At 59.6% G+C, this 51921-nt stretch overlaps 1 protein-coding gene across 1 annotated transcript; it reads left to right on the top strand.

Moving 5' to 3' along the window:
• Positions 1-2326: 2326 nt before the first annotated feature.
• Positions 2327-33986, top strand: MUC5AC (mucin 5AC, oligomeric mucus/gel-forming; the record flags this gene model as incomplete). The annotated part of the gene is made up of 61 exons (XM_079709451.1): positions 2327-2399; positions 3631-3715; positions 3811-3962; positions 4033-4107; positions 5117-5176; positions 5314-5617; positions 5815-5929; positions 6284-6374; positions 7138-7247; positions 7370-7583; positions 7681-7806; positions 8030-8147; positions 8444-8582; positions 8815-8925; positions 9330-9399; positions 9479-9616; positions 9697-9861; positions 10251-10345; positions 10989-11115; positions 11291-11546; positions 11616-11668; positions 11910-12010; positions 12200-12351; positions 12498-12636; positions 12725-12838; positions 12987-13166; positions 13936-14175; positions 14395-14551; positions 14945-15073; positions 15322-15484; positions 15972-16015; positions 16109-16297; positions 16951-17571; positions 17659-18486; positions 18582-18717; positions 19108-19293; positions 19636-19826; positions 22636-24138; positions 24424-24632; positions 24987-25323; positions 25441-25608; positions 25698-25948; positions 26056-26239; positions 26669-26876; positions 27343-27521; positions 27881-27968; positions 28077-28186; positions 28370-28401; positions 28794-28965; positions 29318-29419; positions 29563-29759; positions 30052-30108; positions 30189-30313; positions 30374-30503; positions 30604-30723; positions 30855-30918; positions 31024-31138; positions 31194-31350; positions 31496-31779; positions 31937-32071; positions 33851-33986. 61 exons carry the CDS (start codon positions 2327-2329, stop codon positions 33984-33986), a joined length of 11310 nt encoding a protein of 3769 aa, XP_079565577.1.
• Positions 33987-51921: the final 17935 nt, after the last annotated feature.

The following is a 51921-nucleotide window of genomic DNA, read 5'->3' on the forward strand; positions in this document are numbered from 1 at the left end:
CAGTCCCTCATACAAACAGGAGCTATCTGATGCCCGCTTCCGGTCCCAAATCAGAGCTGCCAGAGTGAGTCAGCGGCCTGGCCTGCATCCCATCCCCACGTCCCTCCACCGTCCTCCTGTTGCCATGGCAATGCTTGGGCGATCCTGTCAGCACTGGACCCCAGCCCTCTGTCCAAACAAGCACTGCCTTGCTCTCCAGTAAACCCGCTAGTTTATCAGGTCCGGGTCGGGGGCTGGCAGCAGCCCAGGCGCAGGCTGTGTGGTCCCCCGGGAACCCGGGAGAACAAAGGCTTCTGGGGTTACCGCCCTGGGCAAGCCACATCCCCATGTGTGGCTCCCGCTTCTCACACACAGCACCCTACTGTGAACCCCTGGACATGAACCCTCTTCCTGCAGGGGTTTTCATGGACCCCCTTTTCAGATGAGGAAACTGAGGGTGGCCGAGGCTCACCCCAGCCGTGCCCCTTCCCCTGTGCTGCCCTCACTAGGCGTGAAGGGCCCTGAGAGCCAGAGGGTGGAATCACTGCCCCACTGCTTTAAGGGACCCCTTCCAGCCCCCCACCCCTCCACAGCCCCCACTGGGCGCAGGGAGGTCACAGGGAAGAAGGCGCCTGGTTTTCAAGGCTGGGTCACTGGTCCCACACCTGCCCCGACTCCAGACCCCCTCTCCATGTGTCCCTCTTATGGGGCTCCCCCACCCCGGGAAGGGATGCTAACCCCGGCGCAGGGCGTGCCTGGTGACTCAGATGGGTCGGGGGCGAGGTGTGGACTCAGGTCTGTGCCCTACGCCGGGAGCGTGGACACTGGTTGACCTGTTGCCTCCCTGCCTTCCTGGGGTCGTGAGGAGGGGAGGCCCGTGTCACTCATGCTTCCCTCAGCTTGGGTCTGGCCCCCAGCTGCAGGCCCTTGAGCCTCCCCACCAAGGCACGGGTTCCCAATGTCCAATATCCTAACCACAAAACCCACACAGCCCTTTGGAGCCAGACTGGTCCCCTCGGTCTGCCCCTAGGGGTCTGCCCTGCTCAGCACCAGGTGACGTGCTGTCAAGCTCTAGAGCCAGGCAGCAGTGCCGGGGAGGGTGAGGATGTGATACACCAGTCTGCAGCGGGGGGGGGCGGGTGGGGGGCAGGGGGGCACGGAGGTGGCGCCAGCTCCCTTCAACCCGCATCCACGGCCCCTGCTATGGGATCACCCACCCACTCATTCACTCATTCACTAACTCATTCATTCACTCACTCATTCATTCACTCACTCACCCACCCACCATGTCCCTCCCCAACTCTCCTGTTATGTGTGAGGCTTTCTTTCTACCAGGTACCAGGGCCAATTTGGGGCATGAGGAAGGGGTGGCTCAGGGGCCAAAAACAAGGTGACCAGAAGGAGCTTGGGACAGGCCCCAAGTGAGCCAAAAGCAAATGCTCAGAGCAGCTCCAGGGTGCCCCCTGACCCCAGCCCCCACCCCAGCATGCTGGGGACCCAGCCCAGCTGCCCCTGCTCACCTTGCTGCCACTCTGCCCCAGGTAGAGCTCCTGGCTGGGCCCACCTGTGGCAGTGGAGCCGCCAGCCTTGGTGGGGGTGTGCGGACCCCTGAGACAGAAGTCCAGCCGCAGCGCCTGGCTCCCTGATAGGCCCAGGGTTTGCACACCCACTGTCTGAGGCCGGGTGTCCATCACACCAGCGTGCTTTCTCAACCAGAGCCCATCAGGGCCAAGACCACTGGGCCAGTTTCTGGGCTCGTTCAGTCGGCATCTCTCTAGCTCAGTGGACTCAGCCACCCCTGCCCCTCAAGGCCACAGGCCCACTTGTGACTGGAGCTGGCCTGGGGTCACCTGCCCAGCTGGAGCACAGCCAGGCTCCCAGGCAGTGCTGGTCGGGGGGCTGCACTGTGGGGCGGGGTCCTGTCACCGGGAGTGCCGCGCCCTGAGCCCTTCTCCAGTGAGGGTGGGGCTGGCCCCAGCAGCCCCGGCAGCAGGGAAGATGCCAGTGGCCACTCCAGGTGCCAGGAACTCAGGGGTCCGGCTGCACGGGAGAGTGCCAGGGAAGGTCCAGGGGCAGGGGCGTGGGGGAGGATGCCTGAGGCCAGGACTGGGGGACCCTCAGGGACCATGTCCCACCTGGCAGACACACCCATCCCTGCCTGTCTTCAGCTGCCGGCCAGCCCGTAGCCAGTGCCCACTGTTTACCTGGGTGAGGGGAACCACAGGCCCTGCCCCACCCTCCCACGTGAGGCCAGTGGGGCTGGAGCCAGCTCTGGGACTACAAAAGGCTCCTGCACACTCAGAGCCCTCCTCAGAGGCTGCCCTGGGGACTTCTCCCCCCACACACCATGGGTGTCAGCCTGAGGAAGCTGGCCCTGCTCTGGGCCCTGGGCCTCACTCTGGCCTGTGCCCAGCACACAGGTAAGGCTCGTGCTGGCTTTCCCAGGCTGGCCCTGACCATGGCCTGGGACCCCTGTGGCCCCCCCCAAATCCTAGGGTGGCCCTGGCCCCCGGCGGGCAGCAGGCGGCTCTGAGGCCTTGTCCTGGGCTCTGGTCAAGCTGAGTGCATCCGTGAGCAGCTCTTCCAGATTGTGGGGTTGGGGAGGGGTTCTTGGGGGCTGCGGGATCCGTGTGGGGGCTAGGGCTGGGAGCAGCCCAGCATCTATGAGCCCCTGGCGGCAGGATCTCATCCACACGTGCATCTCTGCTGCTCTCTGCCCTCTGCCCCCTGCCAGACCTGGTCTGAGCAGATTCTCGAACTCCTGGGCCAGCCTGGCAGAGCTGCCCACCTGCCTGGGACACCCCACCCCCACCCCATGCATCCCCGGTTCAGCAGCTCGTTTTCCCTGTCTGGTTCTCTATGGTGGGCTCAGTCCTGGGTGGAGGGTGTGATGAGGGCGGCTCACAGGCCCCACGGTCCTCGGAGGCCCCTTCCCAACTGGGCCTCACCTCCCTCTTCTGCTTCCCAGGGGATAGCAGGGCCCTGGATGGGTGAGGGGTGGCTCCCAGGCTCCCGGAACGGCAGCTTGGGGAACATGCTGTCTTAGCCAAGGTCCCCACTGCCCCAGGCGGCTCACACATCCCGCTCCCCAGTCTCCCGCTGCCGCCAGACAGTCCCAGAACTGGGAAACTCTCCCTCGAGCGCTCCGGGCAAGGCTGCCCCACCGGATGTTCCCTGGACACATGGCGAGGATGAGTCCAGGTTGTCCCGGGTGATCTGAGAAATGGGGCCAGAACACCAGTGAGTGAAGCTGTGCTCCCTGGGTCAGCCCCCCATCCAGAGGAGGGCTGGGCCTCCCCTTCTGGCTGGGGGGCTGGGCACCCTCCTGCAATGCCAGCTCTGTGCAGGATCATGGCAAGCCTGTGTCTGGTGACGTTCTGCACCTTTGGAACGGCCTCTGAGGACCCCAGAAATGAGGTTCTTGGGGTGGCCTCTGGGCCGACACTGCCTGTCCCTGGGCCCTGCCTGCCTGGCCTCCACGGCATGGGGCCCCTACCTGTGCAGTGGCCCTGAACACCCCACGTTGGGAGCAGCTCTGTCCCCACTCTTGGTGCCAGATCCCCAACAGGCTCTGAATTTTCCTCCAGAGCTCTGGTTGCCTTTGGACCAGCTGCAGTAGACTCGCGACTTTACTGTCTGCTCCCTCGGTAGATGGGATGCTCCCGGACGGGGGCTGCCTGCCTGTCCCCCTATGTCCTGAGCAGGGGACCCGCGGCTGGGCCCTGGTGGACACTCGGTGGGCATGAATGAACAGTGAATGAAGGAATGGCCCCTGGAGAGACCAGCCGGGGGCACCCCCACATGCTCATGGGGCCGGGGACACCCCCACAGGCTCATGGGGCCACCTGAGGGGGAGGTCAAGGGAGTGGTGGCCCAGCCGTGGGCCCGGGTGACCTCCGAGGCTCAGCAGCCTGGAAGAGGTCCTCCCAGCGCCCCCGTCCGCACAGAGGACTCCACCATCCGGACCTTCCGCCCCTCCCTCCGTGCATCCTCTGAGGGGACGTGCCTGTCCTTCGGCCGGCTCAGGCCCAGCGCCCTCTCCTCTTCCCAAAGGCCAGGCCCGGGACAGCGCTGCAGAGCTCGGCTATGCGTACCCGGACCTCCCTCCTGCCCCCCAGGGGCCTGGCGGTGAGTGGACCCCCCCACCTGTCAGAGCCCCACCACCACCCCAGCAGTCAAAGAGCCCTTGAGGGGCCATTGGCCGCTCACCTTGGGCCCTGCAGGCTGCTTGCCATCCCCATCCGGCGTGGCTGAGACAGGGTGACAGGCTGGCTGGGGGCTCACAGAATGTCCCTTTCTCCCTGAAGTTAACACCTGATACTCCAGTGGTGGCAGGGTGGGTGAGGGTCAGCCTCCAGCGCGGCCAGACGCCCCAGAGCAAGGGGAGGCTCGGGGACAGGCCCAGCCACCTCAGTTTGCATGTCCCCGAAAGGGGCTCCCAGGGAGGCGCACCTGGGCCTGACGTCAGCACCCAAGGGATTGTCCGTAGCTGCTGATGTGTTTGTTTGGTTTTTTAATCGGGGTAGAGTTTTACAATGTTGTGTTAGTTTCCACTGTACAGCAAAGTGAAGTGGAGTTCCCTGTGCTATCCAGCAGGTTCTCAGTCGTTACCTATTTCATACATATTAGTGTATCTATGTCAATCCCAAGCCCCCAATCCACCCCACCCCCCTTTCCCTGCTTGGTGTCCATACATTTCTTCTCTACGTCTGTGCCTCTATTTCTGCCTTGCAAACCGGTGCATCTGTACCAGTTTTCTAGATTCCATGAATATGCGTTAATATACGATATTTGGTTTTCTCTTTCTGACTTACTTCACTCTGCATGACAGTCTCCAGGTATTGATTCAGGCATTTTTGAGATTCCGGGAGCAAGGAAGCCCCAGTGCAAACAGCATTCTGGGCCACGGGGTGTGAGAGCTGGGGCCCCTGGGATGCTCTGCTCTCAGCCCACAGTGGTCCCCGCTGGCCTTGGTGTTCACACCAGCCGGGAGGCCATATACACGGCAGAACCCAGAGCCGGATCTGGAGTCCGCCAGATGCGAGCAGTCGCGGAGCCGCCAAAGCCTCTCGTGGGGGCTGAGCTGTGCCTGGGTGGTGGGGATGAGGGCTGTGCATCACCCGCTCTGTTTCCACAGGCAATTCCCTCCGCGGGGTGACCATCCACCCGCCTCTGAGGAGCACCCCCCTGGTGCGAGGTGAGACCCCGAGAGGCCAGGCGGGGGGGCCGTGTTGGCCGAGCTCTGCCTCGTCAGACCTGGGGAGGGGCGGGCAGGGGGACCGCAGCTTCCCAGGTGGCTGAGGGCCCAGGTTTCGGGCCGTCCGGGTGTCCCAGACTCGGCGCCCTCGGAAAGGCCCTGCTCTGTTCGGCCCACAGCCCTGAACGCGGCACACCGCGGGCGGGTGTGCAGCACGTGGGGCGACTTCCACTACAAGACCTTCGACGGCGACGTCTTCCGCTTCCCCGGGCAGTGCAACTACGTCTTCTCCGCGCACTGCGGTGCCGCCTACGAGGACTTCAACCTCCAGCTCCGCCGCGGCCCAGGCCCCAACGCCACCGCGCCCAGCAGGGTCACCATGAAGCTTGACGGCATGGTCGTCGAGCTGACCAAGGGCTCCGTCCTGGTCAACGGCCGCCCGTGAGTCTGGGCCCTGGATGGCGAGGATGCTTCTGGGCCGTCGGGGGAGGGAAGTGCAGTTGTCCCAAGAGTGGGGCCCGGTGCGGTGCCCCCCAGGCCTCCATGCTCGGCCCCCTGCCCCGCCCAGGGGCTCAGGCTCTCCCTCTGCCCTGGAAGCGGCCCCTTCCTCGTTCCCAGCTGGGCCCCTCCCTCCGCAGGATTCAGCTTCCCTTCAGCCGCTCCGGAGTCCTCATCGAGCAGCGCAGCAGCGACGTGAAGGTGGCGGCCAGGCTGGGCCTGGTCTTCATGTGGAACCAGGATGACAGCCTCCTGGTGAGGCGGGGGGCCGGGCTCGGGGGACCAGGCACACGCCTCCAGGCTGACAGCCTCCCCAGGGAGGGAGGGAGGAAGTTGCTCTGGGCGAAGGAGGGTGGGAAAGCCAGACGCCCCCGGCCCCGGGGCAGTGAGAATGGGGGCCCCAGGGTCCACACCCCTGATGGAGACCCTGCGTGCAGGGGCAGCTTCCTCCGGGACAGACCCCCTGCTCCGGGTCCCAGCCGCGTGGAGCAAATGGGGAGGGCCCTCTGTGAGGAGGCCCAGCTGCTCCCACCTGGGGAGCCTCGTCTGTCCTTCTGGTCCGGGGCTGTCCCTGGCACGGCTGGAGTCTGATGTGTCCTCTCATTACAGCTGGAGCTGGACGCCAAGTACGCCAACCAGACCTGCGGGCTCTGCGGAGACTTCAATGGTGTCCCCGTCTTCAACGAGTTCTTCTCCCACAGTAAGCCCTGGGGCGCAAGGCTCCCTCCCTGCCGCCTGCTCCAGCTCTGTGCTCCCTGGAAGCCTGCCTTCCAGGGTCCCAAATCAGAGGTTTCAGTCTTAACACACGTGCACGCAGACCCACACACTCAAGGTCCAGCATGCACGCGCACCTACACCACACACATGTGCACAGACTCCGGCACGCCCCAGCACACACAGACGCACGGCGTGCCCTCACGTGCACTCATCCCCACCCCATCCCACCCAGCACACGCTCTCGGAGGGGCAGCCCCCGCTGAGCCCTCCTGTTCTCAGAGCCCATCGCACACCCTCCTCTGAAATCGAAGACCTGCCTCCATCCAGACCCTGTCTCTGCTCCTTGGTCCTTGAGACTTTGCCAAGCAGTGGCCTTTTATGTGACCCACACCCGCTGCAGCCCCGATCCCAGGGTCCCCACTGTCAGGCCCATGAAGCCCCACCAAGAGCCCATACGTAAGGGACTCCCTCAGGGGAAGCCTGCCCGAGTGCCCAGCAGTGGCCGGCAGGGGCCCAGGGTCACTCTCCAGCCCTGGGCCAGCGGAGCGTCAGTTAACGGACCTCAACCCGCTGCCCTGCAGCCCCGAATGCCCGGGAGTTCCTCATTTCATCTCCAGACTCCCCGAAAGTCCTGTGTAGCCGCCGCTTAAACTGGTGGTGTGGTAGGGGAAGGCAGGCGGAGCCCGGTCCCCCCGAGTGAGGGGCCCTGGGAGCCTGCAAAGAGCCCGGTGTTGTGCTTCTGGCAGACATCAAGCTGACTGCCACCGAGTTTGGGAATCTGCAGAAGATGGACGGCCCCACGGAGCAGTGTCAGGACCCTGCCCCTGAGCCCCCCATGAACTGCTTGACCGGTTTGGTAAGTCCCAGAGTGAACGGGGGTGGCGTCCTGCTCCCACGGCCCTGGGGACAAGCCGAGGAGGGGGCCATGAGCCAGGGGATGTTCCAGAGCCTGGACTGAGTGCCCCGGCTTTGCCCCAGGGCATCTGCGAGGAGATGCTGAGCAGCGAGCCGTTCTCGGACTGTGCCGCCCTGGTAGACGCCAGCAGCTACCTGGAGGCCTGCCGGCAAGATCTCTGCCACTGTGACCAGGCCAACCTCACCAGCTGCCTCTGTCACACCCTTTCCGAGTACTCCCGCCAGTGTACCCACGCCGGGGGGCTGCCCCTGGACTGGCGGGGCCCCCAGCTCTGCCGTGAGTGCCCTGAGTGGCCCCGGCCCTACCATGCTGTCCCTTCTCGGGCCGGAGGCAGGGGCAGGGCGTGACATGGGCCTCGTCCTCCTCCCTGCAGCCCAGACGTGCTCCCTCAACATGCAGTACCGCGAGTGTGGGTCGCCCTGCACGGACACCTGCTCCAACCTGGAGCACTCCCAGCTCTGTGAGGACCACTGCATCGCGGGCTGCTTCTGCCCCGAGGGTGAGCTGGAGCCCCACCCCCTCTGGCCCCCCAGAATCACACAGATGCATTGTGGGCGCTCAGGAAGGAAGACCCCTCTGACGTGGCCCGAGGCGTCCCTGGACCCCTGGGTCTGAGGAACCCTCCAGGGCAGGGCCACTGTGGGCAGAGGGCCTGTCCCCTCCACACACCCACATGGCAGACATGGTCCGGCACCTGCCAAGTGGCCTGCCTGCCTCTGCAGGGACGGTGCTGGATGACATCGGCCACACTGGCTGCATCCCAGTGCCCCAGTGCTCCTGTGTGTACAACGGGGCCACCTACACTCCAGGGACCGGCTACTCCACAGACTGCACCAACTGGTAGGACCCTGGGTCCCTGTCTTCCCTCCCCCTGGAGATGCCCAGGGATGGCCCCTGCCCTCTGGTACCCCTAGATGCGCCCGGGCCAGCCCCTCTGGGGGCTGTGGCCCCGGTGCTGCTCATCCCCTCCCACATGGGTCCCCGGGCAGAGGCCAGTGGCTCTCTGGGCAGGCGCTGATGGGCTCCAGTCTATGTGGTGATGCAGGCAGGCCTGGGCAAGTCTACCTGCCATCTTGGTGGGGGGGGGCGGGCTGCTCCTGGGGGCCAGCACCCACGTGGTCGCTCCCTGCTCTCAGCACCTGCTCTGGAGGCCGGTGGAGATGCCAGGAGGTGCAGTGCCCGGGCACCTGCTCGGTGCTGGGTGGTGGCCACTTCTCCACGTTCGACGAGAGGCAGTACACAGTACACGGGGACTGCAGCTACGTGCTGGCCAAGGTACACGGCCCCAGGGTCCTTCCCGGACAGAGCAGCTTTCAGGCCGTGGGTCCACGTGTCCTTCCCCAGCCTGGGCTTCATGTAGGTGCTGCATTTGGGGCCACCTTGGGATCCCCGATGCCGAGTCCTCCAGGAAACCACCCTAGCTCTGGGCGGGTGGACGGGTGGTGGGGAGGGGAGGATGAGGCGGGCCGGGGGCCACTGAGCTTTGTGTGAGGACCTGTGTTTCCAGCCCTGTGACAGCAGCGCCTTCACTGTGCTGGCCGAGCTGCGCAGGTGTGGACTGACCGACAGTGAGACCTGCCTGAAGAGCCTGACGCTGATTCTGGGTGGGGGGCACATGGTGAGTGCAGACCCTGGGGTTGGGGGTGTCCTTCACAGCAAGTGACCTCTGCCCAAGCCCTTGATGCCACATGGGCAGCGGGTGGCCCAGGCATGGCCCGAGGACCCTCCCACTGACTCCCTGCTTCCACCTCTTGTGGCTCTTTTGAGTGACCGTCCCCAAAGTGAACAGCTCAGGGACTGGCACGGGGCCTCCACACCTCCCCCGTGAGGCCAGGAAGCTTCTCTGCTGAAGTCGACTTTTTTACTTTAGTAAATCTCTTTGGTTTTCATGTCGCCAAAAAAAGGTCGGGTCCCCGCGGAAAGCTTAGCGGAGCAGGCTGAGCCTGGGGGATGGGGGGCCAGGTCATCAGCCCTCCTCTGCCCTGGGGAGGCCACCTTGAGCCCTATCGTGTGCTTCTCCAGGTCTTCGTGGTAAAGGCCAGCGGGGAGGTGTTCGTGAACCAGATCTACACCCAGCTGCCCCTCTCGGCAGGTGAGGGCGCCTGCCCTGCCCCGCCCCCTGACAGCCCCACCCCTCGCGCCCACTGAGACCTGGTCCCCTGTGTCTGCAGCCAATGTCACGCTCTTCAGACCTTCCACCTTCTTCATCATCGCCCAGACCCAGCTGGGCCTGCAGCTGGACATCCAGCTGGTGCCCGTCATGCAGGTGTTTGTGAGGCTGGCGCCCCAGCTCCAGGGGCAGACCTGCGGTAAGAGGGTCACCACCCAGCACCTGAGCCCACCCTCCGCAGCCCAGCACACAGGGACCTCACGCCACCCCCGCCCCCAGGCCTGTGCGGGAACTTCAACCAGAACCAGGCCGACGACTTCCGGACCATCAGCGGCGTGGTGGAGGGCACGGCCGCCGCCTTCGCCAACACCTGGAAGACCCAGGCCGCCTGCCCCAACGTCAAGAACAGCTTGGAGGACCCCTGCTCCCTCAGCGTGGAGAACGGTATGTGTGTCCAGCAGCCCCGCAGGCCAACCTGGTGCCGGGGCCCCTGGGCCAGAGGTCTGAGCATGGGCTCCTTGGGGGCCCGGCCTGAAGGGGGAGTCAGGTGGTAGGTGAACAGGCAGACTCAACATGCGTCGTTCTGGCCGGGTGAGCCCCGGGAGGAGAGGATCAGGGTGCTGGGGGGAGTGGGGGCCCACCCTCCTTGCCTGCTCTCCTGGGGGGACCGGGCTGGGGGGCGCTCGGGAAGCAGCCTAGGTCTGCTCACACCTGGCCCTCCTTCATACGGAGCATGAGGGATTCCGGCTAAAAGGAAAGCTGCTCATCTCCGTGTAGCTCCCGCCTGACGTGACCGTCCAGCCTCGCTGACGGCCCCCACTCCCCGTCCACAGAGAAATACGCTCAGCACTGGTGCTCGCGGCTGACAGACCCCCACGGCCCCTTCACCCGCTGTCACGCTGCTGTGAACCCCAGCACCTACTACTCGGTAATGCCACCCACCTGCCTCTGCCCTTGGACCACTCGGCCACCCTCAGGGTCCCAAGGGCCGTGGCAGCAGCGTCTGGGCCCAGCCAGTCTCTCAGCCTCCAGTTTCTCCCGCCCCCATTCACTCACTCATTCACGCACTCACTCATTCATTGAGTCATTCATTCACTCACTCATTCACACACTCACTCATTCATCCACTCATTCATTCACTCATTCATCACTCACTCATTCATTCACTCACTCATTCACTCACTCACTCTTTCATCCACTCATTCATTCATCACTCACTCACTCACCCACCTGCTGCGGTTCTGAGTCCGTCCTGTCCTCCTGCTCTATGCTAGGCACAGGGCCTACACCCAGGGAGTCAGTGGCCCGCTGGCCCCAGGGCGCAAATGAGAAACTGGTGTCTACGGCTGACTACACAGGGCTGGGCCGCTGGGTCACAGAGATGAGGGGCTGTGGTCCTTCCAGCACCCCTGCCCCCCAGCAGGGGCGTGACTGCAAGATGCTCTGTGCACGTTAGTGGGACCCCCGTGAGGCTCGGGGAGGGGTTCTGGGGAGGCAGGGGCTCCGGCAGCAGCATGGGGGAAGCTCACCGTGTGTGGCCTGGGGTCTCTGATGTCCCAATGCCCCCCCAGAACTGCATGTTTGACACGTGCAACTGTGAGAAGAGCGAGGACTGCATGTGCGCGGCCCTGTCCTCCTACGTGCGGGCCTGCGCCGCCCGGGGTGTGCTGCTCGGCGGCTGGCGGGACGGCGTGTGCAGTGAGTGTCCCAGGGTGGATGTCCCATGGCCCCCATCCCCCAACCAGGCTCAGAGGCCAAGGAGCGCCCAGGCCAGCGCCCCGGGACCCCATCAAGGACGAAGGGCCTGGCGGGAACAGGGAAGCCAGGGGGGCCAGCCCTGTCCTGAGTGCTACCCCCTCCTGGCATCCTGCAGCAAAGCCCATGACCACCTGCCCCCAGTCGCTGACCTACCTCTACAACATCAGCACCTGCCAGCCCACCTGCCGGGCCCGGAGTGACGCGGACGTCACCTGTAGCATCAGCTTCGTCCCAGTGGACGGTTGCACCTGCCCTGACGGCACCTTCCTGGATGATATGGGCAAGTGTGTGCCGGCCACCAGCTGCCCCTGCTACCATGGGGGCTCCTTGGTCCCCGATGGGGAGTCGACACACGAGCAGGGGGTCATCTGGTAAGAGCCCCTGCTGAGTGGGTGGGGTGGGCGAGGCTGGGGAGCCCTCTGACCACTCTCTCCTTGCAGCACCTGCACCCAGGGCACACTGACCTGCATCGGAGGCCATGCCCCAGCTCCAGGTGAGCCCGGAGTGGGGGAGGGAGAGGGAGGGGACCCTCGGTTATCTCTGCCTAAAGTATGGGGTTAAATGCCCACAAGTCAGCGAGGCTGGTGGGTGCCGATCAGCGTCTCTGGGCTCAGCAGTGTGGGCACCCTGCCTGCGCACTCACACACTCACCCTGGGGCGGCCAAACTCTGCCGTCGGGCAAGCGAGCCTGGCAGGTGGCGTCAGGGTACACTGAATGGCCCCACCCTCCCCAGTCTGTACCCCACCCATGGTCTACTTCGACTGCCGCAATACCACGCCTGGGGCCGCTGGGGCTGGCTGCCAGAAGAGCTGCCACACCCTGGACATGGACTGTGTAAGTGTCCCCAGCGCCCCCCCTCCAACAGCCCCACACCTCCTCGGCCCTCATGGGCACCTGTGGAGAAGCCCACTCACTGGCCCCAGGGGACCCCTGCCCGCAGGCTGCTGGTCTTCTATCCCTGTGGCCCTGCTGCTGCAGGCCCTGGGGGTCCATTAAGCTGTGTCTGCTCCCCTGCCTCCACAGTACAGCTCCCAGTGTGTGCCTGGCTGTGTGTGTCCCCACGGGCTGGTGGCCACTGGCGACGGCGGCTGCATCCCTGTGTCCGACTGCCCTTGTGTGCACAACGAGGCCAGCTACAAGCCGGGCCAGAGCATCCGGGTGGGCTGCAACACCTGGTATGCGGGGGGCTCGGACCCCACCTGGGGGAGGGTTCCCTGCAGCGGGAGGGGCAGCCCAGCCGGCAAGTCCTGCCCCCACCCAGGCAGGCAGCTGGGCCTCTAGGAGGGAGGCTTGGGCCTGATGCTTGCCGCCCCTGCCCCAGCACCTGTAAGAGCAGGACGTGGCAGTGCACAGACAAGCCCTGCCCGGCCACCTGCGTGGTGTATGGCGACGGCCACTACCTCACCTTCGACGGGCAGCGCTACAGCTTCAGCGGGGACTGCGAGTACACACTGCTTCAGGTATGTGGCTGCCGAGCTCTCCCGCCGTCCCGCAGGCCTGCTGTGCTGCCCCGGGGTGCACGCTCAGTCCCATCCCGGCCTCCCCCAGGACCACTGTGGGGGGAATGGCAGCACCCAGGACAGCTTCCGTGTCATCACCGAGAACGTCCCCTGTGTCACCACCGGGACCACCTGCTCCAAGGCCATCAAGATCTTCCTGGGGGTGAGCAGTGGGCGGGGGGCTTGGTGGGGAGCCCCCAGGAAGGCCGCGCTCCCATGGCCGAGCCGGGACAGGGGCCGCCGGGCCATGGACCCGTTCGACAGGTAGCTGGGGTCCTCACCCAGACACTCACTGGCCCTGCCCCACACAGAGCTACGAGCTGAAGCTGAGTGACGGGAACGTGGAGGTGATCGAGAAGGAACAGGGGCAGGTGCCCCCCTTCTCCATCCGCCAGGTGGGCATCTACCTGGTGGTAGAAACGGATGACAGCCTGGTGGTGCTGTGGGACAAGCGGACCAGCATCGTCCTCAGACTCAGCCCCGAGTTCAAGGTGAGGCCCTGCCCAGGAAGGACGCTGCCCTCACCCCAGACCAAGGGCCGGCCGGAGACAGGGATGCGGGTGGGGGAGAGACAGAGAGAGACTGAGAGACACAGAGACAGCGTGAGAGACACACAGAGAGATAGAAAAACAGAGAGATATAGAGGGACAGAGAGACAGAGAGAGAGAAACAGAAAGGCAGAGAGATAGAGAGGAGGTGACAGTAGGAGACCCTCGGCCGTGTCCGGGTCCTGCAGCTGCTGGAAGAAATGATCCCTGACTGGTGGCCCTTCTCTCTCAGTCTGGACACTAAGTCCAACCAGGTGCCCCAGGGCCACGTTCCCTCCAGAGGCTGGAGGGGAGGATCCTTCCCGCCTCCTCCAGCTTCCGTGTCCCCAGGCGCCCCATCAGCCCAACCTCTGCCTACGACGTCCCTTTACTGTCTTCACTCTGTGTGTGTCCCTCGTCCTGTAAGGACACCGGCCACTGGATCAGCCGCCCCAGTCCAGGATGCCTTCATCCTAACTTGATCGCATCCGCAGAGACCCTGCTTCCACTTCGGGCCACACTCGTGGGTCCCGGGTCAGGACCTGAGCCTGTCTGGGGGACACTTCGTAGCCACTAGGCTGCTTCTCCTGTGCCCTCCCCTCATGGAGACTTCAGAGCCCAGTGGAGCTCTTCCTGAGGGCTCCGGGGTGGGGGCGGTGAAGTGAGTGAGGTCGCAGGGCCCCTCCTGCGCTTGCCCTGAGCCTGTGCCGTCTCTGCGTCTGTCCGTCCGCAGGGGAGGGTCTGCGGGCTGTGCGGGAACTTTGACGACAACGCCCTCAACGACTTCACCACGCGGAGCCAGTCCGTGGTGGGCGACGTGCTGGAGTTCGGCAACAGCTGGAAATTCTCCCCGTCCTGCCCGGACGCCCAGGCCCCCAAGGACCCCTGCACTGCCAACCCGTACCGCAAGTCCTGGGCCCAGAAGCAGTGCAGCATCATCAACAGCGTCACCTTCAGCGCCTGCCACGCCCACGTACGCAGGGTGTTCCTCCAGGCACCTGGGGACAAGGGACAGAAATGGGAGCAGTGGCTCTTTGCCACCCTCTAGGGCCAGCTGTGGCCATGAGGACCCAGCTCGTGGGACAATGAGCTCCAGGGGAAACCGGCCCAGGCCGACACCAAGCTGCATTGATTCCCCGGAGCCCACAGGGATGGTGGGTCCCCCGGCGTCTGAAGCCTCTCTCTCCCGTAGGTGGAGTCGGCCAGGTACTACGAGGCTTGCGTGAGCGACACGTGCGCCTGCCACTCGGGGGGTGACTGCGAGTGTTTCTGCACGGCCGTGGCCGCCTATGCCCATGCCTGCCACGAAGTGGGCGTGTGCGTATCCTGGCGGACCCCGGACATCTGTCGTGAGTGCCCACGGATGTGTCCGTCAGGGTGGGGCGGAGACACTGGGAGTGACAAGAGTGGTATTGAACGTGTGAGGGGAGGAAGGGCTTGAAGGGAATCAGCAGAGCGGCCCCCGTCCATGGAGCCTGGCTGCAGTGGGTGGGCGTCCCTGACAAGCTGGCCAGCTGCCCTCCCCACTGCCCCCTCTTGCCCCTGGGCATCCCAGGCCCATGTCCTCTGAGGCTGCGTCCGGGAGGCACAGAGGAGGGACGTGTCTTCAGAACAGCTCGCAGGACTTGGTCAAGGATCGGGGTACGGGGGAGCCCCCCGGGGCTGTCCTTGCAAGGGCGGCACTCCAGCCGGGGCCCCCCGGGCCGAGCACCTGGCCCTGAGCCCGCCCCCGTTGTCCACAGCCTTCTTCTGCGACTACTACAACCCCCAGGGCCAGTGCGAATGGCACTATCGGCCCTGCGGGGTCCCCTGCCTGAGGACCTGCCGGAACCCCAGCGGCCGGTACCTGCACGACGTCCGCGGCCTGGAAGGTGCACTGCTCCCCTGCTGGTCTGGGCGGGGCCGTGCTGGGCAGCCGGTGGTTGGGGCAGAGGTTTGTCCTGGGGATCCTGGGACCCTTGGCCAGGCTGGCCTGCTCCTGACCCCTTGTGGTGCCTTTGCGGCCATAGCCTCAAGCTCCCTACGGCGTGGTGGGGTCCAGGGCTGGGGACTGAGTCGAGGCGGGGCTGAGGCAGTGGGCAGTTGGTGTGGCTGGGACTCAGGCCTCTCTGGTCCCCAGGCTGCTACCCCAAGTGCCCATCAGAGGCCCCCATCTTCGATGAGGACCAGATGCGATGTGTAGCTTCATGCCCAACCCCGACCCCACGAACGCTCTGCCGCGTCCAGGGCAGGTCCTACCGGCCGGGCTCCGCGGTGCCCTCGGAAAAGAACTGCCACTACTGGTGAGTCGCTTGGCGGGAGCCGTGAGGACCCTGGAGCACGTGGGGGATCCGCCCAGCCCTCCGCCACTGGGGAAAGGCCCCACCCGGCCACCGCCCAGCAGAGCCTCCCTCCTTCAGGGCCAGAGGGTCCCCCAGCCTGGGTTTTCTGTGGGGTCCAACAGGGACCTTCCTTTATGCAGGATGAGGGTGGGGGTTCTGGGGGTGAAGGAAGGGGCCAGAGGGGAAGGTGAGCCGTGACACAGCCCAAGGACCTCTGGGAAGACACCCTATTCCCACCCACTCCCTGAGGGAGTGGCCTTCAGAAGGTCCAGGGGGCTCAGTGGCCATGCTCGAACTGCCTTCTCTGGTCATTGATAGGAAGGGCTCCCTGAGAGGGCGTGACCTCTGGGGCTGAGGCGTGGCCCCCAGGGACCCCAGTGGGGCTTCCCCTGCCTGCCTGCCCCTGGGTGAGTCTCCACCCCCAGACTCATCTCCCTTCTGTTGACAGCGTTTGCACTGAGAGCGGCGTGCAGTGCACCTACGACTCTGAGGGTGAGCGGTGGGCGGCCCTCCTTGCGCCCGGGGTCTCGGGTCCCTGCCTGCGCCCCGGCCCCCTAACCAGCCTGGCTGCTATCCTCCCCACAGCCTGTGTCTGCACCTACGATGGGAGGCGCTTCCGTCCCGGGGAAGTCATCTACCACACGACAGACGGCACGGGGGGCTGCATCTCCGCCCGCTGTGGGGCTAACGGCACCATCGAGAGGAGGGTCGAAGCCTGCGGCCCTACCCCCCGCACCCCCCAAACCACCTTCACCTTCTCTACACCCCTGACCGGTAAGGCAGACATGTGGGGTGCCGACTGGGCGGGGCCATCCCCCGACCCCTGGCCCTGAGAGGCAGGAAGGAGCCAGGACGGGAGAGGGCATGTCCCTGTGCCAGTCAGCCCGCAGCCAGGAAGGGCCAGCCACCTTGAGGCTGGCAGGACCCATGTCCCCAGTCATGCTCTCAGGGCTGAGGCACCCAGCACGGGGCAGGGGCTGTGAGCAAAGGTATCCCAGGTTAGTTCCTGGGGAGGGGACCACGGGAAGCCCAGCTGGGGAGTCCCTGCCTGGATCCACTGCTCTCTGATCGCCTTGCATCGCACCAGGGCCAGGCACCTCCGCATCCTAACCTCTTCTAAGGGAGACTTAGAGCCTTATTAGAGCTTCCCCCAAGGGTGAAGAGCCCCTATAACTCTGGCTTTAGATTCCGGGGAGCAGGCTTCCTTTACACAAGCTTAATTCACCCCTTGACTCAGCTGTGGTGAGCTTTACCCCTGCCAGGTTTGGGCATATCCCGGACTCTTGGTGGCTGCCCTCTCTCTCTCCCAAGTTCCCGTCGTGGGCAGAGACAGACAGGCAGCTGACACTGACAGAGGGGGCGGGGGGGTGTCCTCGAGTGTGGGGAGCCCTGGCCCCTGACGCTCGCCCTTTCTCTCCTGCCCTCAGTCGTGAGCTCGACGCTTCCACCCGGCACACACCCCAGCCCTTCCGAAAGGACAGCACACGCTCCGAGCTCGGCCCCGGCCACCACCCCGGGCACATCCCCTGGACCAACCCCGCCCACAGCCTCGGCCCCGCCCTCGTCCCGGCCCCCCTGTGGGGAGGCGTGCCAGTGGTCGCCATGGCTGGATGTCAGCCGTCCGGGATGGGGCACAGACAGCGGTGACTTCGACACGCTGGAGAACCTCCGTGCCTATGGGCACCGGGTGTGCCGAGCGCCGAGGGCGGTGGAGTGCCGAGCCGAGGGCGCCCCCGAGGTGCCGCTGGAAGTCCTGGGGCAGCGCATGCAGTGCAGCCCGACGGTGGGGCTGACCTGCTACAACAGGGACCAGGCCTCTGGGCGCTGTTACAACTACCAGATCAGGGTCCTGTGCTGCTCCCCCCGGGCCTGCCCCACGAGCAGTACAGAGACCACCCCTCCCGCAACCTTCAGCACAACCGAAACTGGGCCCACGCCAGGAACCAGCGGGGTTGCATCTGTGCCGACAGGGAGCACAGGTTCCTCAGCCCCTGTCACCACACCTGGCCCAACCACTGCCTCTACGACGAGCAAAACACCTGGCCCAGGTACCTCAACAACTGGGAAAATAACCCTCTCGACTCCCAGCCCAGCGCCAGTTTCCACCACAACCTCTGTGTCAACCACAACTCCAGGGCCCTCGAAGGGAACCTCATCTGAGCCAACCCAGGTCACCTGTTTACAGGAATCATGCACCTGGACCAGGTGGCTTGACAGCAGCTCCCCTGGGGCCGGGATGGACGGTGGAGACTTTGACAGTTTTCAGAACCTGAGATCCAAAGGTTATAAATTCTGTGCAAACCCCAAGAACGTGGAATGCCGGGCAGAAGTCTTTCCCAACATCACACTGCAGACACTGGGGCAGAACCTGATCTGTGACAAAAACGTGGGGCTGATTTGCTGGAACAAAGACCAGCTGCCCCCCATCTGCTACAACTACCAAATCCGAATCCTGTGCTGTGAGATGGTGGATGTTTGCACAACAAAGACCAGACCCCCTACCACACCTGGGCCCACACACACGACCACAGGTGAAACCAGCACTGCCTGGACCACTGCAACTTTCTCGTCTTCCACACAACACAGCACTGCCAGCTCGGCATATGTGCCCCCCAAAACGAGGGTCACAACCAGAAAAACTGAGCAGTCCCCTCCGGGGACCACCTCTTGCCAGCCACAGTGCACATGGACCAAGTGGTTCGATGTGGACTTCCCATTTCCTGGGCCCCACGGAGGAGACTTTGAAACGTACAGCAACATCGTCAGAAGAGGAGAGAAGATCTGCCACCGACCCGAATACATCAGCGCCCTGGAGTGCCGAGCCGAGAACCACCCAGATGTCAGCATCCAGACGCTGGGCCAGGTGGTGCAGTGCAGCCTGGAAGTGGGCTTGGTGTGTCGGAACCGGGACCAGAAGGGCAAGTTCAGGATATGCCTCAACTACGAGGTGCGTGTGCTGTGCTGTGAGCCCCAGAAACGTTGCACTGTCACACATGCCACAGTTCCCAGCACTTCAAGTGTGAGTGTCACCAGCCAGACAGGGACCACCTCCCATGAGGCCACATCCAGTGCAACCACTGTGCAGACAACCAGCCCAACCGCGGTTCCTATAACCAGCACAACCTCTGTGGAGACAACCATCACAACCTCAGCTCCTACAAGCAGCACAACCTCTGTGCAGACAACCAGCCCAAGCACAGCTCTTACAATTAGCACCACTACTGTGGAGACAACCAGCCCAACCACAGCTCCTAGAACCAGCACCACTACTGTTGAGACAGCCAGCACAACCTCAGCTCCTACAACCAACATCACCACTATGGAGACAACCAGCACAACATCAGCTCCTACAACCAGCACCACCACTGTGGAGACAACCAGCCCAACCACAGCTCCTAGAACCAGCACCACTACTGTGGAGACAACCGGCCCAACCACAGCTCCTACAACTAGGACCACCACTGTGGAGACAACCGGCCCAACCACAGCTCCTACAACCAGCACCACCACTGTTGAGACAGCCAGCACAACATCAGCTCCTAGAACCAGCACCACCACTGTGGAGACAATGGGCCCAACCACAGGTCCTACAATTGGCACCACCACTATGGAGACAACCAGCACAACCTCAGCTCCTACAAGCAGCACAACCTCTGCGGAGGCAATCAGCACAACCTCAGCTCCTACAAGCAGGACAACATCAGCGGAGACAACCAGCTCAACTGCACCTCCTACAACCAGCATAATCTCTGTGCAGACAACCAGCCCAAGCACAGCTCTTACAATTAGCACCACCACTGTGGAGACAACCGGCCCAAGCACAGCTCCTACAATTAGCACCACCACTGTGGAGACAACCGGCCCAACCACAGCTCCTAGAACCAGCACCACCACTGTGGAGACAACCAGCCCAACCACAGCTCCTAGAACCAGCACCACCACTGTGGAGACAACCAGCCCAACCACAGTTCCTACAACTAGCACCACCACTGTGGAGACAACTGGCCCAACCAGAGCTCCTACAACCAGCACCACCACTGTGGAGTCAACCAGCCCAACCACAGCTCCTACAATTAGCACCACCACTGTGGAGACAACCGGCCCAACCACAGCTCCTACAACCAGCACCACCACTGTGGAGACAACCAGCACAGCCTCAGCTCCTACAAGCAGCACAACCTCTGTGGAGACAATCAGCACAACCTCAGCTCCTACAAGCAGGACAACATCTGCGGAGACAACCACCTCAACTGCACCTCCTACAACCAGCAAAATCTCTGTGCAGACAACCAGCCCAATCTCTGTGCAGACAACCAGCCCAAGCACAACTCTTACAATTAGCGCCACCACCGTGGAGACAACCAGTACAACCCCAACTACTACAGCAAGCACCACCACTGTGGAGACAACCAGCCCCACCACAGCTCCTAGAACCAGCACCACCACTGTGGAGACAACCAGCCCAGCCACAGCTCCTAGAACCAGCACCACCACTGTGGAGACAACTGGCCCAACCACAGCTCCTACAATTAGTACTACCACTGTGGAGACAACCGGCCCAACCACAGCTCCTAGAACAAGCACCACCACTGTGGAGACAACCGGCCCATCCACAACTCCTAGAACCAGCACCACCACTGTGGAGACAACCAGCACAACATCAGCTGCTACAACCAGCACCACCACTGTGGAGACAACCAGCCCAACCACAGCTCCTACAATTAGCACTACCACTGTGGAGACAACCGGACCAACCACAGCTCCTAGAACCAGCACCATCACTATGGAAACAACCAGCACAACCACAGCTCCTAGAACCAGCACCACCACTGTGGAGACAACCAGCCCCACCACAGCTCCTAGAACCAGCACCACCACTGTGGAGACAACCAGCCCAACCACAGCTCCTACAATTAGCACTACCACTGTGGAGACAACTGGACCAACCACAGCTCCTAGAACCAGCACCATCACTGTGGAAACAACCAGCACAACCACAGCTCCTAGAACCAGCACCACCACTGTGGAGACAACCAGCCCAACCACAGCTCCTAGAACCAGCACCACTACTGTGGAGACAACCGGCCCAACCACAGCTCCTACAATTAGTACTACCACTGTGGAGACAACCGGCCCAACCACAGCTCCTAGAACAAGCACCACCACTGTGGAGACAACCAGCCCATCCACAACTCCTAGAACCAGCACCACCACTGTGGAGACAACCAGCACAACATCAGCTGCTACAACCAGCACCACCACTGTGGAGACAACCAGCCCAACCACAGGTCCTACAATTAGCACTACCACTGTGGAGACAACCGGCCCAACCACAGCTCCTAGAACCAGCACCACCACTGTGGAGACAACGGGCCCAACCACAGCTCCTAGAACCAGCACCATCACTGTGGAAACAACCAGCGCAACCACAGCTCCTAGAACCAGCACCACCACTGTGGAGACAACCAGCCCAACCACAGCTCCTAGAACCAGCACCACTACTGTGGAGACAACCGGCCCAACCACAGCTCCTACAATTAGTACTACCACTGTGGAGACAACCGGCCCAACCACAGCTCCTAGAACAAGCACCACCACTGTGGAGACAACCAGCCCAACCACAGCTCCTAGAACCAGCACCACCACTGTGGAGACAACCGGCCCATCCACAACTCCTAGAACCAGCACCACCACTGTGGAGACAACCAGCACAACATCAGCTGCTACAACCAGCACCACCACTGTGGAGACAACCAGCCCAACCACAGCTCCTACAATTAGCACTACCACTGTGGAGGCAACCAGCACAACATCAGCTGCTACAACCAGCACCACCACTGTGGAGACAACCAGCCCAACCACAGGTCCTATAATTAGCACTACCACTGTGGAGACAACAGGCCCAACCACAGCTCCTAGAACCAGGACCACCACTGTGGAGACAACGGGCCCAACCACAGCTCCTAGAACCAGCACCATCACTGTGGAAACAACCAGCGCAACCACAGCTCCTAGAACCAGCACCACTACTGTGGAGACAACCGGCCCAACCACAGCTCCTAGAACCAGCACCACCACTGTGGAGACAACGGGCCTAACCACAGCTCCTAGAACCAGCACCATCACTATGGAAACAACCAGCGCAACCACAGCTCCTAGAACCAGCACTACCACTGTGGAGACAACCAGCCCAACCACAGCTCCAGGAACCAGCACCACCACTGTGGAGACAACCGGCCCATCCACAGCTCCTAGAACCAGCACCACCACTGTGGAGACAACCAGCACAACATCAGCTGCTACAACCAGCACCACCACTGTGGAGACAACCAGCCCAACCACAGCTCCTACAATTAGCACTACCACTGTGGAGACAACCGGACCAACCACAGCTCCTAGAACCAGCACCACCACTGTGGAGACAACCAGCCCAACCACAGCTCCTACAATTAGCACCACCACTGTGGAGACAACCAGCACAACATCAGCTGTTACAACCAGCACCACCACTGTGGAGACAACCAGCCCAACCACAGGTCCTACAATTAGCACTACCACTGTGGAGACAACCGGCCCAACCACAGCTCCTAGAACCAGCACCACCACTGTGGAGACAACGGGCCCAACCACAGCTCCTAGAACCAGCACCATCACTATGGAAACAACCAGCGCAACCACAGCTCCTAGAACCAGCACTACCACTGTGGAGACAACCAGCCCAACCACAGCTCCTAGAACCAGCACCACCACTGTGGAGACAACCGGCCCAACCACAGCTCCTACAATTAGTACTACCACTGTGGAGACAACCGGCCCAACCACAGCTCCTAGAACAAGCACCACCACTGTGGAGACAACCAGCCCATCCACAGCTCCTAGAACCAGCACCACCACTGTGGAGACAACCGGCGCAACCACAGCTCCTACAATTAGCACTACCACTGTGGAGACAACCGGCCCAACCACAGCTCCTACAATTAGCACTACCACTGTGGAGACAACTGGCCCAACCACAGCTCCTAGAACAAGCACCACCACTGTGCAGACAACCAGCCCAACCACAGGTCCTACAATTAGCACTACCACTGTGGAGACAACTGGCCCAACCACAGGTCCTACAACCAGCACCACCACTGTGCAGACAACCAGCCCAACCACAGCTCCTACAATTAGCACTACCACTGTGGAGACAACCAGCACCACATCAGCTGCTACAACCAGCACCACCACTGTGGAGACAACCAGCCCAACCACAGGTCCCACAATTAGCAGCACCACTGTGGAGACAACCAGCCCAACCACAGCTCCTACAATTAGCACCACCACTGTGGAGACAACCAGCACAACATCAGCTGCTACAACCAGCACCACCACTGTGGAGACAACCAGCCCAACCACAGCTCCTACAATTAGTACCACCATTGTGGAGACAACCAGCCCATCCACAGCTCCTAGAACCAGCACCACCACTGTGGAGTCAACCAGCCCAACCACAGCTCCTACAATTAGCACCACCACTGTGGAGACAACCAGCACAACATCAGCTGCTACAACCAGCACCACCACTGTGGAGACAACCAGCCCAACCATAGGTCCTACAATTAGCACTACCACTGTGGAGACAACCGGCCCAACCACAGCTCCTAGAACCAGCACCACCACTGTGGAGACAACCAGCGCAACCACAGCTCCTAGAACCAGCACCACCACTGTGGAGACAGCCAGCCCAACCACAGCTCCTACAATTAGTACCACCATTGTGGAGACAACCAGCCCATCCACAGCTCCTAGAACCAGCACCACCACTGTGGAGTCAACCAGCCCAACCACAGCTCCTACAATTAGCACCACCACTGTGGAGACAACCGGCCCATCCACAGCTCCTAGAACCAGCCCCACCACTGTGGAGTCAACCAGCCCAACCACAGCTCCTACAATTAGCACCACCACTGTGGAGACAACCGGCCCATCCACAGCTCCTAGAACCAGCACCACCACTGTGGAGTCAACCAGCCACACCACAGCTCCTACAACCAGCACCACCACTGTGGAGACAACCAGCAGAACATCAGCTCCTACAACCAGCACAACTTTTGTCACTATACCTGAAACAACCCACTCCCAGCCCAGGACCACCTCCTGCCAGCCACAGTGCCTGTGGACCAAGTGGTTTGATGTGGACTTCCCATCTCCTGAGCCCCAAGGAGGAGACTTTGAAACCTACAGCAACATCATCAGAAGAGGAGAGAAGATCTGCCACAGACCCGAATACATCAGCGCCCTGGAGTGCCGAGCCGAGAACCACCCAGATGTCAGCATCCAGACGCTGGGGCAGGTGGTCCAGTGCAGCCTGGAAGTGGGCCTGGTTTGTCGGAACCGGGACCAGAAGGGAAGGTTCAGGATGTGCCTCAACTACGAGGTGCGCGTGCTGTGCTGTGAGCCCCAGAAAGGCTGCCCTGTCAACTCTGTGACTCCCTTTGTGACTTCAAGTCCCCAGTCCTCACTCTCTCCCGAGTCCACCACCCCCACGGTTTCCCTGGTGACCTCCTCCAGTTCCGCAGCGCCTTCCACCTCCACGTGCTACTGCAGTGTGGCCGACAGGTTCTACCCCGCAGGTATGTGTACTCTACCTGGGTGTGGGGTGTGTGCTGACCCTGGTCACTGTTGTCCTGTTCACAAAGCTACGGTGTTAAGGGGCGGGAGGGGTGCCTTGTCTTTGCGAAAGGGCTAGGTCTTGTGTGTAGGAAGGCAGTAAGCCGTCTCTGAGGATATGCCATCTACATCTGGGAAGGAAGGCCACCTGCCAGACCAGCACCCAGGTGGACCACCAGCCTGGTTAGACTCCCTCCTGGTGATCGCTTCTTGGCTCTCCTAGTGCCCTCCTGTTCCTTTTCTTGCAGGATCCATCATTTACCAACAGACGGACCTCTCCGGACACTGCTATTATGCCGTTTGCAGCCTGGACTGCCACGTGGTCCGGCGGACCGACCACACTTGTCCCACCAGCACGCCCCCTCCTTCCCCGGCCACCTCCATGCCAGTGTCCTCCTCTTCTGCCTCTGTGACTGTTACTCAGGGCGGATGCCCAAACGTCGTCCCCCCAAGGACGGTAACCTCACCTTTGCTGCCCTTCTCGGGGGCTCGGGGGGACCGGGGCAGGGACCTTCGGCATCATTCAAAGTAGGCTGTGGCATCAAGTGTGCATGAAGGTTGGTGACCCCTTGGCTGATGTAGGCTGACCATGGCAAGAGGCCATTTCTGGTCCTCCTGAACTTCTGGAAGGGGGTGCCAGGAGCGTGGGGCCCGAGGTTGAGACTCCGTTGTCTATAAAGGGGGCTAGAGCAGGTGACTGATGCTCCAGACAGGGTCAAACGGCCAAGGAGTGGAAAAGGTGGGTGGGGAACAGGGTGGAAACGGGCAGAGGGGGAAGGGGGCAACCTTCAACACCCGGAACCCCTCCCAGTCAGCCGGGCGGTCGGTGGGGTCTGGAGGAGGAAAGGCCTGGTGTAAGTGTTGGTCCCAATCCCGGTGGCTCTTCTCTCCCCGGAGACCCAGGCGAGCTCCGAGCCACGAGGGGTGGGCGCCGGGTCAGGGCAAGGCCCCGCAGCAGTCTTTGCTTCTGCAGAAAGGCGAAACCTGGGCCATGCCCAACTGCTCTGAAGCCACTTGTGAGGGCAACGGGGTCATCACCGTGAGGTCGCGCCAGTGTCCAAAGGCGCAGAAGCCCACCTGCGCCAACGGCTACCCCGCTGTGATGGTGACCAGCCAGGAGGACTGCTGCCCGGACTACGAGTGCCCGTGTGAGTGGGCGGGGCCAGGGTGGCGGCCATGGCAGAGAAGCGGGACGGAATCGGTGGGACTCAGGAAGGACTTCCCAAGGTCAGGGCAGCGGTGGTGGCGCCCAGCCTCCTGCCCAGGTGCCCGGCGGAACTCTGCCCAAGCCCAGAGCAGCCGGGCCACGCAGGCGCAAGGGGGCATCCGGAGTCTGGTCCCACCTCTTGGCCACTTCGGGCACCTACTGGACAGAGTTCTGTGCGCTGTTGGCGTGTGGGTCCCGACAACAGGGCAGTCGCCTGCTCGCCTTGGTGCGGGACACACCTGCCCCTGCGGGAGCCCTGGGGCGGTGGGAGGAGGCCCGTAGTGCGGCCAGGTAAGGCGGCTTGTCCTCCCGCAGGCGTGTGTAGCCGCTGGGGCGAACCCCACTACGTCACTTTCGATGGCACATACTACACTTTTCTGGACAACTGCACGTATGTGCTGGTGCAGCAGATCGTGCCCGTGTTCGGACACTTCCGGGTGCTGATCGAGAGCTACCTCTGTGACGCTGAGGACGGGCTGCCCTGCCAACAGTCCATCATCGTCGAGTACCAGAAGGGCCGTGTCGTGCTGACCCTCAAGCCCGTCGGAGGGGTGATGACCAATGAGGTGGGGATGCCCTCCGGGCAGCCCCCATTTTTGCCGGGCGGACTGGGGGCGCCAGGCACTGGCTGATCGCCACCCGGTTCTCTTTCCCTCGCTGGGTCACCGTCTAGATCACCTTCAACGGTGAGGTGGTCAGACCCGGCTTCCAGAAAGACGGCATCGTCGTCTCCCAAATCGGCACCAAGATGTACGTGACCATCCCCGCCCTCGGTGTCCAGGTCATGTTCAGCGGCCTCATCTTCTCCGTGGAGCTGCCTTTCAGCAAATTCGCCAACAACACGGAGGGGCAGTGCGGTGAGCGCCCGGCCCCAGCCCCGCTCTGGCCCTCCGGACTCTGGGCCCTTTCTCTGGCTGGGAGTGTCTGGTGTGAGAAGTGTCGGCCTCGGGTGTGTCCCTCCAGGAACTGCATTCTTGGCTGGGGGTGAGACCGCCCGTGTGGCGCAGAGCCTTCAGGTGATTCTGCTTTCCAGCTGCACCAAGAATGTGCGGCCACACGGCCCAGGGGCCTGGCCCATACCTGAGGCCTCTTTGGGAACTGCCCCAGTGTCTTGGAGGCAAAAGAAAGCACAAGGAGGTCAGGGGACCTCCACAACCCACCGAGGGTCCCACAGCAACCCACCGAGCGTGGCGTGGAGACGCCGGGGCCCGGCCCCCAACGCTCCAAGGGAGGCTGAGGGTGCCTCTGCTTTCCCCGGCTGACTGACCGCTGCTTCCACGCCCCAGGCACCTGTAACAATGACCAGAAGGACGAGTGCCGCCTGCCCGGAGGAGCGGTGGTACCCTCCTGCTCCGACATGCCCGGCCACTGGAATGTGACACACCCCGGCCAGCCATCCTGCCCCAGGCCTCCCCTGACGCCCACCACAGTTGAGCCCAAGAAAACGCCCACCTCGTGTCCACCTTCGCCAATCTGCCAGCTAATTCTGAGCAAGTGAGATTCCCTGGCAGGGCTGGGGTGTGGGGGGTGTCGAGTAGCCCTGCTAATCCCACGCTGCCTGGGAGCTGGGAAGAAGTGGGTGGGCCTGCAGGGGGCTCCGAGGGAGAGGAGGTCACAGCTGCTGGAACGCCAGGCGCAGAGCCCAGTGGGGATCATGGTGGGTCGGCCTCTGAGGCTCTGAGGCAGCTCATGGTGGCTCCGGGAATAAGCCGTCAGCCGGCGGCAGCACGCAGGCATGCAGGGCATGGGGGGAGCCCAGCGGAGAATTTGCAGAAAGAAAAGCTGTGTTGCAGCCAGACACCCTCCCCGCCGCACACAGATGGCCCCAGAGGCTGGGGTCCCTTGGCACACAGGTCGGCCCAGTGACGCCTCTCCCTCGGGACCCTTCGTTAGGGAAAGCCTACAGCCTGGCAACCCCACCATGGAGCTGCCCCATGACCCGTGTGTCTCTGTGCTGCAGGGTCTTCAAGCCGTGTCACTTGGTGATCCCCCCGTGGCCATACTACCAAAGCTGCACCTTTGACCAGTGCCACATGCCCAGGGTGCACATGCCGTGCTCCAGCCTGGAGCTGTACGCCGCCCTCTGCGCGTCCCTCAGCGTGTGCATCGACTGGAGGGGCCTGACCAACCACACATGCCGTGAGTGCCCCCCCACCCCCAGCCCCAGAGTGTCCCGTCCCGCTGGGCGGTGGCAATCAGCATGTTCGAGGGGACAGACACACTGGGCAATCCATGAGTGGGCTTGGGTGGTCAGTGTGGGCTTCCGGGAGGAGGAGGGCTGAGCCCAGGATGGAGTGCATTTGTTTCCTGGAGGGACAAGAGGGGCCATCCAGGTCAGAGCCCCTGGGCCCAGGGTGCAGGGGTCCAGGGCTCGGACAGGCTGGGCGGTGCAGGGCACACAGCAGGTGCCTGGGCCAAGAGCTCCAGCCAGCGGGGCCCAGGCCAGGGCTCGCTGCTCGTGCCCTCCGGCCTCAGGTGTGGCCTCGCCCTTCGCACAGCTTTCACCTGCCCTGCTGACAAGGTGTACCAGCCCTGCGGCCCGTCCATTCCTTCCTACTGCTACACGAACGACAGTGCCAGTGCCCTGTAAGCACCTGTCCTCTCCCTCTGGGACACCCCCACCCCGCCCCTGTCCCCAGGCCGCCTCTCCCCACCCTGGAGGTCACGGCCCCGCTCCCCCTCCGCTCCCCACAGGGCCCTCCCGGAAGCCGTTCCCGTTCCCATGACGGAAGGCTGCTTCTGCCCCGAGGACATGAAGTTGTTCAGCTCGAGCGCGGAGGTCTGCGTGCCAGCCAGCTGCAGCAGTACGTCACCGGGGCTGCGCTCAGGGGCTGCCACGCCCTGGCCCCCAGGGCTCTGCGCTTCTCAGCCAGGCCCCAGGGCTTTCCACCACAGCCTAGGCTTTCCCCAGCCCCCGACACCGGGTCTTCCCGTGATGGGCTGGGGGCCATGGAGGCCCAGCGATGACGTCCTCTCTTTCCCTCCAGGTTGCCTGGGGCCCCATGGGGAGCCTGTGGAGGTAAGTGTGGCACCCCTGGGGGACCCAGAGGAGGGGAAGGGAGGGGCCAGGGTTTCCTGAGCAAAGACTCAGGAGGCCTCCTTGCACGGCCCTGGAGGAGGGTGGGTGCTGGCCCCAAGGCTGGACGCGTCCCGCCCTCCCTGGAGACCCCCTCCCGCCTGGCTCCCAAGCTGTGAAGGTGGGGACGGTGGGGAGGGTGGCCGGTCGCCCGCACAACTCCCTCCCACCCTGCCTCCTGGCCCCCATGGGCCTCCCAGAGCCCCAGCAGCCCTCAGCCCCGCCCACACTTTGGAAGACCCCTTGCAGGCCGTCAGCCGCGGGCCGCCTCCCACTGTGCCACGGGACAGGCAGGCGACCAACGGCCCGGGGGTCCCATGTCCTTCCCCTGACAGCCTGGTCACACTGTCAGCGTGGACTGTCAGGAGTGCACCTGCAAGGGCGGCACCTGGACTCTGAGCTGCCAGACTCGGCCCTGTGCCCCGCCCCCCGCCTGCCCCGAGCCCGGCTTCGTGCCAGTGCCCGCGGCCCTGCAGACCGGCCAGTGCTGTCCCCAGTACACTTGCGGTGAGCCCCAGGCCGGGTGGGGGCGCACATGCACAGGCTCAGGGCTGGCCAGCTTTGTCCCTGAAGGGTCCCGAGGTGCTGGTACCTGGGGGCACACCCCAGGAGGGTGGTGGGCATACCCTCCCTTTATGTGGCTTCAGCTGCTGACCCCCAGCAGGAAGGCTCAAGGGTAAGGGGTACCATGGAGGTCAGGGCCGAGCAGAAGCCTCGTCCCCCGTGGTGGTGGGCATCCCCTGGAGAGCCTACCACCTGTCCACTGGGTAGTCAGTACTCCTGGAGACCCCCAGGGGGAGGCGACACTCAGGCTTGGGAGGGAGGCAGGTCCCCTGACGCCCCCTTCCGTCTGCTGCAGTCTGCAACACCACATACTGCCCCCCGCCCGAGGACTGCCCAGAAGGCTCGCGCTCCATCCTGGCCTATAAGGAAGGGGCTTGCTGCCCGACCCAAAACTGCAGTGAGTGTCCTGGCTCAGCGGCAGCCAGGCTGTCCCCAGCCTGGGGCTGGGATGCTGTAGTGGTGGCGCGGGCAGCTGCTACGCGGGAGGCTGGCGGGACAAGGGGATGGCGGGTCTGCAGGTCTGCTTTCTCCCCCGCACAGGCTGGACCGTCTGCAGCATCAACGGCACCTTGTACCAGGTAAGAACCAGCCGAAGGTCAGGCCCCCTGGTGCACAGGGACTGGAGTCCCCCCGTCCTGCCAGCTTCTCCCCGAGGCTGCATCCCTGCGGGCCTGGGTGGCCTTTGGAGCAGCAGTGGGTTCTTCGGGGACCACGGCCCCTGTCCTGAACTTGAGAAGGTCCCCAGCCTTGCTCTCTCCATGCTGGGTCCTCCAAAGCATGTGACCTCCCTGGAGGAGCAGCCTTGGGGCTCTGTCCCCAAGACCGGGACCCCAGCCAGGAGGCACTACTGAGGGTCACCTCGGGGGAAGAGTCTGCCTGGCGGGGGCAGGCCTGGAGGGGACGTCCGGGAGGGCGGGGGCACCAGGCCCGGCTGGGCAGACACTGTCACCTTGACTCCCCCAGCCTGGTGCCATAGTCTCCTCGAACCTGTGCGAAAAGTGTTGGTGTGAGTTGCCCGGTGGCCCCCAGTCGGATACGTTCGTGATCAGCTGTGACACCCAGATCTGCAGCACCCATTGCCCCGTGGTGAGTGCCCCCCACTTCACACTCTCACCCCCACGCAGCGCCCAGCCGGGGCTCAGGCCACACATCCTGCCCCCTCCCAGGGCTTCGAGTACCAGACACAGAGAGGGCAGTGCTGTGGCGAGTGCGTGCAGGTGGCCTGTGTCATGAACACCAGCGACAGCTCTGCTCACCTCTTCTACGTGAGTAACGGTCACGGGGCCTTGGGGTGAGTTCCGGGCGGGGCCGGCCACAGGCTCCGGGGGGGGCCAGCCCCACCCCTGCACAGGGTGGCCGCCGGGAGCGCACAGCGACAGCGGGGGTGCTGGGTGGATGGCTTCCTGGTGCACCGGGGCCCCTGGGGAGCCGTCAGTGCAAGACGGGCGCAGAGCAGAGGCCGCGGGAGCCTCTGGACGCCCGTGGGCTGGGGGCTGACAGACAAACGGATGCAGCACCCTCCCCTGCTGGAAGGGGGGCCTTGGGGAGGGCCACTCACTTGCTGTCTGGGCCTCCCTGCAGCCCGGCGAGTCCTGGCCAGACCCCGGGAGCCGCTGCGTGACACACGAGTGTGAGAAGTACCAGGATGGGCTCGTGGTGGTGACCACGAAGAAGGCGTGTCCCCCACTCAGCTGTCCCGCGGTGAGTCCTGGGAGCCCTCCCGCCCTGCCCAGGGGGGTCGACAGTGGCCATGGGAGGATCGGGCCCTGCATGGGAGTGGGCGCCACCGTCTTGCGTCCCTGCCCTCGCCAGCGGCATCTCTGTCCTCACAGGACAAGGCTCGGCTGAGCGAGGACGGCTGCTGCCCCTTCTGCCCCCAACCCCCAGTCCCGAACAGTGAGTGGGCGTGTCTGCCAGGGGAGGGGGACACAGGAGGCGGCGTGGGGCGGGGGGCGTCCGGCCAGGGCTGACCTCTGCGCCGCCTCCCGTGTCCCTCCCCAGTGTCGACCTGCGCCGTGTACCACGAGCTTCAGGTCCTCCGGCAGCCAGGCTGCAGCTCCGTGGTGCCCGTGCGCCTCACCTACTGCCAGGGCAACTGTGGGGACACCACCTCCATGTACGTGAGCCCCTGACTCGCCCAGGGCAGACCCGCGACACCCCCCCGCCCACAGAGGGCTCCTGCACGGCAGGGCCTGGGGCCAGCAGACAGGGGCAGGATGGGGGGCTGGGGGCCAGCAGGGGGCTGGGCCGGAGGCCAAGCACAGCTCGCGGCCTGTCTGGACTCACACCCTTCTCTTTACTGAGACCCCAGACTCGGGGTCCCCGTTGGTGACCTGCTGGTCAAGTGGTTGCTGAGAGACTGCTGGGCCCCTCCCTAGCCTTTGGGGGCTCAGAAGGAGCCACGGGGCCCCTCAGCTGCCGTGACTGGCACGCAGGAGCCACTGTTAAACGCCCCCCGTGACCTCTGGCTCAGGCGGCCCCTGCCCGCAGGTACTCCCTGGAGGCCCGCACCATGGAGCACAGGTGCAGCTGCTGCCGCGAGCTGCGGGTCTCTCTGCGGAACGTGACCCTGCGCTGTGAGGACGGCTCCAGCCAGGCCTTCAGCTACACCGAGGTGGAGGAGTGCAGCTGCGTGCGCCTGCGTTGTGACTCCCACGGGGGCCCCGGCCACTCATGGGAGGTGCAGGGTGCCGAGCGCAGCCAGGAGGCAGGGCTCAGGCGCAAGAGCAGAGGCACCCCGGCTTCCCGGCCTTTGCAGTAGAGGGGCCGGAGCCCCGCCCTGTCCCTCCAGGACAGGCCCACAAGAACGTCTGTATTCGCTGCAATCTCAGCCTCCAAGGCCAGTGGAACCTGAGCCCCGGTCCAGGTGACCCAAGCCTAGGACGCACGGTCCATCCCTTTCGTCCCTCTCCAGGTCCAGCGGCCCTGGGTGTACAGTGGCCCTGACGGGCTTGCAGCCGCCGGCTCAGGACCAGCCCGTGTGGGCAGGGGGTGGGGGAGGCTCCTCTGGCTGTGGGTCTAGCCTGCTGGCCCCAGCCTTCAGCATCACGTAAGGTCCTGATCCACAGCGGTCCCTCAGATGCAGCAACTGACTGCTCGGCCGGCCACTGGGAGGCAGAGCCTCACCCCTGCCTCGGCCCTGGGCCTCAGGAAAGGGCCGTCGGTTTCGGAAATACACTTGGAGCATTTGCAATTCGTGGGCTCTGTGTGATTTTTAAGCTTGTCCATAAAAGCCGGGAGCAGGTCAGAGGGCAGACATGGGCCCGGGGCCGGGCAGGCCAGCTGCCTGGTCGTCTGTGCATTTGGCTGGACAGAGGGCGGGAGTCCCGCGGGCCCACCCAGCTGATCCGTCAGACTGGGAAGGCTCCATCTTCTCTCTACAAATCTCTGGACTCTCCCATCACACCAAGTCAAGCTCGGTGTGCGGTGCTCCTGTGTCTGTGCACGTGTGTGCAAGTGTGCAGTGCACTGTGTGCATGTGTGTGCGCACATGTGTGTGTGCGCGCAGGCCCAAGGGAGACCAATCCCCCAGGAGTGCTGTTGCCCTGCCCTCTGTGACCCCTGCCCCCTGCCCTGGGAACCTCCAAGTTTCGAAAACCCAGACCCTCTTCCTCAGAGGCCCCAGGGGAGTCCCTGACACCCCCCCCCCCGTGACACACTGGCCTCAGGCTGGACCCAGCCCCACAGCAGCACTGGGAGGGTGGGCAAGGGCCGTGCGGATGTCCCTCTCCAGGCATGGAGGGAGCCTGCTGCCCAGAGAGGGCAGCGGAGGGGGCAGGGGGCAGGGTCCAGCACAGGAATGCACAGGCTATCCCGAGCTCCCCAAGCCTGAGTGCCAGGAAGGGGCACCCAGAGCAGACAGGCCCACGGGGTCAGGTGCCAGCCCGCTGACCCCAGCCATTGCTGGGAGGCCAGGCTGGCCTGGACCCCGACGGGGCGGGGGGCTGCCAGGCTGGACGGTGCTGGCCACCAGGGTCGCCCTGGGGCTCACAGTCCCCGCCGAGCTTTCCACTGCTCCGTGCATCTTGGGGCCCCTTTGCTGGGCCAGAGAAGGCCTCGGGGACCTGTGGACACTGGGCAGTGGGCTCGAGTGGCCAGGCGTGGATGCAGGGCAGGGGCGGACGCCTCACCGCCTGTCCTCCACGACAACATGGGTGCGGGGGGAGCAGGCTCTCAATGCTGCTGGAACCTAGGCCCGGGGAGGGCAGCTGGCTGGAGGTCAACTGTGGAAACACAGGAAGCTGGACTCGTGTCCTCATGTCCCTGCTGTGGCTCCTGGAATTAGATGCCTACCGCGTCCACCTCACGCTGCCTTGGTCACAAGAACCTGGGCCGGGCTGAGTTGGGCCTGGGGGCCGGTGGGTCTGGGGCTGGTGGCACCAAAAGTCCCACCTCCAGGACCCAGCTGCAGTCCCTGCACTGCCACAAGGTGGCAGCACAGTGGTCTTGGCGCCTCCGGCTGGGCCAGGGGCTCAGGAAGCAGAGTCAGGGGTCTCAGGGGTCCAGGGAGGTGGCTTACATCCTCTGAGGCTGGACCGCCCCTTGAGGTCCGCAGGGCCGTGAGGACCCTGGATGAGGGCGAGGACCGCCCTTTACAGTTTACACCCCTCTGGCCGGCATTGCCCACTCCCACCCCTGTCTGCCCTGTCCTGAGCGCCAAGTGCCCGGTGCCCTGGTCCAGCTCCCCACGGCCCGCCTGACCCGGTTGTTTGCTCCGGCCGGCCGTGTGGGCAGTGGAGCTGACCTCACAGCCTGACCTCTCCTGTCAGAGACCAGGTAGGGGCCGAGGGGCTCCCGCAGCCATGACCCCACGACCCCTTGGGCCCAGGAGACGGCCTGAGTGGGAGGTGGATGGACGTGGCAACGAGGTCCGGGCAGGGAAGTCACTGCCACCCCCATGGGACGCCCTCCTTGGGAGCAGGAAGTTCCCGGCCCTCTGGCTCTGGGAGCTGCTGCCCCAGTGACTGGCTGGCCCTGTAGCCGCAGGTGGCACCCTAATCAGCGCCACTGCCCCTGGAGGGGATCAGGTGTCGGAGGGAGCCCCCTCTTCCTCTCTGGCTGGGACAGACGCCAACACAGTGATTAACCCTCCACCCCCCCAGGAGTGCACAACCCCTCCCCTGCCTGGAACTGTGACCAGGCAGCAAGAGTAACCAGATAATGGGTCCCTGCTGCCACCCCAGCACAGCCCTGGCCATGTGGTGCCAGTAAGAGCAACAGAGCTGGGTTTGGCCCACCGAGGCGTCCACGGCTCTGCCTGCAGGGCAGCTCCTCCAGGCTGTGCTTGGGGCCCCCACCTGCTGGATGCTGGGAGGGGAGGGGGGGATGATTTGTCACCACGGGGCTGGGGACACATGGCCAGAAGAGGTCCCGGGGCCAGGGCTGGCCTCTGCGGCTCACACCCCACCTCCTTTGGCCCCCGTGGAGTCTGGCCTTGGCAGGGCCATCCCTTCATTTCTGGGTCCTGCCCCAGGCAGATGGGGAAGGGGCGTCCACCCTCATGCTGGGGGGACCTGATTGGGGGCAGCTTCTGCCCAGATAAAGGGCGCTTGGGGCTCCTGGATACGGGGAAGGAGATGGACAGGGACACAGGACACTGGGGAGCCTGTGACTGGGGTGGGCAGGTCGGATTGCAGCCCTCTCCTGACCTCTGCCCCCAGCACACCCACCCCATCCAGGGACACTTGGACTCCCACTCAGGCCCGAACCACTGGAGAGGGCTGCTTGGTCTGAGGCCAGAGCTGGGGCGCCAGCGGCTGGCCTAGTCCTGGGCACACGCAGGTCACAGCTCTGACCTATTTGACCTGGGCCCTGGGCAGCGGATTGGAGATTCACAGCCAACCCCGCGGGGACACGTGGGGCCCGGGCCATCACAGGCGTCTCTGTGAGCATGGCCCAGACAGCCTTGCGGCCCGGTCTTCAGAGGAAGTCAGCAAACTCACTGCAGAATCTGCATGGACGTGAAAGGTCCTCAGATATCCGGATCAACTGACAAAGAGCCGAGGGCGCTGCCCGCCGGCACGGGAAGTACCGCAGCCACCTCGGGGCCAGGGCTGCGCCAGGAGCTGTGCCACGTGGCAGCCCGGGACCCAGCGCGAGCCACATTCAGGGACCGACCGGGCCATGCGCAGAGCCACGCACAGCACGAGCCGGGCGATGGCGGGCAGAGTGGACAGATCACTGGGAATGAGGCCACGCGTTAGTGCCACGGGGGAGTAAAGCAGAGAACCCCTTCCTGCTGGTGGGGTCCCGCCCAGTGGCCGTCATGGGAGGGAGGGAGGGAGGGAAGGAGGGAGCCCGGGCATGTCTGGGGGAGCTGCCCCGGCAGGGCCTGGCGGGGTTGGAGATCGGAGCTGCAGGGACACGGGTGTGCCCCAGGTGGGCGAGGAGAGGAGGCTGGAGGGCAGCCGGGCCAGGCGGAGTGGGCCTCAGGGTCAGCCAGAACCAGGCCTTAGCACTGAGTGAAGGGGCCCCGGGGGACCGGGCAGAGGTTGTAGAGCCCTGCCTTGTCCTTCAGGCCCCACTGCAGGGTGAGGACAGGCACACGGGCTGAGGGAAGAAGCAGGAGACTAGGTGGGGTCTGAGCTGGGAGGTAGGTCAGTGGTGAAGGTGACTGTTCGGCGATGGACCGGCTGTGGAGTGTGGGTGAATAGACAGCACCCTCCATCGGGGGCCGGGGAAAGATGGGGTGGCTGGGGAAGGGCATTGGGGTGGGTAGGAGCTTGGTGGGGTCACACTGTGTTTGGCCATTAGACGCCCGGTGGAGAGGTCAGGGTGGTAGGTGGGCATGTGAGTGGGGGGGCCAGGGCTGGAGACTGCCCTCACTGGGAGGCAAAGATGGGAGAGGTCAGAGCTTCGGCTCTTCAGCTCGGGAGATTGTCAAGGGGGTGAGTGCAGATGGAAAAGAAAGGGAGGGGAGGCGGGGGGAGGGAGGCGGGGGGTGGTCTCCTCTGCTCTGGACTCCAGGAGGCTCAGGACCTCACAGGTGAGGACCCCGCGGCCCCAGGGAAGCTGTGGGAGATGGTTCTGTGATGGGAAGTGGGGAGAGATCCCTTCTGCAAGACGTAAAACACCAGATGCTGGCAACAACCCTGGGCTTTGCTGACATCAACTCTGTGGTTCCCCTTCACCGTGGTCCGTGGACAGGGTGACACAGCTGGGGTCGCTGTCTGCATCCGTGGCTTTCTCACGGCTCATAGAACCCACCTATAGAGAGGCACACCAGGGTTTTATTTCTTTACAGAATAGAATAAAAATAAAACATCATCGTGTTACCACTGTAAAGCCCCTGTGTCCTGGCTTCCAGAAGAAAATGTGTTTATGACTGAGGTTCCAAAGAGCATGGTTCCCAGAGCCAAGCAAGGACGGACAGGGGGACGTGGAAGACGCCTAGAGCTGCAAACAAAACCGAAGATGGGAAGCCAGCCCAGAACTCGGGTGAGGGGCGCGATTAGGTGTGTTTCTGACAGCAGGGGGTGCTCTGTGCGATCAGTGATCAGCCTGGGACTCAGGACACCCCCGCAACGCAGCATCCACCCCGGGGGTGTCCAGCTGCCGAGCAGGGGGCTGCCCGGGGGGCTGGGCAGGAGGGTCGCCAGGGCAGGTCAGAGCTGACGCAGCTGGATGGGAACCGCCCCTCCACCAAGACAAACAGCCTGGGCGCCCCCAGCCCCCGCAGGGCTCAGGGGACTCGGTGCCCTCACTCCCAGGTTGACAGGTCCTGAGGGGACCCCAGCACCCATGCCAAGCTCAGGGCCACCCTGTCCTGTGAGTGCCACAGCCCCCCACCCACCCCCATGAAATGAAGGAGCAGGTAGGGTGCCCTCCAGGGACACAGCCTGTCAGCGGGTGCTGCCCACTTCAGGAGACCTTTCTGAGCAAGGCACCCAGCCCGCTGGAGGCCGTGAGGGGCAAGAAATCCCCGGGGACATGAGGTGCCCCCCTCCCACTCCCGCCCAGCCCCTCCCGGGGGCCCTTCCCTGCCCTGGGCCCTAGCCCTTCCTGCTTCCACCAGGGAAGCCAGCCCCGGGGGCACACAGCGTCCACAGAGCCAGCAGCCCCATGGCAGCCTGGGTGTCTGGAGACTGACCCCCAGGTGGGAGGGGTGGCCTGGCCTCGTGGACCCTAGACTCAACCTCGCAGGCCACAGGCTGAGCCCTCGGGTGGAGGGACTTCATGCCCTGTCTCCAGACCCGTCCTTTCCTGGACCCCCTCCCGACCCTTAGCCTCCAGCCCCAGGAAGTGGGGCCTGGAGTTCCGTCCCTGGGGTGGGGTCTCTGTTTCCTGCTGGCTGCATCCACGCTCTGTCCTCAGCTGACGGCTGAGCCTCCATGGTTCCACGAGGGGACGGTTCAGTGTGTGTGAAACCAGCAGGGACCCGGTCCTGCTGCTCCGGGCTAAGCCACGCTTGGTGGGGCCCAGGAAACCACCAGGAGCTCCCCCCCGGCCCCTTCTCCTCCCAGGGCCCCTGCAGAAGCTGCCCCTGGGGCGGCGGCCACACCCCCAACCCTAGGCATCAGGGAGACGGCGTCTGTCCGGCCATGGCACCTGCGTCTCTGCTCACGTTGCACCGGGGTGTGCGCGTCACTCACACAGTCCCTGGCCAGACCTGCAGACGTGGACACCAGAGCCCTGGGGACGGAGGGCAGGGACCGCTCTGCTGGCAGAAACCCCTCTTGCAGAGGCCAGGCAGCCTCCCAGGGAAGGGGGCTGGGGCAGGGGGCTGTGGGCAAAGCGCTCCGGCCACTGCTGCCCCCTGCGGGTCCCATCATCCTGCTGGCCAGCGAGATCCATCCCGAGTGGTCCTGAGTTCTGAGGGGCCTGGCAGCAGCTCTGCTGGGCAGATGTGGGGGCAGACATGGCGAGGCAGCTCTAACACCTCCTCCCCCGGCTGGTGCTCCCAAGAAGCCTCCATCCAACCCCCCCCCCAGCCCGCTAGTCCAGCTTGCGCCTCGAGGCCTTTCCTGGCCCCCAGGACCGCTGCTGTTAGCCATCCTCCCCGCCCTCCTGTTACAGTCCAGAGTTCAAACTCACCCATCGCTGGGGTGTACTCCACTTGCTGCATCGGCCACATCCCAGACATGGGGCTAGGCGGGGGCCCTGACAGAACACGAACAAGATACCCAGACACGAGAGAACCCCTTCAGCCTCCCCAAGAAAACGCAGCAGAGTGAAGTCGGGGCCTCCAGAGGTCAGAGATCAGGCCTGGGCCTGGGCCCCCCAGGAGGGCTGGGCCTCTCCCACCCCGGGGCCTGAGCCCAGACGAGGGCGGCGTGGCCCAGGACGGTGGTGTGTCCCCCGGCTGCCCTCTCCGGTCACTGGTCACCGCTGAGGCCTTGAGGCCGGTGGGAGAGGGCAGCAGGCGGGGTTTGGATGTGGATGACCAGCCTGCGTAGCCTCAGGGCCAGGCGCCCCTCAGTACTGGCTGGGGGCGGGGGTGGCCCTGGGCTGTGTGGGGCTGCGTCGGGCCCCTCTGCCAGCCTGTGGTGCCGAGTCAACACTGGGTTTCCTGGAGGGAGCAGGGCACGCTGCCCACTGACACCTGGTCACCTCTGCTGGTGGCCAGGACACCCCACCCGCTACTGTTTATTCTCCCTCATGCTGTCTTAATCCTGAGCAAACGTGGGCCCAGGGGCCCAACCTTCTCCTCTGTCCACATCTGCCTGCCCATACTGGGTCATGCCTGCCCCCTCGCCCAGGCTCTGCCCCCTCGGGGGGTCCCGTGACCCTCCCCAAGACCTTGGCCCTGTATGGGAGTGCTGCTTCTCCAGGAGATTCACAACAGGGCTGAGGAAGAGGAGGGGGAGAAGGGGTGGAGAGGGAGGGAGGAGAAGGGGACAGGGAGGCACCTCTTGCACCTGCCTGGGGACCTGCCACGTCATGGGGCCCCTGCTTAGGCTGGCTCCGCCCAGAAGATAGGGTGGCTGCCCCTCCTCCACTCTCCCTTGTTGCCTCCCCCTCCCCCTTCCCCCCTTTCCCTTTGGCCCTCCCCTACCTCACCACTGTGTCCCTGCCACCTACAGGTGCAGTGGTCCCCCAATGGCCTCCCTCTAGTCCATTCCCCAAATCATAGCCAGCACGGAGCTTTCTGAAGAACTTTTGGATACAATTTCCAATTTATGGATAAGTTGCAGAAATAGTATAAAGAGATCCTGTCTGCCTTTAGCCCAGATTCTCCAGGGTTTGTAATTGCTCCCTTTGCTGTACTGTTTGCTCTTGGGCTGTGCCGTGCCTGCCCTCCCCTCTCTCTGTGTCTACATATTTTCTCTGTATCACTGGAGTTTAAGAAGATTGCCCCTTCATCCTAAATAGATGGGGGTGTGTCTCCCAGAAATAGGGCAGGGTCTGTGAAGATGCAGCACCACCTGCCATCCTCAGGCTGCTACACCCCTTGCTTGTCCTGCTGGTGTCCATTCCTCCCAGTCTGGGGTCTGACCCAGGACCACATGTCACATGAGTGCAGCCTTCTTGGTCACCTATAACCTGGAATCTGTTCCCAGCCTTTCTCTGGGCTTCTTGACCATGCCCTTTTTGAGTAGTGTGGGCCAGTTACGTGGTGCAGCACCCCTAAATCTGGGTCTGTCTGTGGCTTCCTTGTGTCGAGGTTGGAGTACACACTCAGCAGGAGTGAAGCTGTGTCCTTCTCGGTTCCTTATACCTGGAGGCATGTGATGTCGGTTGGATCCACCACTGGGAGTTCACTTTGGCTCAGGGTGGGTCTGTCAGCTTTTCCACTGGAAAGTAGCCATTTCCCCCCTTGGAATTAATAAGGGTCTTGTGGGAGAGGCTTGGGACCATGTAAGGATCCCACTCCCTTTAGTGTTAGCACCCACTGATGCTTTTCTAATCACATCCACTCTTCTTACCTGCATTCTTCAGTAAGAAGAGCTTTCTCTTTTCTTCCATTTATTTATTTTTCATTTATTCATTTATATCCATTTAGCCTCATGAACTTGTATTTTCAGAATGACTCTGTGGTGGGCTGGGAAGCTCTAAGGTCTCGTTTTCCACAGAAACGTTGAAAAGGACAAGGAGAAACTGTCTGGAATAACTGTCTTCAGAGCTCTAGAAGATAGTCAGAGGTTAACAGCAACCAAGCCAATGTCCAATCCAGAAAAGGCCATCTTCAGAAGGATAGGAAAGTTCTGTGGCATTTTCACTCACCCTTGCCCATCCCCAGTGCAGTGGCAGTTTTGGTCTTGAGTTGCCAGCCCAGTTCCATTCCCCTCCCCCACCCCAAGCCAGAAGGAGCAGAGAATACCATATTTGCAAATTACTGTGAACATCTGGCGGGTTCACGAAGGAATGATGCAAGGCACGCATCTCTGTTTTGCTTAACCTGGAATTCAAGTGGCAAAAGTGGCAGACACTGCTCATAAAAGCTGCGAAGTGACTACAGACCCACAGACTCCTGGGGCAAGAGATTATAGTTGGAGATATATAATGGACCATCTAAGGCCTGGAGCAGTTGAAGTAGGACTTTTTGAGAAATTCGGGCATTCAAAAGCAGCCATGCACATGAAGGAATTCAGAAAGACACACTCATGCCCAGGCAAGATTTCATCTTGGGCTGGTTCCCAGGCTCAGAGCAAACCTTCCTAAGTGTTGAAGGACAGAGCCAGGCTGTGAAGACTGGGAAAGCTCCTGCTACTCAAGGAAACTCTGCCCAGACACCAGCTGAACACAAGCTAAACCAGCAAAGATTCAGTGATCACACACAACAAGGAATAGTCTTTGTAAAAATTAAGACTTTGGAAAAGTCTCAAAACAAATAGGCCACTACATCCTTCAACAACAAAAAAAGAAAGAAAGAAAAGAAAAAGAATAGCAAACACTGGGAAGGGGAGAATCTGATTTCCAGAGTTACCTCTCAATTTTCAACAAAAATCACAAGGCTTACAAAGAACAAGAAAATATGGCCCATTCAAAGGAGCAAAATAAATTTATAGAAATCATCCATAAGGAGGTCGAGACATCAGTCTCACTAGACAAAGAATTTAAAACTACTGCCTTAAGTGTGCTCAAAGAGCTAAAGTAAAACATGGACAAAAACCAAAGGAAATCAGGGAAATGATGCATATACAAAATGAGAATATTAACAGAAAGATAGAAATTATTTTAAAAAATAGAAATTCTGGAGCTGAAAAATACAGTGACTGAAATGGAAAGTTCACTAGAGGGGCTCAATAGCAGACTTGAGCAAGCAGAAGAAAGACTCAACGAACTTGAAGACAGAACAATTGAAATTATCAAAGTTGGGGAGCAGGAAAAAAAGAATGAAGAAAAGTGAATAGAGTCTAAAGGACTTGTCAGGCATCATCAGGTGGGCCAACATATGCATGATGAGAGTCCCTGCAGAGAAGAGAAAGGGGTGAAAATATTATGTGAAGAAATAATGGCTGAAAACTCCTAAGAAGCTCAACAAACTCCAGGTAGGATAAACTCAAAGAGGTCCACATTGACATACATTATAACTAAACTGTTGAAAGTCAAAGAAGAAAACCTCAAAAGTACCAAGAGAAAAGAGAATTCATTCTCAATAAGATTATCAGCTGATTTATCATCAGAAACCTTGGAAGCCATTAAGGCACTGAATGATACATCTGAAGTGGTGAAAGAAAAAACAATCAACCAAGAATTCTTTATCTGGCAAAGCTGCCCTTCGAAAGTGAGAGCAAAATTAAGACATTTCCAGATAAACAAAAACTAAACCTACTGTATAAGAAATGCTAAAAGAAGCCCTTCAGGTTGAAATGAAAAGACAGTAGACAGTAAAGCAAAGCTCTATAAGAAAATAAAGATATCCAAAAAAGCTAAATATGTGGGCAAATATAAAAGCCAGTATTATTGTAATTTTTGTTTGTAACTCTACATTTCATTTTCTATGATTTAAAAGATAAATTCATAAAAATAATTGCAAATCTATGTTATTAGCACACAAGGCATAAAGATTTAATCTGTTACAACAATAACTTTAGGAGGGGAAGGAACTATATGGGATTAGAGCTTTGTATGCAATTGAAACTAAACTGGTGTCAATTCAAATTAGACGGTTTTAACTTTATGGTGTTATATGTAATCCCATGATAACCACAAAGAAAATATCTACATAATGTATACAAAAGAAAATGAGAAAGGAATCAAAATTTGCCACTACAACAAATCAACTAAACACAAAAGAAGGCAGTAATGGAGGAAATGAGGAACAAAAGAGCTAGAAGACATACAGAAAACAAATAGCAAAATGGCAGAAGTAAGTCCATCCTTATCAGTAATCACTTTAAATGTAAATCGATTTAAACTTTCCTTTCACAAGGCAGAATTGATTAAAAACAACAACAACAATCCAACTATATGCTGTCCACAAGAGATTCATTTTAGAACTAAAGACACAAATAGGTTGAAAGTGAAAGGATAGAAAAAGATATTTCATGCAAATAGCAACCAAAAGAGAGCTGGGGTGGCTACACTAATATCAGACAAAATAGACTTTAAGTTTTTTTTAAAAAGTTTATAAGAGACAAAGAAGGATATTATTTATTGATAAAAGAAAAAAATTCAACAATATATAACAATCGTAAACATATATGCACCAAAATGTATAGTCCCAAAATATATGATGCAAACATTGGCCAACTTGAAAGGAGAGCTAGATAATAAAACTACTAATAATAGTTGGATAATTCAATACCACACTTTCAATAATGTATAGAACAACAAGACAGAAGATCAATAATGAAACAGAGGACTTGAACAAGACTATAAACCAACTATGCCTAACATACATATACAGAACACTCCACCTATCAGCTGTAGAATACACATTTTCTCAAGTGCACATGGGATATTCTGCAGAATAAACTAATTGTTATGCTCTACAACAAGCTTTAGTAAAGGTTAAAAGATTAATATCATACAAAGTATCTTTTCTAACCATAAAGGAATGAAGCTACAAATCAATAATGGAAGGAAAGTTGTAAAATTCACAAATACATGGAACGTAAACAACACACTCTTAAACAACTAATAGGTCAAAGAAGAAATGAGAAAATCCTTAGAGATGAATGAAAACAATAACACAACATACCAAAACAGGAGATTCAGTAAAGGCAGTGCTAAGAAGAAAATTTATAGCTGTAAAACCTACATTAAAAAAGAAAAAAGATCTCAAACCAATAACCTAACTTTACACCTTAAAGAACTAGAAAAAGAAGAGAAAACTAAACTCAAATCTAGCAGAAGGAAGGAAAAAATAAAGGTTAGAGCAGAGATAAATAAAATAGAGAATAGAAAAACAACAAAGAGAGCCAACAAAACCAAAAGGTGGTTCTTTGACAAGATAACAAAATTGACAAACCTTTAACTAAATGAACTAAGAAAAAAAAGGAAGGAGAATCAAAACTTAAAATCAGAAATGAAAGGGGCATTACTGTCAATTTTATAGAAATAAATGTGATTAAAGGTTTGCAACAATATGGATGGACTTGGAGGGTATTATACTAAGTGAAATAAGTCAGACAGAGACAGACAAATACTGTATGATATCACTTATATGTGGAATCCAAAGAATACAACAAACTAGTGAATACATCAACAACAACAACAGACTCATAGTTGTGGAGAAAAGACTCTGGTTACCAGTGGGGAGTAGGAAGCGGGGAGGGCAACATAGGGGTAGGGGATTAAGAGGTACAAACTATTATGTATAAAACAAATAAGCTATGAGGATATATTGTACAACATGGGGAATATGGCCAATATTTTATAATAACTATAAATGAAGCATAACCTTTAAAAATTGTAAATCACTATTTGTACACCTGTAAATTGTATAATATTGTGTATCAACTATATTTAAATAAAAAATTAAAATAATAGAATAAAATAAAATATAATACCATGTATGGTTGCTCAAAACAGTTGAAAAAAAAAGGCTTCAGGATCTTTTGTACCACAATATTATTATTATTTTTTGTTGTTGTTTTGTTTTGTTTTGTTTTTTGCGGTATGCAGGCCTCTCACTGTTGTGGCCTCTCCCATTGCGGAGCACAGGCTCTGGACGCACAGGCCCAGCGGCCATGGATCACGGGCCCAGCCGCTCCGCGGCATGTGGGATCCTCCTGCACCGGGGCATGAATCCGTGTCCCCTGCATCGGCAGGCGGATTCTCAACCACTGCGCCACCAGGGAAGACCCTGTACCACAATATTATTATTACTGGCATTAGTTTATATCGTTCTATGAATATGAAGGTATAATCTAACGAGGGCAATATAGTATATTAAAAACTAAAATCACAAATGCTTAGAATCACAAAGAAATAAATATAATACAAATAATAATAAAAATATGATTAAAGGGAATAGTATGAAGAATTGCATGCCAACAAATTTGATAACCTAGAAGAAATGGACAAATGCCTAGAAACACAGAGTCTAACAAAACTTACTCATGAAGAAACAGACAAACTGAATAGACCTTTAACTAGGAAGGAGATCAAATCAGTAATCAAAAACCTCAAAAAAACCAACAAAAGAAACTATGTTTGGTCCAAATAAAGAGAACTATGTACCAATATCCCTTATGAATAGTTATGCAAAAATCCTCAACAAAATACTAGCAAACAAATTCAGAAATATATTAAAAGGTTTCTACACCATGATCAAGTGAGTTTTATTCCAGGAATGCAAGGATGTTCAACATACAAAAATCAACCAATCACCACATTAATAGATTGAAAAGGGAAAAAATCCACATCTCAATTAATGCAGAAAAAGAATTTGCCAAATTTCAATCTTTTCATGATTAGAAACTCAACAAACTAAGACTAGAAGGACACTATCTCAATATAATAAAGGCCATATATGAAAAGCCCACAGCTAATGTCATACTTAATGGTGAAAGATAAAAGCTTTTCCTTTAAAATCAGGAACAAGACAATGATGCATACGTTCATCGCTTCTATTCAACACAGTATTAGAAGTTCTAGCCAAAGCAATTAGGCAAGAAAAAGAAATAAAAGGCACCCAGATTGGAAAATAAACTATCCCTGGTCACAAATGACATAATCTTATATGTAGAAATTTCTGAAAATTCTACCAAAAACTATTCAAGCTTGCTATGGTGTGTTTCCCTCCAAAATCCATATGTTGATATTCTAACCCTCAAAGGTGATGGTATTAGGAGGTGGGGCATTTGGGAGGTGCTTAAGTCATGAGAGTGGAGCTCCCATGAATGGGATTAGTGCCTTATTTTTTTTTTGATTAGTGCCTTATAAAAGCAGTTCCAGAGAGATCACTAGCCCCTGCTGACTTTGCAAGAAGTGGGTAGTCTGAAACCAGGAAGAGGGCTTTCACCAGAACCCAATCATGCTGGCTGAATTCCAGTCTCCAGAACTGTGAGAAATAAATTTCTGTTGTTCATAAGCAACCTAGTCTGTGGCATTTTGTTATAGCAGCCCAAATGGACTAAGAGAGAGCTAATGAATGAATTCAGCAAATTGCTATACACTAGCAAGGAACAACCCATAGAGGAAATTAAGAAAATAATTCCATTCACAGTAGCATCAAAAATAATAAAATACTTAGAATTAAAGTTAAGCAAGGAGGCAAAAGACTTGTACAATGAAAATTATGAAAATAATTCCATTCACAGTAGCATCAAAAATAATAAAATACTTAGAATTAAAGTTAAGCAAGGAGGCAAAAGACTTGTACAATGAAAATTATGAAACATTGGGACTTCCCTCATGGCACAGTGGTTAAGAATCCTCCTGCTGATGCAGGGGACCCAGGTTCAAGCCCTGGTCTGGGAAGATCCCACATGCCGTGGAGCAACTAAGCCCGTGTGCCACAACTACTGAGCCTGCACTCTAGAACCTGAGAGCCACAACTACTGAAACCCATGTGCCTAGAGCCTGTGCTCCACAGCAAGAGAAGCCACCACAATGAGAAGCCTGCACACTGCAACAAAGAGTAGCCCCCGCTCACCGCAACTAGAGAAAGCCCATGCGCAGCAACAAAGACCCAATGCAGCCAAAAATAAATAAATTTATTTTAAAAATTACAAAACATTGCTGAAGGAAATTAAAGAATACATAAATAAATAGAAAGATATCTCATATCCATGGATTTGAAGACTTAATTCTGATAAGATAACAATATTACCCAAAGAGATATACAGATTTTATGTAATCCTTATCAAAATCCCAATGGTGTTTTTGCAGAAATAGAAAAATCCATACAGAAATTCGTGTGGAATCTCAAGGGAATAGTCAAATCACTCTTGAAAAAGAAGAACAAAGTTGGAAGACTCATTCTTCCTGATTTCAAAACTTATTACAAAGCTGCAGTACTCAAAACACTGTGGTACTGTCATAAAGACAGACATGTAGACCAATGGAATAGAACAGATAGTGCAGAAATAAGCCCTGGCACACACAGTCAACTGGTTTTTGACAAGTGTGCTAAGACCATTCAATAGGGGAAAGGAGCCTTTTCAACAAATGGTGCTGGGAAAACTTGATATCCACAAGCAAAAGAGTGAAGTTGGACTCTTATCTGACACCATATATGAAAATTAGCTCAAAATAGATCGAAGACCTAAATGTAAGAGCTAAAACTATGAAACTCTTAGAAGAAAATTAGGGGAAAATCCTTGTAATGTTGTATTTGGCAATGATTTTTGGATATGACCCTAAAAGCACAGGCAACAAAAGAAAATTGATAAATTGGACTACATCAAAACTAAAACCTTTCTGCATCAAAGGACATTATCAAGGGAGTGAGAAGATGTGCTTCCCTGGTGGTGCAGTGGTTGAGAGCCCGCCTGCTGATGCAGGGGACATGGGTTCGTGCCCCAGTCCGGGAAGATCCCACATGCCGTGGAGCGGCTGGGCCCGTGGGCCATGGCCGCTGAGCCTGCGCGTCCGGAGCCTGTGCTCCGCAACAGGAGAGGCCACAACAGTGACAGGCCCGCGTACCACAAAAAAAAAAAAAAAAGAGAGAGAGTGAGAAGACAAACACAGAATGGAGAAAATATTTGTAAATCATGTATCTGATTAGGGATTAATATTCAGGATATTAAGAACTCCTTCCGCCTGCCGATGCAGGGGACACGGGTTCGAGCCCTGGTCTGGGAAGATCCCACAGGCCGCAGAGCAACTGGGCCCGTGAGCCACAACTACGGAGCCTGTGCGTCTGGAGCCTGTGCTACACACAACAAGAGAGGCCGCGACTGTGAGAGGCCCGCACACCACGATGAGGAGTGGCCCCCGCTCGCCGCAACTAGAGAAAGCCCTCGCACAGAAACGAAGACCCAACACAGCCAAATAAATTAATTAAAAAAAAAGAACTCCTAAAACTCAACAACAAAAACAAACAAACAACCCAGCTCAAAAATGAGCAAAGGACTTGAATAGACATTTTTCCAAAGAAGATATGCAAAGAGCTAATTAGCACGGGAACAGATGCTCAACATCAATAGCCATTAGAGAAATGCAAATCAAGACCATGGTGAGATACCACTTCATACCTGTCAGGATGTGGCTATTATTAAAAAAGAGGGGATCTAAAGTACTGGCAAGGAAGTGGAAAAACTGGAAACTCTGTGCACTGTTGCTGGGAACATAAAATGCTTCTGCTGTTTGGTGATTCCTCAAAAAGTTAAACATAGATTTATGATATGATCTAGCGATTCTACTCCTAGGTATGTACCCCAAAGAATTGAAAGCAGGGACTCAGATATTTACACCGTCATGTTGATGATGTCACAGCCTTATTCACAATAGCCAAAAGGTGAAAACAACCTAAATGTCCATCAAAGGATGCATGGATAAACAAAACGTAGTATATTCATACAATGGAGTATTATTCAGCCTTAAAAAAAGGAAATTCTGACACAGGCTACCATGTGGATGAACCTTACAGACATTGTGCAGAGTGAATAATCCAGTCACAAGAGAACAAACACCGTTTGATTCCACTTACACGAGGACCTAGAATAGTCAGATTCACAGAGACAGAAAGTAGGAAGGACTGGGCCAGGACCTGGGGGAGGGGAGGGAGAGGGAGAGTTGTTTCATGGGTAGAGTCTCTTTGGGGTGACAAAAAAAGTTCCAGAGATGGTAGTGGTGATGGTTGCACAACACCGTGAATGTACTTAATGCCAGTTAATGTACACTTAAAATGGTAAATTTTAAGTTATATACATTTCTCTACACAGATCAAAAAAAAAATCCCCTATGGTTTCCCTGCTTTAAATGCTCCAGTAAACTGTACCCCCCAAATTCAAAGTAAACCCTGACTCCTCCCCTGGTCCAACCTTGCCCACTCCACAGTCAGCTCCCCTCTTGCAGGTGCGCCAGTACCAGCCGCACCAGGTGCCTTCAGACCCTCCAAGGAGCCATGTTGATCCCTGCCCCAGGCCCTTTGCACCTGCTGTTCCCTAATTTGCTAAAGGCTGCCTCTTCCCCTTCCTTCAGCTCAATGTCACCCTAGCCCCACAGCGAGCTTTGGTTCCTTCAAAGCTCTCACTGCTCCCTTATATGGCCAGTGAGCTGTGAGCTCCAAAGGGGACCTCTCTTCTCCTTGGCCACATCAAATCCCCAGGGCTTGGGGCTCATCAGAATTTGCTAGAGGCAGAAAGGAAGGAGGGAAGGAGGGTAAGAGGGAGGGAGAGAGGAAACGGGCAAGGAAAGGGGTTGTGTGAAGACCAGGAAATAGAAGAAGATGCTGGGTGGGGGTGGGGGGTCTTGGTCTTCACACAGGGTAGGGGCTTCCTGGGGGAGGGTCTCCACATTCTTGCAGCCCTGGGGCAGGGTTAGGGGAGTGGGCACAGCCTTCCTCACCGTGGTGGCCGCTCTGGGAACGAGGATGCCCCGGTGGAGCCTGATCTCCCCTCCCCCACACTCCCCGGGGAATGGACCAGGGCGGGGGGCACCCCATCTGCCAAGTGGAGGTTTCCACTCCCCGCAGAGGCAGCAGGTGCAGAAGGCCTGCATCCCCAGACAGCCAGGGGCCGGGCTCTGAGCAGGCCTAGAGCCAGCCAGGTCTCTGACGCCCCCAGGGCCATACCTCGTACTCCTGGACCCTCCATGGTGTCCAGTGTGGAGCTGGGCAAACAGCCAGCACTCAATAAATGCCTGAGGCTTGATGCACCCCAGTGCCCATGGCCCTGACTCCGCACTGCTGTGGTGAGAGGCCGGTGGGCAGGGAGGGGTGAGCTGAGAAGGGCAGCCAACGCTCCGTGATGACTCCTCCAGGGGCTTCCAACAGGGCCGAGGAACTGGCCGGGGCAGCCCAGCTCCGGGCTCTGTGTGTGGGGGGGGTCTTTTCTGGGGGGTGGGACCACGTCCGCCTGCGGGCTCTGCAGGCTGAGCGCGGGACAGGGTGCGCCCCAGGCGGGGCAGGTCCCTGGCACGTCCCTGCGGCCTCCCCAAGCCCCAGGAGGCCTGGCCTGGGCTCTCCTTCCCAGCAGCCTTGTGCTGCGCTTCCTTCTTCTTCTGTCCTCGGCTCTCTCAACTGTGAAGACGTACACTCACTGAGCAAACAGGCTGGGCTTGGCGTCCACATCCGGGATGTCTCAATCCTGCGACCCTGGCGGCCCCCACGGCCAGCCCTGCCCGAGGATGGTGCTCCGGGGGGGAAAGGGCAGCGTCGGGCCACGGCACAGCCGTCCTCCCCCTCAGTCTTCCGGGGCATTGACTGAGTGCCTACTGTGTGCCAGCTGTGAACAGATGGGCCAGGCCCCTGCCACATGGAGTGCTCCTTCCGGGGTGCTAGTGGTGGTGGCGGGGCAGACGATAACTTTGAAGCTTGAAGAGATAACGTCCTCGAGGGCCGAGGCGCCCAGGCTGCTCACACGTGGTGCTGGGGGGGTGCGGAGCGAGGGGCCGACCTTCATGGGGACTGGGGCTGGCGGGGCCCCTCTGATGGCTGTGTGGTGCTGGCCACCCAGGGCGGGCGGAGGGATGTGCCAGCCTTGAAGGTGCCCAGCTCGGCTCTGGACCAGGGGCACAGATGGAGAGCTGAGCCTTCGGGGAGTGGGGAGAAGGCGGGCACGGGGGCTCAGGCTGGGGGGCCAGGTTCCCTGCTTCCTTCCTTCCTTCAGGTGGAGTCAGGGGTCCGGGCTGTGTGCACTCCCCACCCACATGAGGCACCAGGTGCCACAGCCTCGAGCACCAGCCGTTGGCCTGGAGCAAGGGCAGGAAGGCCAGGCACAGGCACAGCCTGAGAGCTCGGGAGGGCGGGGGATAAGAAGGTGGAGGGAGGGGTTCCAGCGCACCCTCCAGGCCTGTTCTGCAAGGGGCCCCACCCAGCCCTCCCCCAGAGGCCCCTCCAGCTGTGGCCTCTGCAGAGGGGACAACTGGGTTGGCTGTGAAAGAGAACTTTGGAGATCACGAACCCCAGCCCGGGAGGTGACACTGAGGATGGGGGAGGGGCAGCTGGAGGGCAGCCTGAGCGCCTGCCCTGGGGTCCCAGAAGCGGGCAGTGAGTGGGGTCTGAGCCCGAGCTGAGACCCAGGGCCCAGGTCCGCAGGAGCCCCCATGCTGCTGCCGGTGCCGGAAACGCCCCAAAGACACCAGGAACCAAAAGGAGACGCAGGACCTGTGGGGCCATTGGCCAAGCTGGGGGGATGACGTCGGTAAAAGACGTTCATTTTCCCTTTGCCCCAGAAATTCCACTTCAGTGGACTTATCAGAAAAACAAAGGCGGAGGGCAGGGCTTGGGGGAGTGGGTACCAGGTGCTCCGGGCTTGTTAACCACGAAAACCTGGAAGCTGCCGACCGCCCAGCTGACGTATCACAGCCCGGTCCTGTGCACCCCGCCCCCCAGCTGTCCTGTGCTCAGACACAGCAGGTTTGGGGTGAGGACGCCCAGTGGCCAGAGGAGGGAATGGGGGGAGGAGGAGTGTGGCTGGGGGGCTGCACTGACCAGGGCCCCCCCAAAACCTGCCATACCCGTCGGGGGAGCAGGCCTTCGTGGCTCCTGCTTGGGGCAGGTACTGGGGTTTAGAGATCCCCGGTCTCCCAGTGTCCCCTGTCAGCCCTGCGGGGGCCCCCGGGGGCACATCACTGTGTACATGGGTCCCTGTTCAGCCTGCCATTGGCTGGGGACCCCAGGTGGGTCTGGGATCCCTCTGTGCCCCTTCCCTGGGGTTAACCAGCCGGCCTTGGGCATGAGGCGAGGGTCAAACAGGACCCAGGCTGGGAGCCCCTGGCCCTGCCTTGGCCAGTCCCGGCGTGCGTGCCGGGGCGTCCATCCTCAGGGCCTCGGTTTCCCCTTGAGTTTGACCTTGGTGACAGAGAGGAGCCCAGAGGCCTGGCAGGGTCCTGCTGGCACAGCTGGGAGCTCTGGGACCCCCAGGAGCCTGCAGACTGGTACCCCCCTCCATACCCGGCATGCGCACCCCGCAGTGAGCAGGAGCCCCGCCCCCCCCACCCCCGCCAGGCTGAGCGATGGCCTCGCAGCCCCCTGCTCACCCCTCGGGGACGGGGGTGGTGAGCACCTCTGGGCAGCTCCCCAACGGCCGCCTCTTCCCCTCCAATCCCCCTTGACCGCCTCAGCCAGGCTCCCGGGAGGTGCTGCCCCGGGGTCTGAGCCCGCCTGCTGCCCACACACCGCACCCCACCCCAGCCCCATCCTATCGAGGGCGCGGGGCTGCAGCAAGGCGGGACCCAGGCAGGCCGAGGCGGCCCTGCTTTGTGGGGGCTTTGCCAGCACCACCCTCCGGCTCCATCCACGCTTTCTCTCCTGACTCTCAGAAGCAGCGGGCTGGGGCGTGGGGGAGGGGTCCTGCACCTCTGGGGCCCAGAGCCGCAGATCCTTCCTCCTCTAGGCTCTTGTGTGCCACAGCCCCTCCCCAAGAGCAAACACACGTGGCTGCCGTGGGGAGAGGACAG

The sequence above is a fragment of the Hyperoodon ampullatus genome, assembly GCF_949752795.1.
Source record: "Hyperoodon ampullatus genome assembly, chromosome: 7".
Taxonomy (NCBI): Eukaryota; Metazoa; Chordata; class Mammalia; order Artiodactyla; family Ziphiidae; genus Hyperoodon; species Hyperoodon ampullatus.